This window comes from Pseudorca crassidens, chromosome 3, assembly GCF_039906515.1.
Source record: "Pseudorca crassidens isolate mPseCra1 chromosome 3, mPseCra1.hap1, whole genome shotgun sequence".
NCBI classification, from domain to species: Eukaryota; Metazoa; Chordata; class Mammalia; order Artiodactyla; family Delphinidae; genus Pseudorca; species Pseudorca crassidens.
The window spans coordinates 79900427-79972515 of NC_090298.1; the positions used below are offsets into that span (position 1 = coordinate 79900427).

The 72089-nt window shown below is 40.7% G+C and overlaps 1 protein-coding gene and 1 long non-coding RNA gene across 3 annotated transcripts; one reads left to right on the top strand and one right to left on the bottom strand.

The window, feature by feature from the left end:
- Nucleotides 1–3709: 3709 nt before the first annotated feature.
- Nucleotides 3710–32264, bottom strand: LOC137221524 (uncharacterized). The gene is made up of 5 exons (XR_010942051.1): nt 32052–32264; nt 27858–27919; nt 7215–7267; nt 6057–6159; nt 3710–5193 (listed from the first exon to the last, which is right to left on the bottom strand). It is a non-coding gene; the product is annotated as an uncharacterized lncRNA (long non-coding RNA).
- RGMB (repulsive guidance molecule BMP co-receptor b) lies at nt 30985–58415 on the top strand. 2 transcript variants are annotated; one of them, XM_067731313.1, is made up of 5 exons: nt 30985–31117; nt 32084–32159; nt 35369–35634; nt 41057–41565; nt 54976–58415. In XM_067731313.1, the coding sequence occupies exons 2-5, from the start codon at nt 32155–32157 to the stop codon at nt 55642–55644; spliced, it is 1449 nt and encodes a 482-aa protein (XP_067587414.1). In that variant the 5' UTR covers nt 30985–31117; nt 32084–32154; the 3' UTR covers nt 55645–58415. The 2 variants fall into 2 exon arrangements, with proteins under 2 accessions (XP_067587414.1, XP_067587415.1); XM_067731314.1 differs by lacking the exon at nt 30985–31117 and adding an exon at nt 31439–31772.
- Nucleotides 58416–72089: the final 13674 nt, after the last annotated feature.

Sequence of the window (72089 nt, forward strand, 5' to 3'; positions counted from 1 at the left end):
CTATGGACTGCCTCACTATAACTTATAAATACACAAAAATTTCATATAAGCCAAGGATGAGTTTAGTGTCATCACCTGAAGTTTGGGGGCTGTGGAAACAAGAGAAGATCATAGTTCAGGTAAACAAGCAACTTTACAGTGAACATTATGCATTCTTATTCTTAAGGTATCTTATAGCCACACCATCACTGGAGAGCTTCCAGTGCTCAGTCCTCCTCTACTATGTCTTGGACTCACCACCATGTTCTATACCCATACCCTTTCAAGAGCAAAAAACATATATTTTATGTTCTCCTAGAGAGAAATTTACCATCCTTTTATTTAACCCTGGAGCAATATGGTTACTCATACATTAAGGGTTTCATCATCTACTCCAAGTGGCCTATCAAGATCTTTTGCTGAACCAAAATTAAAATTTTCTCCCTAATAGGAATTCTATTGCGAAAGTTGAAATTTAGTACCTTTTCAGCATCACAGAGCTAGTACACAGTGGAGCCAGGTTGTAGCCCACATTCTTGGACTCCACAGTCTGTTATCATTTTCTTTTTAATTGAAGTATAATCGACCCACAACACTATGTTAGTTCCAGATGCAGAACATAGTGATTCGACATTTCTGTACATTACAAAATGATCTCCATGATAAGTGTAGTTACCATCTGTTACTCTACAAAGTTATTACAATATTATTGACGATATTCCTCATGCTGTACGTTTCATACCCATGATGCGTTTATTTTGTAACTGGAAGTTTGTACCTCTTAATCTCCTTCACCTATTTCATTCATCCTCCCACCCCACGCCCCTCTGGCAACCATCAGTTCTCTGCATCTATGAGTATGCTTCTGTTGTGTTATGTTTGTTCCTTTGTTTTTGCTTTTTACGTTCCATACATAAATGAAATTATATGGTATTTGTCTTTCTCTGTCTGACTTATTTCACTTAGCATAATACCCTCTAGGTCCATCCATGTTGTCGCAAATGGCATATTTTCATTCTTTTTTATAGTTGAGTAATAGTCCATTGTAGATATATATCACATCTTCTTTATCCATTCATCTGTTGATGGACACTTAGGTTGCTTCCATATCTTGACTATTGTAAATAATGCTGTGATGAACATAGGGGTACATATTTTTTTTTGAATTAGTGTTTGTGTTTTCTTCAGAAAAATACCCAGAAGTGGACCTGCTGGAATGTATAGCAATATACATTATAGATATAGATATAAACATAGACATGTAGACATACAAATATATAGACATCCGTATGGTCTAATGTGTTTCAAAGCCAGTGTTTCCTTAATGATTTTCATTCTGGATGATCTATCCATTGATGTAAGGGGTGTAAGTCTCCTACTATTATTGTGTTACTGTCAATTTCTCCCTTTATGTTTGTTAATACTTGCTTTTAAGTGCTCCTGTGTTGGGTGCCCATATATTTACAATTGTTATATCTTCTTGTTCTGGTGATCCCTTTATCATTATATAATGTCCTTCTATGTCTCTTGTTACAGTCTTTGTTTTAAAGTCTATTTTATCTGATATAAGTATTGCTATTCCAGCTTTCTTTTAGTTTCTGTTTGCGTTTTTTCCATCCCTTCACTTTCAGTCTGTGCATGTCTTTAGATCTGAAGAGAGCCTCATATACAGCACATAGATGGGCCTTGTTTTTTATCCATTCAACCACTCTGTCTTTTGACTGGAGCATTTAGTCCATTTACATTTAAAGTAATTACTGATTGGTATTTACTTATTGTCATTTTGCTGATTGTTTTCTGATTTTTTTTGTGGTTCTTTTTTTTCCTTTCTTTTTCTCTCTTCCCTTGTAATTTGATGACTATCTTTAATGTTATGTTTGGACTCCTTTCTCTTTTGTGTGTGTGTATCTATTACAGATTTTTGGTTTGTGGTTACCCATGATGTTGATTTTCCCTTGCTGTGTTTAAGATTCCCTCTTTATCTTTAATTTTTGCCATTTTAATTGCAATGTGTCTTAGTATGATCTTTGGGTTCATCTTGTTTAGGACTCTCTGTGCTTCCTGGACCTGGATGTCTGTTTCCTTTCCCCAGTTAGAGAAGTTTTCAGCTGTTAGCTCTTCAAATAAGTACTCTGCCCCTCTCTCTCTCTCTTCTTCCGGGACACCATATAATGCAAATGTTAGTATGCTTGATGTTGTTTCAGAGGTCTCAAAAACTATCCTCATTTTTTTTAATTCTTTTTTTTTTTTCTATTCAGCTTGGGTAGCCGTTCACTACTTGGAAATCTTTCCACTACTTGGGTTTAGCTTTCCACTACTCTGTCTTCTGGTTCCCTGATCTGTTCCTCTGTATTATCGAATCTATTATTGATACCTTCTAGTGTATTCTTTATTTCAGTTAGTGTATTCTTTAGCTCTGCTTGGTTCTTCTTTATATTTTCTAACACTTTGTTAAACTTCTCACTGTGTTCATTCATTCTTCTCCCAAGTTTGTCAGGCAACTTTATGAGCATTACCTTGGACTCTTCATTGGGTAGACTGCTCATCTTTACTTCACTTAGTCTTTCTTCTGGGGCTTTATCTTTTTCCTTTATTTGGAACATATTTCTCTGTTGCTTCATTTTGCTTAATTCTCTGTTTTGATTTTTATGTATTAGGTAGATTGATTCTTGGAGAAGTGGCCTTAGGTAGGAGACATCCTATGGGGCCCAGCAGCACACTCCCCTCTGATCACCAGAGCTATATGCTCTAGGGGTGTCCCCATGAGAGCTGTGCCTGTCCTTCTGTTGTGGAAGGGCCAACTACTGTGGGCATCCTGGTTTGCAGCTCTAGCCCCAGCCAGTGGCGGCCAGCCCTGCATTGTCTGGAGGTTGCCAGCCCTCTGGTGGGTTGGTCCAGGTCCTGGCACAGCTGGCAGTGGGGCCCAGAGGATCCCAGGGATAGTGCCCCCCTGCTGGTGGTGGGGGGCCAAGTCCTGGGGCAACCAGCTGCAGGGCCTGGGGGCAGGGGCAGGGGGTCTTGAGACTGCTGCTGAGTGGCTGGTAAGCAGGTAAGCCCCCAGTGCTAATGGACTAGCAGGAGAACTCCAAAATGGTGCTTTCTGGCACCAGTGTCCTCATAGTAAAATGAGCTCCCCAAAGTGACTGCCACCAGTGTCTATGTCCCAAGAGGAGTCCCAGTTGCCTCCTGCCTCTTTGGGAGGCTCCCCAAGATCAGCAGGTGGGTTTCATCCAAGCTCCTTTCAAATTACTGCTTCTGCCCTGGGTCTTGGAATGTGTGAGATTTTGCATGTGCCCTTTAAGAGCAGATTCTCTGTTTCCTATAGCCCACTGGCTCTCCTGTATACAAGCCCCACCAGCCTTGAAAGCCAGACATTCTCGGGGCTCATCTTCCTGATGCAGAACTGCCAGGCTGTGGAGCCCAATGTGGGGCTTGGACTCCTCACTCCTTGGGGAGGACCTCTGCAGTTGTGATCAACCTCCTATTTGTGGGTTGCCTACCTGGACCGTATTGTGCCTCTGCCCCTCCTACCCATCTCATTGTGGTTCCTTCTGTATACCTTTTGTTGTAGAAAACCTTTTCTGCTCGTCTTCAGGTCATTCTCATCAATTGTTACTCTGTAAATAATTATAATTTTGGTATGCCCATGGAAAGAGGTGAGCACAGGGTCTCCCTACTCCATCTTGGCCACATCCTATTATCTTAACACCCAAATTATAATGTCTCCTTTTCAAAAATATCATCCCTTCCTCCCCTTGATATCTCACCTCACATATAAATACTCACTAACTCCATCTTCTTGACCTTAATTCTAAAAATCAGGAGGCCTGCTTCACACAAATAAGATTGCATCTACTGGCTTAAGCAGAACATGGAAAGGAAACTAAATGTTTTTTCTGACAAACACAAAATGGGGAAGCAAAAGAATATATAGAAGCGTTGCTGCATATAGTAGACAAGACAAAAGGACTTGTCAACTTCAGGGGCAAACTTTGCAATGAGGTCATGCTTTATAAACACCATCTACTCCAAACACATAGCAATAATGGGTGAAATACTAAGAGAGATCAAAAAGACATACTCAGATTTATAGAAAAGATAATATCCAGACTATCCAAAGAGTAGATGGGGGTTTCCATCCAGGTCAAAATAGAGCAACAGCCACCGGGAATTTGATTCCTGTGGAAGAAGAGGAGCTAAAAGTATTTCATGCAAGATAGGAACAGTAGTGTCGCTACTTGAAATCAGGGCCTGATGTGAGTTCTCTCACATGTGAAAGGAAGAGGAGAAAAAATTTGGCAGACTTGCTGGTGGGGGCTGTAGCTTATTGGTAGCTGTGAGCCCAAGGAAAAGTACAATCTTGCTACTAGAAGCTCAGCTAAACTGCTTACTAGGTCTTCCATACTCCCGTATATTATTGAAGTATGTTTATAAATCCTAGTTTTCAACTGGGCACCCAGAGAACTAAGTGGGTGCCATAAAACAGGGAGTTTCCTGGCAGTCCAGTGGTTAGGGCTCAGCTTTCACTACCATGGCCTGGGTTCAGTCGCTGGTTGAGGAATTCAGATCCCACAAGCCTCGCAGCATGGCCAAAAAAAAAAAACTAAATAAAACAAACAAAACACATAAAACAGCCCAATAATACAGGGAATAGAGAAAACAAAAGCACTCAAAATAAGCCTGCAAATTCTAAAACAAATTTTTTTAAAATGAGAAGCTGAAAAAAAGCAATGAGAAAAATAAATTATATTTGAAGTGGAATTTATTTCATAAAACATAAAAATGAGTTTGAAATAATATTTGGAGGATTTCAAAGAGAAATAAGGGTACATCATCCATGCAGAAATAACAAGACATCATGACACCAAAGTAGGCACAAAGGATATAAGATCAAGTTCATATTAAGAACTGATCACAGTTCCCCTTATGACATGGGTGTGTAAGCTTTTACCGCATCTGACGCTCCTGCATATAACAACTGTAAACTCTCGACAAAATACTAAAAGCAACAAACTGAAGGCACTGGAGAGCAAACCAAAGCAAGGGTGGAGGTTCCCATTTGTTTTACAACCTTTAGCCTGAGGGCAAAAATAAGTTGATGTTGAACAAGGTGGCTAAAACTCCAGTAGAAAAACCACAATCCTTCTTGCCTGAGGAATCAGAAGACAGAGTTCAGAGCAACCACAGACACTGGAAAGTGGGAAGGGGGGAATTCTAGAAAAAAAGAAAACGGAGAAGGAAAGCCTCAAATTCTGTGTTTAGACTCTGCACAAATCTCTGGCTAATCCCTGAAACATGCATGCATTGGACAGACTCCACTAAAGATAAAAGAACCCAGTCTAAGATTTCCCAAAAGTCAGAGTTTGCAATTTGAGTGCAACCAAGTTAATGTCTGCTAAAATACAAAAATCAACACTCTTTGGAGGAATATAACAGAGTTTGCACAACATAACATTTCACAATATCTAGTATAAAATCCAAAATTACTCAACCAGGAAAATATCCATTTTCAAGAGAAAAGTATAATAAACAGAGACCAATCCTTGATGATCATAAATTGGAAATAACAGACATGGTTTTCAAAGCAGGTATTATAACTATGCTCAAGTACATAAAGGAAAATATGTGCACAATAAATAAATATAAGCACAATAAATAAATTTAAAAGATGGAAATTCTAGAACTGAAAAACATAACATCTGAAATTTAAAAAAATATATATTTGGATGGGTTTAATAGCAGAATGAAGGTGACAGTAGTAAGCCAATGAACTTGAAGTTTGGTCAATAGAAATAATACAATCTGAAGAACAGAAAAATTTTTTTTAAATTTTTTAAGAGATTAGAACTTCAGAGGCCTGTTGGACAATATGAAAAGGCCTAAAAATATATATATATATGTGTGTGTATATATATATATATATATATATGTATATGTATGTTTATGTATATATATGTGTGTACATATATATATATATGTAAGTGGAGTCATAGCAACAGAAGAGAGAATAAAACAGAAAAATATTTTGAATAAAAAGTGGTGAAAATTTTCTAAATTTAATAAAAATATCAACTTACAGATTCAGTTATCTCAAGGATCTCCAAGTAGGACTACTATGAAGAAAACTATCTATGGCACTTGAGAGTCAAACTGCTGAAAACCAAAGATGACAAATAAATCCTGAAAGCAGCCAGAGGAAAATGACACATTAAATATAGGGCAACAATAATTTGAACCATCATTAACTTCTTATTAAAACCAACATTCAGTAGTGAAAGTAACAAAAAGATATTTTCAGACAAAGACTATAAGAGTTTAACATCCACAGACCTGCACTAAAAGAACTTTATGTTAATAACCAAAAGAAATACAAACCATAGGGGAAAGCAGCAGGGGGGTGGCGGGGGTGATGAATTGGGCAATTGGGATTGACATGTATACACTGATGTGTATAAAATTGATGACTAATAAGCTGCTGTATAAAAAAATTAATAAAATAAAAATTAAAAACAAACCATAGAAGTTTATAAAATGTCAGCTATTTTAATAATATTAAAATAAAAATAACACATTTATGGGATTAAATGGTAAAAAGTAAAATTCTAAATAATAATAAAGTTGCAGGAGGATGCTCAATGCATACTTAAAGTATACTAATACCTTTGTCATGTTTAGGGAAAAGAATAGAAATACTAAATAATGGAAGGCCCATTTAGAAAAAAAATGTATCTTAACATTTTAAGAGTAACACTAGAACAATAAAAATACAAGTTATAGCTTTCAAATAACAGAATAAGGAAAAATTTTCAATCTAACAGAAAGCAAGGAGGGTAAAAAGAAAAAGAATTGTAACCACAAAATACAAAGATAGCAGAAATAAGTCCAAACATACAAACTGCCACAAAAAGAATTGCGAAGTTCTAATTATAGCAATTATCTGTGGATTTTTCTTTAATTCCAACCTATACTTTGCTTTCAAAAAAGCTTAATAAAAATGAAGTCAAATTGAAAATAAAAGGAAAGGAACAGAGATATTATCAAAATACTAGACCTGTAAAAAGCTTGTTTAACAGTATTAATATCAGGCAAAATAAGGTTAAAAGCCGTCACCCAAGACAAAGAAGAAATGTGTATAATAATAAAAGGAACAATCCACAAAGAAGAAATAATATTTACGAACTTGTATGCACCTAATAGCATGCACATAAACATAAAAAGCAAAAACTTTTAAGTACCTTTATTTGAAACATACATCAAGAAGGACTTCTTTCCACTGCCACCTGGGAAACTAATTAAGAGACTTCAGGTCAATCAGTTAAACTCTGCTCCCTCTTTGTGAAATGGTACTATTCATGTTTGTCTTAGTGTTTTTGCAGTGTTTTTGTTTTAACCAGATAAAGCTTAATAGACAAATACATACTGACATATGTATATATGTATATTTATACCTATAGATACTAACAAACACAAGGGGGAAAAAATGTCACGATGGACATTGGAAAGAATGTAAGAACTAATTACAAAGATCTGGATCCAGGGGGCTACAAATAATAATTAAGGCAAACAGAAAATACATTTCCTTTGAGAGCTTGCATTATTTAAGTTACATAATTAAGAACAAGTAATATTCTTGACTATTTCATAAATAGTTTATCAACATGAAAACACGTAATTCTTGGCTCTGTAGTGTCTCCTGAAGTGTCTTTTATTTTTATTTATTTATTTTATAGATTTATTTGTTTGTTTTTTTGTCTGCATTGGGTCTTCGTTGCTGTGCACGGGCTTTCTCTAGTTGCAGCTAGCAGGGGCTACTCTTCGTTGCGGTGTGCGGGCTTCTCATTGCGATGGCTTCTCCTGTTGCGGAGCACAGGCTCTAGGTGCGCAGGCTTCAGAAGTTGTGGCACGTGGGCTTCAGTAGTTGTGGTGCACGGGCTTAGTTGCCCCGCGGCATATGGGATCTTCCCAGACCAGGGCTCGAACCTGTGTCCCCTCCCTTGGCAGGGGATTCTTAACCACTGCACCACCAGGGAAGCCCCTGAAGTCTCTTTAAAAAAAAATAATAATGATAAGGTTTGGTTGGATTGTCAGGAGGTCATGCCACACGGCACATGCTTTGGTAAGAAGCTTTTTAAATTTTTGAAGACAAAATGAGCTGCATCATAAAAATATGTAAAATCTGACAGTTTATGTGACAGATTAAGGAAAAAGTATCAATAGATACTCTGGTGCTTTAAGAACAGAAGTAGTTAAATAGTAAAACGGTTCACAAAGAAGGTTGTTGAGTTCCTGCCCATTACTTTGATCTGTTAGTTACCAATGTGTGTGACACTACTTTAAGCTAAACATAAACTTCCTGAATTCTTAATATCCTTTTAGCCCTTGAAAAAGTAATGTCCATTGGAAGTAGTTGTCTGAAAAGATGAGAATTAGTACAAAACAAGCTAAAAAGGGCAAGTTCCTGTCTTCCAGAAACCTACTATGTAAAGCAGATAAACCTACTACTGATGAAGGCAAAAGATTAAATTATGTCAATAAAATACAAGAAAATATAAATTAGTTATTGAAAGAAGAGAGGTTAAATGTTTTCTTGCCTATGAGCTTCTCGAAAGTAGGATCCACGTCTTTTTCAGTTATATTTCTCCAGGGACTAACACAGGTCCAGGCATAAAACAGGTACTCAGTACTTGATTGTTGAATGGAATTGAATTAAGATGGCATTGGTGCATTTAACTGGGTCTGAAGTGAAAAAAGAACATTGGAAAAGCCAGCATGTACGGAGAACAATGACATTAGTGAATGGCTGTTTTTACCACCCAGGACTCATGTGTTTCTCTTGGTAACAGTGCCCTGATGCTAATTCTCGCTCTCAGCACATGGGTTCCAGGTGAGCTGCCACAGATAGCTTGGGGATGGTGTGTGACACAGACCTAAGCCAATCAGCATGGCACATTACCCTGGGCAAGACTTATTGACTCAATGATGGGCCCCTGGTCCAATTAGAGACAAAGAGACACTACTAGGAATCCAAGGACAAAGGTTTGTACTCTTTTGCATGGCATTTGAAGAACAGACCACAAAATTAACACCTGCTGCTGATCATGAGGGAGAGCTCTCCTGGGGTCAAAGTCAACTAGGACAATGTAGAGATGAGAGATAGAAAGAGAAACCACAGTCCCACTTGGCATTGGTTGAGCCCCTGTATCCAGCTGGACCGTATGTCTGCCAGTCAGTTGTTACTTTGAAACCCAGGTTTCAGCAAAGAAAAAGGACCACTTCCTCTTTTCTTCAGTCCTCACAACCATCTCCTTATTTTCTGAGTCTGCTCATTCTACCCCTTCCCAAATATACTTGTGTTTCAGAATTATATTATGCGTGTATAAGCCTGCTTCCCTTCTGAAATATGCGCTCACCCAGGAAAAGGATTGTATCTTATTCTTTTCATATCCACAGATCCTACACAATTTAACTTCTGGAACATAGTAGGCACTTAGACTAACTGTGGAGATAGTGTGTGTGGTACTGTGGAGAGAGTTGTAAAGCAAGCACAAGTAGGTTCAAACTAGACATTGTCTACAGTGTAGAACATCTTGGCACCTCAGTTTCCCCATATGTAAAATATGAAGAATAATCTAACTTCCACAATTTCTGGTAAAAGTTAGATAATGTTTGAAACATGTCTATATGATGCCTAGCTTACAGAAAGTCCTCAATAATTATTATTTTTTTCAACTCCATTCCCAGTAAACATTGTATTAATTGATAATTCAAGCAAGAGGTAATGAGAATGAGACAGAGGACTATAGTTACAGGATATAGTTACAGGAAAAAACACCAAATTCAGGAGATAATATAAAGTAAAAACAGTAAATTTGGCAAAGGACTAAACAGAGTGAAGAACACAGATAATTAAATGTAACCTAGAAGATGTGAGGATTCAGAGAGATCCCTGATGATTTCATCATGATATAGGGAAAAAAAAAAAGCACAGGCCATGTTATCAGCTGGTTAATAAATCCTCCTCCAAAGTTCGAACAAGGTAATTGGCAGTTGCAATGGTAAACTGTAATTTAACTGCTGTAAACCTGTTGATTAGTCAGACTCCAATTCTCTGTTAGAGACTCCATCAGCCATTCCAGTAACTAATTGCCCAAATTCAGTTGTAAGCATTGAGCTCATTGACAAAAAAATTTAATGATAACACAGAGCGTATGGCAACAACAAAAAAGAAACAGATGAATATCCAAAGTGAGATAAAGCTACCCTTAGAAATAAACTTAATATTTGGTTGGTACCAGGTCTTCCTATGGAATTTCCACTGAACCCTTCTGATGAGATTTGCTGACTGGAAACATGAGGAATAAGTCTAAATATCAAAATGAAGTGAATGGGCTTCCCTGGTGGCGCAGTGGTTGAGAGTCCGCCTGCCAATGCAGGGGACACGGGTTCGTGCCCCAGTCCGGGAAGATCCCACATGCTGCGGAGCGGCTAGGCCCGTGAGCCATGGCCGCTGAGCCTGTGCGTCCGGAGCCTGTGCTCTGCAACGGGAGAGGCCACAACAGTGAGAGGCCCGTGTACAGCAAAAAAAAAAAAAAAAAAATGAAGTGAAGGTTGAAACATCTATTCAATATATGGATACAGTACAGAGCAATGAGTGAAATATTTTAGCCCAATAATCTCTTTTTCCTTACTAGAAAAGAGTTCAACTTAATTATGACAGTGCATTTCCACCGATGGAGTAGACAGTGCAAATAAGGCCAATGAGATTATATGTATATTATCTATAGTATTAAACACATTTCTATTCAATCAATATAAATCCCTGTAACAAATTTAGACAAGGGAATTCCCTGGCAGTCCAATGGTTGGGACTCAGCGGTTTCACTGCGATGGCCCAGGTTTGATCCCGCAAGCTGTCCGGTGCGGCCAAAAGAAAAAAAAGAATTTAGACAAAGAGTGTAGCATCTAGGCTATGGGACCCTTGGTGAATAGACATAGCTGGATAATTGACTTTTTTTGAAAGTTGACTTCATAATTTTACACGCCCAAACTCTTTTAATTATGTTGGGTAGAATTCTTTCCAAAATAAATCACTGACTTTACCTGACTCTTTAAACAAAGAATATTAACGACTCAAATTTATCATTATAAATAACGATTATTAAAGCCTTAAATACTTGAATACCCGTGAAACTATTATTTTCATTACTAGGAATTTATCTTTATAGCCTAATCATAAGGGTGCATGAATATTTCACTTCAAAGATATTCATATAAGATTGGTTTCATAAATGATTACTTATATGATGTATACTCAAAAGCCATAGAAATAGTAAAGGCAAATGATGAATAAAATATGCAACATTTACAGTATTTTTACAAAGTGAAAAATGACAATGAATATGTCACACTGTTTAAAAAGGAAAATATAAATGTTTCTATGAATGATATTGTGCAGTGATGTAGTGGTAGCCTTCAGAGCTACTGATGAGCATAGAGCTGTTTGCTCTAACACACACACAAAAATCAGGCTCTATTATAGTCCTTTTCAAGTCTTGAGCCTGACTTTTGAAATGTTCCTGCCTTTCTCCATCTGCTCTATCTTCTCAACACTGACATTGCACCTGTCCCTAGCAGCCCTCCTTCATTTTCTTTTTCTTAGAGTCATGAGATTGAATAGGACATCAGTGATCATTGAAACCAATCACCTTGCAAATGTTCAATTCTCCTCATTGACAACTCTGTCGAATGCCAACCACCTGAATCCTGTACGCATCTACTATGACAACTTAATTCTTCCTCTGGCTGCCTATTGCTCCTTTCAGCTTTGTGAATTTTTTTTATCTATTAGTCCCCTTACAATGTTCATCTTTTGGTTTTAGTGATAGCCATTCAAATCTGAACTCCTTTCCAGTTACAGTTTTTTAAATATTTGAAAATAACTATCATGGTACCCAAAGTTTTCTCTTTTCCTTCATTTTTCAGCCATTCAGTGAATTATTATTTACCCCCTACTTTGTGCTGGGCACCACTCTAGACACTGGGATTATAGTAATGAATAAATCCAATAAGGTCCCTGTCCTCATCAAACTCACATTCTAGGAAGGAAGATAATAAACAAGAAAGTAAATAAGTAAACAAGATAATTACAGATCACAGGAGTTATCAGGCAGAACCTAACTAGGCTTTTGTTCCGGAAAGGTACTAGGAGAGACCAAGTACATGAGGAAGCACCGTATCTGAGTAGAGACCTGAAAGTTGAAGCTCCATCCATGGGAAAAGCCAAGGGAAAATCACTTTAGGCAGAAGGAACAGAAGGTGAATTTCCTCTCAGATGAGAAAACTCTCAAAGTGACCTAGGAACACAACAGTGGCTGGAGAGGTGAGAAATGAGAGGAGCAAGGAGCGTGAGGTGAGGTGGAAGAGGTACGCAGCACCAGATCATGTAGGGACTTGGTAAAAGGCTTAGATTTCTTTCCAAATCCAAAGGCAAGTGACAGGCACGAACGTGATAAAACCTGATTTATGCTTAAAAAGATCATTCCGGCTGCCTAAACAGTATAAATTCCTGTAACCATTTCTCAGAGGAATGATTTGCATTGCTTCTCTTGGTCCAACCCCTCTAAACATGCTCTAGTTTTTCTACATTCTTCTCCAGAAGGGAGCCCAGAGCTAAAGGCAGTGCTTTGGGTGTGATATGATCATTCAGAGTAAAGTGAAATAATCACTTCTCTTACCCGGGATATTCTTCTTCTACTATGTAGCTGAAGATTAAGATATCCTGCAAACTTTAAAATCATATAAAGAAGCTTGTCAAAAACAAAAGTAAATAAACTCTGTTTGAGAGCTTAAAGGAGTGGTTCTCAATCTTGCCTGCCCACTAGAATCACCCAGGGAGCTTTGAAAAAAAATCCCTGGTGTCTAGACAACATCCCAGGACAATTAAATCAGAATCTCTGGAGGTAGCCTTTTTTTTTAAATAAATTTATTTATTTATTTTTCGCTGCATTGGGTCTTCGGTGCTGCACGTGGGCTTTCTTTAGTTGTGGCAAGCAGGCTTCTCATTGCAGTGCCTTCTCTTCTTGCAGAGCACAGGCTCTAGGCGCTCGGGCTTCAGTAGTTGTGCATGGGCTTAGTTGCTCTGCGGCATGTAGGGATTTTTCCCGGACCAGGGCTCAAACCTGTGTCCCCTGCATTGGCAGGTGGATTCTTAACCACTGCACCACCAGGGAAGCCTTGGAGTTAGTTTTTAAACATCCCCAGGTGGTTTCATTATGCACCCAAGGCTGAAAACCATGAGAGAATGGCTAGCCCTGCGCTTCCCAAAATTTAACATGCAGAGAAATCATCTGAGGATCTAGTTAAAATGCACATTCTGATTCCCTGGATCTGGCGCAGGGCCCAAGAATCTGAATTTCTTAATAGTTTCCAACTGGTACCTTTGCTACTGTTTTAAGAGCTACACTGTGAATTAGCAAGGGCCCAACCCCAAAGTTCTCACAACATGAACCAGAATCATTTGAAGGGTTTGTTAAAACACAGGTTGCTGGACCCCACTCTCAGATGTTCTGATTCAGTAGACCCCAGGTGAGGCCAGAGAACTTGCATCTCTAACAAGTTCTCAGGTGATACTGAAGCTGCTCATACAAGCAGGATCTCGCTTTGCGATCCACTGAGCTACCTAATGAGGAAAAAACACATGAATTATAGGCTCTGAAGTTCAGAGCACAGTCTTTATGTTTGACTTTCATGACCTGGAAAACTTTTCTTATCTTTTGTTCTCCTCTGAATTCCATCTAGGCACACTGTTATGTATATTTTCCACAGGAAAATGCTAGCTAAAAGGAATTTAATTTTGAGAAGGAGAACTATGACAATGGCAGGCCGGTAAATATGCTTTCGTGAGAGGGAAATTAATCTGGAACACTGAAACTAGCCCTGATATGTTTTATCACAAAGAGAGGCTTATGCTAAATTCTGAATTATCTCTTTCTCATAGATTTTAGCTACAGCATGCAACCAGTTCCCCTACTTAGTAAAATCTCGAATGTTCTGAATTCTTTTTTCTATTGTGTATCTGCCTATCCACTTTCCTGTTTGCTTTCTTTCAGTGCATCTTTGTGTCTCTTTCTTGTGAACATGCTGTATAATACAAACTAATAAAAATATATGCTACTAAACTGTGGAGACTTGAGAACAATAAACAGAAAATAAAGTGAATTGCTCTTCCAGCACCAAGTGTTTCTCAATAAGCATTTTTCTGAATAACATCTTACCTTCAGACTCATCCTTCAGACCCATAGCAAAAAAGCTGACAGATATATTACATTGCATATATTTTTGATGTGACATCATTCATTTCCTTTCTCTATCATTCTGTGATTATTTAGTTTTATTAATAAGATGTGTTAACATAATAAACCAGAAAGTCTCTACTTTCCCTATAAACATATTTAGTCAATAAATAAAATTTTTGTTTATGTCCAAGAACTACAAAATAATACATGATTAACTGTCTACAATGTAGATATAAAAAACTACCAAGCTTAGCACTCTTCTGTGAATCAGTTAAGAATTTATACAGTTGTGATACAATCAAGTCTATTTTTAAAAACCCTAAAACAGGGCTTCCCTGGTGGCGCAGTGGTTGAGAGTCCGCCTGCCGATGCAGGGGATGTGGGTTCGTGCCCCGGTCCAGGAAGATCCCACATGCCGCGGAGCGGCTGGGCCCGTGAGCCATGGCCGCTGAGCCTGCGCGTCCGGAGCCTGTGCTCCGCAACGGGAGAGGCCACAACAGTGAGAGGCCCGTGTACCGCAAAAACAAAAACAAAAACCCTAAAACAATGATGACACAAGTCACCTCAATATAGCATGAATTCTTACAGCTCTAAGTTATAGTATGTATATGCAAACTACATACTTATCAAACCAGACATGGGAGGGTAGATGATTGGAAAGCTTCAAGTGTTCTGTCAATTACCTCTTATTCTCAGAACAAAGGACAGTAATAAAAGGTACATAACAAAGTTCTTTCTTCTATCCAATTTAAAATGTCAGATTACTTTACGGCTTTTAACCCTCCTGATTAGAAACATCCTCTGAAGGATAACAAAAAAAGAAAGAAAGAAAGAAAACAATCCCATCAAGGTACATTTTATTGAGTTTTTTTAAATTTAATTTAATTTATTTTTTTATACAGCAGGTTCTTATTAGTCATCAGTTTTATACACATCAGTGTATACATGTCAATCCCAATTGCCCAATTCAGCACACCACCATCCCCACCCACCATGGCTTTCCCCCCTTGGTGTCCATACATTTGTTCTCTACATCTGTGTCTCAACTTCTGCCCTGCAAACCAGTTCATCTGTACCATTTTTCTAGGTTCCACATACATGCGTTTATATACAATATTTGTTTTTCTCTTTCTGACTTACTTCACTCTGTATGACAGTCTCTAGATCCATCCACGTCTCAACAAATGACTCAATTTCGTTCCTTTTTCTGGCTGAGTAATACTCCATTGTATATATATATGTACCACTTCTTCTTTATCCATTCGTCTGTTGATGGGCATTTAGCTTGCTTCCGTGACCAGGCTATTGTAAATAGTGCTGCAATGAATATTGGGGTGCATGTGTCTTTTTGAATTATAGTTTTCTCTGGGTATATGCCCAGTAGTGGGATTGCTGGATCATATGGTAATTCTACTTTTAGTTTTTTAAGGAACCTCCATACTGTTCTCCATAGTGGCAGTATCAATTTACATCCCCACCAACAGTGCAAGAGGGTTCCCTTTTCTCCACACCCTCTCCAGCATTTGTTGTTTGTAGATTTTCTGATGTTGCCCATTCTACCTGGTGTGAGGTGATACGTCATTGTAGTTTTGATTTGCATTTCTCTAATAATTAGTGATGTTGAGCAGCTTTTCATGTGCTTCTTGGCCATCTGTATGTCTTCTTTGGAGAAATGTCTATTTAGGTCTTCTGCCCATTTTTGGATTGTGTTGTTTGTTTCTTTAATATTGAGCTGCATGAGCTGATTATATATTTTGGAGATTAATCCATTGTCCGTCGTTTTGTTTGCAAACATTTTCTCCCATTCTGACGGTTGTCTTTTCGTCTTGTTTATGGTTTCCTTTGCTGTGCAAAAGCTTTTAAGTTTCATTAGGTCCCATTTGTTTATTTTTGTTGTTATTTCCATTAATCTAGGAGGTGGATCAAAAAGGATCTTGCTGTGATTTACGTCAAAGAGTGTTCTTCCTATATTTTCCTCTAAGAGTTTTATAGTGTCCAGTCTTACATTTAGGTCTTGAATCCATTTTGAGTTTATTTTTGTGTACGGTGTTAAGGAGTGTTCTAATTTCATTCTTTTATATGTAGCTGTCCAGTTTTCCCAGCACCACTTATTGAAGAGACTGTCTTTTCTCCATTGTATATCCTTGCTTCCTTTGTCATCAATTAGTTGACCATCGGTGTGTGGGTTTATCTCTCGGCTTTCTATCTTGTTCCATTGATCTATGTTTCTGTTTTTGTGCCAGTACCATATTGTCTTCATTACCGTAGATTTGTAGTATAGTCTGAAGTCAGGGAGTCTGATTCCTCCAGCTCCATTTTTTTCCCTCAAGACTGCTTTGGCTATTCGGGGTCTTCTGTGTCTCCATACAAATTTTAAGATTTTTTGCTCTAGTTCTGTAAAAAATGCCACTGGTGATTTGATAGGGATTGCATTGAATCTGTAGATTGCTTTGGGCAGTATACTCATTTTCACAATATTGATTCTTCCAATCCAAGAACATGGTATATCTCTCCATCTGTTGGTATCATCTTTAATTTCTTTCATCAGTGTCTTATACTTTTCTGCATACAGGTCTTTTGTCTCCCTAGGTAGATTTATTCCTAGGTATTTTATTCTTTTTGTTGCAATGGTAAATAGAAGTGTTTCCTTAATTTCTCTTTCAGATTTTTCATCATTAGTGTATAGGAATGCAAGAGATTTCTGTGCATTAATTTTGTATCCTGCAACTTTACCGAATTCATTGATTAGCTCTAGTAGTTTTCTGGTGGCATCTTTAGGATTCTCTATGTATAGTATAATGTCATCTGCAAACAGTGACAGTTTTCCTTCTTCTTTTCCAATTTGTATTCCTTTTATTTCTTTTTCTTCTCTGATTGCCATGGCTAGGACTTGCAAAACTATGTTGAATAATAGTGGTGAGAGTGGACATCCTTGTCTTGTTCCTGATCTTAGAGGAAATGCTTTCAGTTTTTCACCATTGAGAATAATGTTTTCTGTGGGTTTGTCGTATATGGCCTTTATTATGTTGAGGTAGGTTCCCTCTATGCCCTCTTTCTGGAGAGTTTTTATCATACATGGGTGTTGAATTTTGTCAAAAGCTTTTTCTAGATTTTTGAGATGATCATATGGTTTTTAATCCTTCAATTTGTTAATATGGTGTATCACATTGATTGATTTGCGTATATTGAAGAATCCTTGCATCCCTGGGATAAATCCCACTTGATCATGGTGTATGATCCTTTTAATGTGTTGTTGGATTCTGTTTGCTAGTATTTTGTTGAGGATTTTTGCATCTATATTCATCAGTGATATTGGTCTGTAATTTTCTTTTTTTGTAGTATCTTTGTCTGGTTTTGGTATCAGGGTTATGGTGGCCTCATAGAATGAGTTTCAGAGTGTTCCTTCCTCTGCAATATTTTGGAAGAGTGTGAGAAGGATGGGTGTTAGCTCTTCTCTAAATGTTTGATAGAATTCACCTGTGAAGCCATCTGGTCCTGGACTTCCTTCATTGGAAGATTTTTAATCACAGTTTCAATTTCATTACTTGTGATTGGTCTGTTCATATTTTCTATTTCTTCCTGGTTCAGTCTTGGAAGGTTATACCTTTCTAAGAATTTGTCCATTTCTTCTAGGTTGTCCATTTTATTAGCATAGAGTTGCTTGTAGTAGTCTCTTAGGAGGCTTTGTATTTCTGTGGTGTCTGTTGTAACTTCTCCTTTTTCATTTCTAATTTTATTGATTTGGGTCCTCTCCCTCTTTTTCTTGATGAGTCTGGCTAATGGTGTATGCATTTTGTTTATCTTCTCAAAGAACCAGCTTTTAGTTTTATTGATAAATTTATTGATGTCATTTATTTCTGCTCTGACCTTTATGATTTCTTTCCTTCTGCTAACTTTGGGTTTTGTTTGTTCTTCTTTCTCTGGTTCCTTTAGGTGTAAGGTTAGATTGTCTATTTGAGATTTTTGTTGTTTCTTGAGGTAGGCTTGTATAGCTATAAACTTCCCTCTTAGAACTGCTTTTGCTGCATCCCACAGGTTTTGGACCATCGTGTTTTCATTGTCATTTGTCTCTAGGTATTTTTTAATTTCCTCTTTGATTTCTTCAGTGATCTCTTGGTTATTTAGTAATGTAGTGTTTAGCCTCCATGTGTTTGTGTTTTTTACATTTTTTACCCTGTAATTCATTTCTAATCTCATAGCGTTGTGGTCAGTAAAGATGCTTGATATGATTTCAATTTTCTTAAATTTACTGAGGCTTGATTTGTGACCCAAGATGTGATCTATCCTGGAGAATGTTCCATGCACACTTGAGAAGAAAGTGTAATTTGCTGTTTTTGGATGGAATGGCCTATAAATATCAATTAAATCTATCTGGTCTATTGTGTCATTTAAAGCTTCTGTTTCTTTATTTATTTTCATTTTGGATGATCTGTCCATTGGTGTACATGAGGTGTTAAAGTCCCCCACTATTATTGTGTTACTGTCGATTTCCTCTTTTTTTTTTTTTTTTTGCGGTACGCGGGCCTCTCACTGCTGTGGCCTCTCCCATTGTGGAGCACAGGCTCTGGACGCGCAGGCTCAGTGGCCATGGCTCACGGGCCCAGCTGCTCTGCGGCATGTGGGATCTTCCCGGACCGGGGCACGAACGCATGTCCCCTGCATCAGCAGGTGGACTCTCAACCACTGCACCACCAGGGAAGCCCGATTTCCCCTTTTATAGCTGTTAGCAGTTGCCTTATGTATTGAGGTGCTCCTGTGTTGGGTGCATATATATTTATATTTGTTATATCTTCTTCTTGGATTAATCCCTTGATCATTATGTAGTGTCCTTCCTTGTCTCTTGTAACATTCTTTATTTTAAAGTCTATTTTATCTGATATGAGTATTGCTACTCCAGCTTTCTTTTGATTTCATTTGCATGGAATAACTTTTTCCATCCTCTCACCTTCAGTCTGTATGTGTCCCTAGGTCTGAAGTGGGTCTCTTGTAGACAGCATATATATGGGTCTTGTTTTTGTATCCATTCAGCAAGCCTGTGTCTTTCGGTTGGAGCATTTAATCCATTCACGTTTAAGGTAATTATCGACATGTATGTTCCTATGACCATTTTCTTAATTGTTTTGGGTTTGTTTTTGTAGGTCCTTTTCTTCTCTAGTGTTTCCCACTTAGAGAAGTTCCTTTAGCATTTGTTGTGGAGCTGGTTTGGTGGTGCTGAGTTCTCTTAGCTTTTGCTTGTGTGTTAAGATTTTGATTTCTCCATCAAATCTGAATGAGATCCTTGCTGGGTAGAGTAATCTTGGTTGTAGCGTCTTCCCTTTCATCACTTTAAGTATATCATGCCACTGCCTTCTGGCTTGTAGAGTTTCTGCTGAGAAATCAGCTGTTAACCTTATGGGAGTTCCCTTGTATGTTATTTGTCATTTTTCCCTTGCTGCTTCCAATAATTTTTCTTTGTCTTTAATTTTTGCCAATTTGATTACTATGTGTCTCGGTATGTTTCTCCTTGGGTTTATCCTGTATGGCACTCGCTGCACTTCCTGGACTTGGGTGGCTATTTATTTTCCCATGTCAGGGAAGTTTTCGACTATAATCTCCTCAAATATTTTCTCGGGTCCTTTCCCTCTGTCTTCTCCTTCTGAGACCCCTCTAATGCGAATGTTGTTGTGTTTAATGTTGTCCCAGAGGTCTCTTAGGCTGTCTTCATATCTTTTCATTCATTTTTCTTCATTCTGTTTAGCAGCAGTGAATTCCACCATTCTGTCTTCCAGGTCACTTATCCGTTCTTCTGCCTCAGTTATTCTGCTATTGATTCCTTCTAGTGTAGTTTTCATTTCAGTTATTGTATTGTTCATCTCTGTTTGTTTGTTCTTTGATTCTTCTAGGTCTTTGTTAAACATTTCTTGCATCTTCTTGATCTTTACGTCCATTCTTTTTCTGAGGTCCTGGATCATCTTCACTGTCATTATTCTGAATTCTTTTTCTGGAAGGTTGCCTATCTCCACTTCATTTAGTTGTTTTTCTGGGGTTTTATCTTGTTCCTTCATCTGGTACATAGCCCTCTGCCTTTTCATCTTGTCTATCTTTCTGTTAATGTGGTTTTCGTTCCACAGGCTGCAGGATTATAGTTCTTGCTTTTGCTGTCTGCCCTCTCTTGAGTTATTTTTAGGAAAATAAAAGAGAAAGATTGACTTGTAATGTCTGAGGCTTTTTTTTTTTAATTGAGGTATAGTTGATTTACAATGTTGTGTTAGTTTCTGCTGTACAGCAAAGTGATTCAGCTTTACCTATGTATATATTCTTTTTTACATTCTTTGCCATTATGGTTTATCACAGGATGTTGAATATAGTTCCCTGTGCTATACAGTAGGACCTTGTTGTTTCTCCATTCGATATATAATAGTTTGCATCTGCTAATTCAAAACTCCCAATCCATCCCTCTCCCACCCCACCTCCCCCTTTGCAACCACAAGTCTGTTCTCTGTGTCTGTGAGTCTATTTCTGTTTTGAAGATAGGTTCATTTGTATCATGTTTTAAATTCCACATATAAGTGATACCATGGTATTTGTCTTTCTCTTTCTGACTTACTTCACTTAGTATGATAATCTCTAAATCAATCCATGTTGCTGCAAATAGCATTATTTCATTCTTTTTTATTGCTGAGTAGTATTCCATTGTATATATGTACCACATCTTCTTTATCCATTCCTCTGTTGGTGGACATTTAGGTTGCTTCCATGTCTTGGCTATTGTAAATAGTGCTGTTATGAACATAGGGGTGTATGTACATTTTTGACTTATAGTTTTGTCTGGATTGGGATTGCTGGATCATATGGCAGCTCTGTAAGAGACTTTAGAGTCATAGACGTGGGTTTGAATCCTACCTCTTCAACTGCCTTGTTTTTCCTGGGGCGGAGGGTGGGGTGAGGGGAGGGTGGGTAGCATGACTTAGTAAGTTACCTCACCTTCTAAATTTCTTATCTGTACAATGCAGAAAATAATGATATCAGATTGTAAGATTGTTATGAGAATTCAGTGAGATAATAGTGAAGTTTATATTGGTTTCTGAGCTAATTTCCTATGTTAATTAATAGAATTTAGTTACAATTATTGCCTTTCTAAAGCCAAAAGCAGGTAATACAAAAGATATCCCAAGTATGGATTACTTTAAAATCAAGTCATTCTTTCCCCAAAATAAAGGGGATAGTCTAAATCAGATTCCCAAACCTGCAAACAAAGTTTGTTTATAATATTTTATAACATTTCACAAGTGCCTTTTGTCCTTGGACCAAAGTATAGTTTGTTCTCACTCTTTTAATCTTTTGTTCCTTAAATTTAACTTCTAAGATTTCTAAACTCAACATGTTCTTTCCTACCTAAACTTCTCTATCGTCACTCTTTTCTCATTCCATATACATATAATTTACTATCTACTCTTTTCTAGTCTTTTCCCCAAAAGGCCTACATTTCCTACCATTTCTCTGACTGCTTTGATCAGATTGGCTGTCCTGAATTTCATATGAAACATGAGGCACTCTAGGTGTTGGCAGGACATGTGAGAAAAATCCAGACCATTAACCTCTAACACTATAATCAAATGAACCATTTTATGTATTTTATTGTATATAGATATCAAAAAGGTTTTCATGTATCTTTAGGCAAATTTACTAAAGATAGGTATGTTTTTTCTAATTTACTGGACCTACAGGGGAAAGAACATATGATACACATAAGTAGGTGTGAATATGAAATCAATCATGACCAGTACCCTACAGTCTTTCGTGATCCATGGATCCCGTCACTGAGATGTGGAATATCTGAAGTGTCAGATAAAGGAAAATTTGGTTCCAATTTCATTAAAATAATTTTAGTAATATGAAGGCTGTTAAAAACAAAAATACTGGGCTTCCCTGGTGGCACAGTGGTTGAGAGTCCGCCTGCCGATGCAGGGGACACAGGTTCGTGTCCCGGTCCGGGAAGATCCCACATGCCGCGGAGCGGCTGGGCCCGTGGGCCATGGCCGCTGAGCCTGCGCGTCCGGAGCCTGTGCTCCGCAACGGGAGAGGCCACAACAATGAGAGGCCCATGTGCCGCAAAAAACAAAAACAAAAATACTTATACAATAAAAAAATAATTCAGAGACTTCATCTGTTTACTGAAATGAAATAAAATTGATTATTCAAATTACATGTTTTTACATGCAGTGTGAGAATTCAGGGCTGGATACAGCAAACATCTTGATGTCAGGCAAGGAAATATTGAAGAGATTTTCACCAGGAAATCTAACAGAAATCTTAAACCTAATAAGTCCAAAACTAAACTCTTACTTTTCCTCACAGACAATATTTAACTTTACCTGAGCCCTCTGCTCCCACTCTCTTGTGTTCGAAGAAATGGCTAACCATGAAGCACCACCCTGCCCTCAAATATATCAAGATAACTCACCTCCACTCTTCCTCAAATGAATCAGATGAGAAAGATCCCTCTCCATCCTTCCTCATGACTCCCATAAGATGACCTGATGACTCCATTTTGTACCTGCCTCTCCCTCAAGGCCCCTTCCTTGTTTTTGAGATGGTCCTCATTAATGAACTTTCTCCTTACTGCAACAGACTGAATAAAATCATCTCCTTAACTGGTGCATTTTGTCTTTCCAACCTGTTCCAACTCAGCTCAGTTGATGGCATTCTATCTTGATGGTGCCTCAGGCCAAAAGCTTTAGAGGGATCCTTGACTACTCCCTAACATCTCCATCTGATCTATCAAGAAAGCCTTTTGATTCAAACATCCAAATATATCCAGAATCAAGCCACTTCTAAGCAATTCCTTTGCTACCACTATTGGTCTGACCTGCTATCGTCTCTTACACAGATTATTGAAATAACCATCCCAATGGACTCCCAGCTTCCACCTTTGCCTGGTCATAGTAAATTCTCAGCAAAACTACAGGAGTGAACTCCTAAAATTCAAATCAAGTCGTTCATCTGCTCAGAATTCTCTTAGGGTTCCCAAATTCAGTTAGACTCCTTACAATTGTCTTGAAGTTCTCTGTGATCTGGGGCCGCTTAATGTATCTAAACTCATAACTCTCCCTTGCTCACTCCATTCTGACAAAACTGGCCTCTCTTCTCGTTCTCAAAAATGCCAGGTATGCTCCTGCCTAAGAATCTTTGCACTGGCTGTTGCTTCTGCCTTGAACTCCCTTCAGATAGTTGCGTGGGTCACTCAATCAACTCCTCCAAGTCTTTGCTCAAATGTCACTTTCTCAGCCAAGCCCACCTTAACCACCCTTTTAAAAACTATACATAAAAACCAGCATTCCATATCTCGCTATCATGTTCTGTTTTTCCCAGAGCATGTTACTACTTTTAATATACTCTACAACGTCCTCATGTTTATGTTTATTTTCTGTCTCTCCTTCTAGGTGGGAGGATTTTTATGATTCATTCATTGATATATTTCTCAGTTCTTAACTCTTTTTTCTTTCACCGATATATCTCTAGTGCCTAGAAGAGTACGGGCACATAGTAGGTAGTTCAGTAAATGTTTATGGAAACAATGATTGGCTCAATAACCAACTGACTGAATGAATGAACAGTGGATAAAACAGTACTAGCTCTCTGTTAAAAGTAATAATGAGTACAGTAATGAAGTTGTGCATTGATAACTCGGATTATTTTCCAATGTGATTATATCAGACTTTTTCCACATAATTACCTCTCGTGTTCCTTCCAGGCTCTGGATTTTGTAGGAAACCACTAATATTATTGTGTACCTGGCACCATGGACACCACTCATGCATTTCCATAGTCGCACAGCCCTTACTAAGGAAATGGCACGAGCTACGTTGTGAAACAGGCACGATTATATCCATAAGATAATTCTGCTTGTGAATTCCCTAGAAACGTATAGGCATCCCATTGAAAGAGTGTGCGTCAAACCTGTACTCCTGTGATCAAGCCATAGGCTACTGGACATTTAATCAAGTGAAGAAAGTTCATTCAAGTCTTGACAAAAGCTATATAGAGCGGCAGAGTATGAGTTGAGAAAATCTTTGGCTCTCTGCACTACTGAGGAGAGATTCTTGATTGGGCTAGAAGAGGACTACATTTTTAATTTTAAATTTCTAAAAGTAATTCTTAATGTTTTTTCCCAATTAGTTCACCTTTTAATTCTCCTATTAATTACACTCATTTTATTCGTCAGGGGCGCAAAAACTTTATGATGAATCTCTGTGCATTCTAACGCCAGGACTGTCCATAAATAACATAGAGCGATGAAGTCTAATGGAAAAAAACTGTACTTTAGAATCAGAAAAACTTGGTTCAAATCCTGTACCACCCACTTATTATGTATCTTTGGGCAGGTTTTTCAATCTTTTGATCTGAATTTCCTCATCTACAAAATGAGAACAATCTGTGCTTCAGAGAGAGGTTATGAGAGTGCACTTAGAGCCCAACCAGTCCCACCTACGTCGGAGTCAGACACAAGGTGTCACTCCTAATAGTAATTAAATAAATGCTTCTTCTGTTTCTTACCTTCCTGAGGTTTGGGAACAACCAAGAAATCTCCCTCATTCAAGTGCCAAAGAAGTCTGCCTTAGATTGCTAAAAATTCTCCCAGGTAAAATACTTTTTGCCATAGTTTTTTCCATTCCTTGAACACTGAAAGATTGTTCATACCTTGAGACCCTGACCTCTGCCTAGAACCCTTTCCCCCATATTATTACAGGCCTTTCCATGATATCTCAGAAAGCCCTTTCCATTAATGGTGACTCCTTCTCACCCTTGTTGCTAACATGCACCCTGTTCCTTAAACTCTATAGCATTATTAAAGTTATTTTGTTTATTGATTTGTTTACCTGTTTATTTTCCCACCATCCGAATGTACATTCTTCAGAGCCTTGTCTGAATTATTTTCAGCAGTATCCCCGGGATCTAGAGGATTGCCAGGCTCACTGGGGTGCTCAAAAATCATTTGCTTAATCGAAGGATTAAAAGAAAGGAATTATATTTGTGCATGATCCTTTCTGTAACAAGGAGTACGTATCCTGGATGCTGATTGTTTACTGGGGGGTCTGGAGGGGGGGGTATATCCCCCATCTCCCTTGTGGCACCCCTACCAGGGGGCAGGGGAAAGGGAAACTTCATCTATTTCACATAGATCCCTGCACCAGTCATGCATTCCTCACATTCTTAGTTGATCGACAGTCCCAGCTGGGACAGCTGAAGAGCACATTAACAACTCAACAGCAAGAGCCTGACCTCTGAGAATCCTTTCCTACTCTTGTGAAATAAGCCCCACTCCTGAATTCAGCCAGATTTATTTCACTAAAACATCTGATGAACATGCACTGTTTTCATCCCTGGGTTCATTCTCAGGCTCCAATCTAACCTTACTTCTGGCACAAACACTGCCTGAGTCTCTTTGTGTGGCTTAGACAACTTGAAAGGATGGCATGATGAAATATGAGAAAAAAAGAAGAAAAAGGAAAATACTTATTATTTTTGTATTTGTGATTATTTGAACACATTTGGTCCCATTATTTTTTCAATTTATTAAGTTGAATTAAAATATATCTCCTTGAAATTTTCTCTGATATTGGTAGGTATAAACATAACATTCATATATTAGAACACACTTAGTTTTTTTATTATTTAAACTCTTAATTGGTAATATTGGCTATTAGAATTGAGGTTATCCAATTTCCCAAATGTCATAGATTTCATGACATTTTAAGGATTTTGGCATATTCCATTCTGTCATATTTTTATAATGTTCTTGCCACTCTGTATACAGGTGAGTGTGGGAATAGAGACTTCATCTCTAAAAGAAGTTATGAATTACCATGGTAGGTCTAAATTGGTTCACAGAAGAGTAACTTTACAATTTTTTACCTCTCTTAAAAGGTTCTTTTCCAGCTTCTTGAAGTTTATCTTTTATAGAGCAAATGTAATGTAAAAGAAAGTGAATATTTGGGGGATATATATTTTGCCTCTTAAGATTTATAGTACAATAAACAAATGGGACCTAATTAAACCTAAAAACTTTTGCACAGCAAAGGAAACAATCAACAAAATGAAAAGACAACCTACTGAATGGGAGAAAATATTTGCAAATGATATGACTGATAAGGGGTTAATATCCAACATATATAAACAGCTCATACAACTCAACATCAAAAAACAAAACAAAACAAACAACCTGATTAAAAATGGGCAGAACCGAATAGACATTTTTCCAAAGAGGAAACGCAGATGGCCAATAGGCACATGAAAAGATGCTCAACGTCACTAATCATCAGAGAAATGCAAATCAAAACCACAATGAGATATCACTTCACACCTGACAGAATGGCTATCATCAAAAAGAACACAAATAACAAATGTTGGCAAGGGTGTGGAGAAAAGGGAATTCTCGTACACTGTTGGTGGGAATGTAAATTAGTGCAGCCACTGTGGAAAACAGTATGGAGGTTTCTCAAAAAACTAAAAATAGAACTACCATATGACTCAGCAATTCCACTGCTGAGTACAGATCCAAAAAACAAACAAAAACACGAATTCAAAAAGATACATGCACCCCTATGCTTATAGTGGCATTATTTACAATAGCCAAGATATGGAAGCAACATAAGTGTCCATCAATAAACGAATGGATAAAGAAGAGGTGGTATATACATACAGTGGAATACTACTCAGCCATAAACAAGAAAACAGTTTTGCTATTTGCAGCAACATAGATGGACTTGGAGGGCATTATGCTAAGTGAAATAAGTCAAAGAAAGACAAATGTTATATAGAACAAAAAAGAAGCAGACTCACAGATATAGAGAACAAACTAGTGGTTACCAGTGGGGAAGGGAGGAGTGGCAATATGGGGTGGGGGAGTGGGATGTACAAATTATTGGGTATAAGACAGGCTCAAGGATATATTGTACAAGATGAGAAATATAGCCAAGATTTTGTAATAACTGTAAGTGGAAAATAACCTTTAAAATTGTATAAAAATTTTTTTTAATGTTAAAGACATATTACAAGATCTAGAAAATTTGTGTGTGTGTGGGTGTCTTTAATGACTACAACTGAAAAAAATCTACAAATACAGTAGGGAAAAGGTCAGTCCCTGCTGTTCCATGTTCTACTATCTTACACTGTACTGGATGGCTAAACGATTCATGACAAGAGCTTTTCTAATAGCAAGCCCACAAAAAATTGTAGCTTTTTCCCTAGAACGTCAAGGAGATTATTGTCTACTTTCTTTTTATCACATATGTTTTCAGGAATATTTATTAATTTAATACACATTCATTTATCTACTTTATTGTATATGTATGTAGGAATACTTTAGAATTGCAGGGTTTCTCTAAAAAATCAGGCTTTCTTTGCTGATAGAATGTAATAGTTTTCATCTTCTGAAGGATTTAAAAAAAATTTTTCTTTGTTCATTAGCTATGTGTCCAGGGGTTTCATTTTAAAATTTACAATTTACCAGAATTCTTTACTTCAACCATCACATGAGCTGATGGTTCAAGACAGCTGTCTTACATCTTTGTATAGAGGGAAAAAAGCAAAGCAAATTCTCACCCTTTTACAGATAGAAGTAGGTCTTAGATCCTTTATGTTTTCACTCAATTTAAACACTGATCCTGTAAAATAAAAAAGATCTTGATGAACTTCAATAACATTTAACTAAATTAATCACATGTAGAAAGTGTAACAGCATTTTCTTCCAGCATTATTTTATATATGTTCTATTCCTTACCAATCTTATTATTGGTGCTACTAACATTTAAAATAGTGTAATTTATTAGCAATAATAATAATTCTCAAACATTATGAGTAAATAAAGGATATTAAATTGAGCATTAACCTGAAACTAGAAAAGAAGTACAACACATGCAATAAAAAGGAAAACAAATACTGAAAAATGGATTCATTTGGTGCTTGATCATTGAGATGACTCTTCCAATTTGCAAAAGGAAAAACTTAGAAATATCAAAAGTAAGCAAACTATGACCTTGACAACTGGAGAGTTGAATGTATACATTAACCGAACATTTTAAAAGCTGAAGTTCTATCACGTTTAAGTGGAAATTCAGAGGATGGTGCAAATACACATTGAATCATTAGAAAGTTTCTTTACAGTCAGTAGAGAAATGCTAAGTCAAACAATGAAGGTGACTTTTTTGTCCCTTTTCTATTCCCGTCTTTGGTTTATTTTGGTTGGTATGAGAAAAAAAAGAAAGATTAAAATGAAATAAGAGAAAAAAATTATGGAGCATTGAGCAAGATAAAGAATTTTGGGAGGAAAAAATAAGCCATGTTCTTTTACTAGTGGAACATACAGTGTCTAATAAGAAATATAACTGTTTTTAGCATATATGAATGGGACAGTTATGAGGGTGGGTGTGATTGATACAAGTGAAAGCAACAGAATTTAAAAAAGCTAAAAATGTTTCTCCACCACTATTGTTTAAACAATAACTTATATTCCCCAATGAAAGTGTACTTAAGAATTCTCTTTAATATATAACTTTTTAAGTGTGCATTGCTATGAAAGCTAAGCAATTCTAAAATTCTTTTGATAAAACTGAAGAAGCAAGAGATTTGTAGTTTGAAAATTAGCACTTCATTATGAAATTTCACCTTTTTTTGTCTTGGTTTCAGAAAAGATTCCACACAAAACAGTCAAGGTTGTCCAGAGGGAGAACTAAGGCTAAAGATTCCAAAGTGAATAGTGAATTGAAAATTCTGGAAAGTATGAGGCTAAGGAAAAATTTAGTGTATTGATTTGATGAATGCATTTACATGAAGACTGACAACATTTGATGAATGCATTTACATGATGATTGACAATACAAATTCCACTGACCAATATTTATGGGAAGGGGGTGGGGAAGGGGATTCTGGCAGCTTCTGCCTACTATTTATGTGCTGTCCAAAGCCAGCTTTAGCAGGGGAGTGTTGAAGGACTGGGGCTGCATTAGAAAACGTCCTCTGGGCTGGCTCTCTGGTCTTGCTTTGAACTCTTGTTCATCATTATTTTATGTGGCAGCTTGTCTTTGTGTTGGTGGAAGGAAAAAGAAAAACACAGGAGACTTGCCTTTACGTTCTAAATTAAAGCTCTGCTCTGCTGCTCTGCTGATTGCTGGAGTGGCTTTTCAAAGGCAAGCAAGTGAGGACATTAAAATTCCTTGTTTCTGTGGACCAGGAGCTGAGGGTTATTATTTTTTTAATTCTCAATAGCAAAAAGAGCATTTTTCAGTGTATCTTACGTTTACCGTGACACATCCCCAGTATTTTTTTTTTCTCAATTTGATTGGCATTTGGAGAAGATAAAGCAAGGTGGGTAAACGCTTCAAAGGGGAAAAGGGAACCTACAGAGAGGGTGCGAAGAGACGTCTCTCGTCATAGGATTTCAGAACCAGAAGGAACCCGGCCATTGCCCCTAACACACCCATTTTGATAGTGACCCAAGGTCCAAAGACATCAGTTGCCTAAGACTACTATTCAGAAAGTTCTTCCTGGACCCTCCTCACTAGATTCCCACTCCTCCCTGTTTACCCTGCCCTATGCTGCCTCTAGCGTTAGACCAAGAGCAGAAGGTGAAGGAAAGCTAGAGAGGGTCGGAGAAACTCCTAAGGAGGCAAAAAGTGAAATACCTAGGTCAAGACACTTGAATATTTATTTGCCTGGACAAAGAGAAGCAGCCCGCTCGCCCCAGGCCTTGCACAGAACAGTAGCTACTGCTGAATACCTGTGATGCTCATTTTCAACTTTGGAAGATCAGCTAGTCCCTTCCCTCTCGCCCTGCATACATTCTACTCTTACCCAAGTGATTCTTTCCTTGAACATTGCGTGGGCTTGTTCTTAATAACACACTTCCTCACCTGTGTCTTAGATGTCTCTCTCAACCCTCTCTCCCCAAATCGTTATTTTGTAATTCCCAAATCGTTATCCTGGGTTTTCTTAAGCTGCAAACTCAAGCCACATTTAGATGGACAGGAAAGGTCTTTGGATTCCTTATTTCAGCGAAAATCCAGAGGACCACTACTGCCCCCCTCCCCCAGTTTAGACATACTAGGAAGACACTCAAAGATCATTTATGCAAAGGAAGGAATGCATTTTGTGGCCGCTGGTGGACAGCTAGAGAAAGCGGTAGAAGGGGGGACAAGGGACCGCACCTGTGCCTGTGCCGAAGCGCAGAGCAGGAAAAACCTGCACACGTTCACTGCCGCCCTGCCCCGGCGAAGGCTGGCACACTCACCAAGCGGCAATGCGCTGGTGCCGCGGGTGGGCAAAAGCAATGCAGCCGGTCTGGAGGGCGGCGCGGAGGGTGGCGCTGGCAGCGTGAAAGGCTCTTTGTGCAGGCCTTAGGGGTGGAGGTGTACGTGCGAGAGGCGCCAGCAGAGCGGGAGCCGGGGGCTGGGGTTCTGGGACACCGCTACCTGCCACTCCGCAGCCGCGCTGGAAAGATCCGGGATGTGCCGGCAGGGGGAGATGTGGAGGGGTGGGGTGGAGGCCCCTGGGTTTGGTCTTTGATTCCGGAGGGAAGAGAGAGCAGCTTGGAGAAAGCAAGACGGAATCGAGGGGTTTGCCTCACGCCCCCTCCCCGAGGTAGCGGAGACGTCGCGGCAGCCGCTTGCCGGGCGCTCACGCAGCAGTCGGGGAACAGGGACAGCAGCCCCCGAGCCGGAACCTCCCTCCTGCCTCGGGTTACCGCCGCCCCGACCTGGGGAAGAGAAGCGGCCGCCGCGCTGCCCCCCTCAGCGCCCCGGCCGCGTGGCTTGCCGCTTATTTTCCCAGCTGGCAAGCGTCGCGCTGCAGACAAGGGAATGCCTGTGGTGAGTTGTTTATTTTGTTGAAGTTTGCGGTGGGCCAGAGGGACGTGAGGGGTGAGCGGCAGGCAGCGGCCGGGACTATTTTGTTTAGGTCTCCGTCCACCTGTGTGGTATAAATCTGCCAGCCTCGGGGCGGCGAGAACCAGGGTGAGAAAACCCCAGCCCTCCAAAAGGCCCCTTCTTGCCCCTTGTAGACCTAGAACCACCTTTGCTTCTCCACTTTTGGAATCGGCTGGATCCTAGCTAACACTACCCCCACGCCCCTGATCAGTGCTTCCCGCCCCCGCTGCGAACAGAGCTGGCGTTCCAAAGGGGAGTCAGCGCCCACTCCCCGGGGACAGCTTGCTATTGAAGTTCCTCCCGGGTACCCTCCCCCGTTCCTTGAGGATAGGGGAGCTGAGGACTTGATACGAGGGGCTCTTGTGAAATTAGTGGGAACTTGTTTGGGCTGCTTCCGGCATGAAGTCGGTTCAGGGGTGTCGGGTCAGCCCATTAGTACAAACTGGGATTTGGGTTGGCCAGAGTTTCCCAGCCTGCAGGCTGGGGGGAAGTAAGCGGTTGGCTCCCGGCGGAGCTCAGAGGAACCCCCGGGGCTGATGGCAGTCGCGGCAGCGGCTGCGTTTGCCTGGAAGAAAAGCTTAAATACATTAGCGAGCTGGTAAAGCTTTTAAGGCCTTCTCGGGAATGAGTGGCTGGGTAATGAGAGGTTAATTTTGTTTGGAAGGGAAGGCTGCGCTGGTTTCCTGAGATAAATGGACAGGAAGCGCATTACCTCCGCGCGCTGGCAAGCGACTCCAAAATGCTTTTTGCACCTGCCGCTTTGAGCGGTGCGAGCCGCGTCTGAGCCCGAAGGGATCGCGGGGGCCGGTTGTATACGCTCGGGTGATGAGCCCCACGCACGCCCCAGGCCCTCTCCTTCCGGGGGCGCAGCGCTTACCCCTGGCTCTGGGACTCTCCTCTCACATCCAGGTCCTGCGTGTTCCGGAGCTCAGGGATCCCCTGATCCCGCCAAGCCCCCTCCAGGAACGGAAGGGTTAAGAATGATGTAAGTACAATATACAAGCTGCTTGCCGCTGGGCTGTCGGACTCCGGGCTCCTTCACCCCTGCCTTGCGTAGGGTGGACTGGGGAACAGCAGGGGAGCCTTTACTCTAAAATGGGTTGCACAAATCGCAACCCCGGGTCTGATTCCTGGCTCCTCTGCCCCCGGTGATCTGTTAGAGACCTCGTGTTAGATTTCTGGAAATGGAGATTCTGTATATTAACAGGGGGACAGTTAAGACATCATGTAAAGGTTCAGGATAAGAAACCACATCTTGTTTAGAATCCATTAATGTTGCTGGCATGTGTTTTAATTCTACCCATTTTGCACGGATGCTTTGCTGTGTCCCCTAATTATACTGTTCCAGTCTCATCTTTTTTTTCCTGAAAACAAAGACGCAGGAGGAAAGAGTACAAGTGGCAAGAAACAGGGTGGATTTGTGAGTTGTGCAAGCTGTCACTTCACGATTTTTTTTCTGATTAAAATGTAAAAACTTTTATAAGTCATCGATTTTATGTTTGTGTTCTAGCTCCCTCCCCAGATTTTTCTTTGTAGAGTCTTAAAATCCTCCTTAACTTGCAGCATACTAGCTGCGGGAGTGGATGCGCTGTAAGTGACCATTCACTACGCTCTTGCTTCCCAAGCTGATTCGGGATCTTACTAACAGTCCGAATTTACCCCGCCAATGTGTCAACTAGACTAATGTCTTGAAAATAGGAACCACCTTGTGGTTTAATTGTGAAAATTAACATTTTCCTCTAGCAGGCTGAACACTTATGCAGCAATAAAAAGTGAATTGTTAGGCGTATAAATATTAAGCTTGTCAAATTTTACAACAGAGGAGCAGTAAAGTGCCTTAGAAAAAATGAAGTTTTTCCTCTAAAGAACAACAGCTCCATTTCAGGACACCAGGATTTGCAGTGACTCGAGGGTGCCCTCTGTTGATAAAATCTAGAGCATCCGTGTACTTAAGGAGCAGGATGTAGGAGGGAGAAGAGGAAAGGCGGGGAAATCATAGAAAATCAGGAGTGAAAAGACTCAAACTAAACTGAATTTGATCCTTAACTCTTGGTTATATGTTTTAAAGTATGGTCAATAAAGTAGGATGCTTCTTTCATAGGGGTCGAATTAAATCTTGGGTTAAGGAAGAAGAAACATCTTACTGTTAGTCTTTGCTAGCAAAATACTTTGAAAGATAGTGTTCACATTTGATTACTATTTAAAAGACACTTACCAGTATTTCATTAACTTGATTTCATTTGTAATATGTAGTAATTGTAAGAGAGTAAAATTTTGATTTACAACACAGTATCATCTAAAAATCGTATCAGATAACTCCCCCCAAAATGTCATTTCTCCAGGCAACTCTGAAGCTACTATTAAGCATATTATAGATACACACAAGGTTTGGATTATATCTTGGGCAGTGAAAGGTGTGTTTACCACTTGAGTCATCATAGTACGTAATAAGTAAGTAATGAAAAGTTGCAGTAAAAATAGATAGGCATCCTTCATTAGGGACCTAGTGGTTTGTATAATTCAGAATGCGTCTAATGAGTAAGCTGGAGCGTTGGAAGGTTTGTCCTCAATTATCCTGGTCCATTGATTAGCACTTTTTAACATGTTGGAATATTAACGTGTCCGTGGTTGATACGAAATTCCTAATTAGAGATTCTAAGTAATGTAGCAGGTAGGGTTGCAGACTGTGACTTGGATATCAGTGAATTTAAAACGGCAGCCCTTTGCCGTTTGGAGAAGGGCAAAGACAAGGGCAGTACGAAGTGGCTCCCGGCCTTTGAGGCCATTCTTGAGATTAGATACCACTTCACACCTACTCATAACAAATTAGAACCTATCATCAATCTCACAACATGCTTTCCTGTATCTCCACTGGCAACCTCTTTTCTGGCAGACAATTGGTTTTCCCTCATTTTGGGATCCATTCAATCGCAAAAGTAGAAACCGACCTGCCATTGGGTTAATTTGCTAATAGACGATGAAAATTTGTGGAAAAGCCACTGAGCAACAAGAAATCATGGCATAATTATTCTATACTGCATTAAAAACTTACTATCCTCATTAATCTAATTACACTGTAGCCGAACACGTTGAAGTTCGCCCGCTCTCAGACCCCTCCCCGCAGCTTTCAGGAAGGGAAATGTCAAAGGAACAAGAACACCGGAGCCTCGCACAGCTGCCAGCGAACTCCGTCGGGAGCTGGCGGGTACCTTCCCAGCCTATCCGATTTGTTCCGGACCGTGGGTCACATTCGGATTTCCAACGCGACTGGGTGCTAGCTTTACCAAAAGTCCGCAACAGGCTAAGAACGCGTTTCCGCAGATGTGATTGGCTGCGAAGGGACCTGCCGCAAGGCTCTGGGTAAAAGCGTCCGCTTCCTCCAAGGAGCCGTAGCCGTAGCTGGAGCTGGAGGGACAGAGTGAGGGTGATGAAAAAGAAATTTTTAATAAAAGTCATGGAGGGAGGTTGAACCTGATCACATTAATTCAAGGAGAGGTCAAAGGCCGGTGCCTTTGTAACGACGCCAGGACAAAGTTGCTGTCGCCTGTTTCAATTGGGTGCGAGGAAACAGTAAATCGCAGAACGGGGTGGAGGGAGAGCAGAGAAGGGAGCCGGAGGGAGGCTGGGCCCGGGCGCGAAGGACAGGATTCGCAGCGGGCGGACGCGGAATCCGGACTACACCGGGCAGGCAGAAAGAAGGAGGAGGCACGGAGGGGGGGGCGCTTTGGGCCCTACGAGTGGCGGGCTGGGCCCAGAGCGTCCGCCTCTCAGCCAATGGAGGTAGAGGGAGGGGCGAGGTCGGGGTGGGGACGACTCGGATTGGCGGGTGTAGGGCGGGCGGGGCGGCAGTGAGGGGCTGAGATTGATTGAGAGCTGGGCAGACGCGGAAAGATATCCTGGCCGACGGTGGCAGCTGGTTGGGGCTGCGTGCTCCTCATTTTCGTCCACACCCGAGCTCCACGCCTGGTGAGCCCACGCTGGCCGCGGCCAGGGCGCCCGCGCGCTGCAGGTCGGGCCCCTCACTCGCTCACGGTCTTTGTGTCTTCTCTCCCGCCCCTTCTCCCTCCGCCCGCCGCCGTCTCCGGCCGCCACGATGCCACTGCGCCCTGTTGCCGCCGCCGCCAACTCGCTCCGCCCGCGGCGCACTGCTCGCTGCGGCGGTGGCGGCGGCCCGTGCTCGACGCGGGCCTGAAGGAGGAAGAAGAGGAAGCGAGGCGCGTCCTCCGGCCCATGCCGCAGCCACGGCCCGGGACCCGCCACGGCGCCCGCGCCGCCGCCCCCGCCGGAGCCCACGAGACCTGCATGGACGGGCATGGGCTTGAGAGCAGCATCTTCCTGCGCCGCCGCCGCCGCCCTCGCCGCTGCCGCCGGGGCTGAGCGGTGCCCCCGCCCCCGGCTCTGCCCGCCGCCCCTGGCGTTGCTGCTTCTGTTGCTGCTCAGCCTCGGGCTGCTTCACGTAGGTATGAGGCGCGCGCGCGAGGGGAGCCAGCTCTAGGGCCGAGTGCTTTGTTCCCCGACACCCCCGGTCCCGTAGGCGCTTGCCGGGGCGGAAGGCGGCGTGGCGCGACGGGAAAGGCCTCACTAGCCCCTGCCATGCACCTTAGCTGGGCTCGCGGGGCGGCGGCAGGAACACACCCACTGACCGAGCGGAGCGCCCGGGGCGCAGAGGAGAGGCCTCTTCCCCTCCCTCCCGCCTTCCCAGCCTTCTGCTCGGACCGTTGATAAATCTCCCCTCCAACAGCCACTTATCAAAGATGTAGCGGGCGGGGGCTGCGCACCCGAGACAAATGTTCCGGATGCTTTATTGCTCTCTGCATTGGTGTTTACTGAAAGTCAGGCTGGGATCAGGTTTCCGCAGCCGCCGCCGCCGCCTCGGTGGGGTGACTAGGAGCCTTGTGCTGCTTCTGTGGAGTTGGGGGTGGCGGCGAGGCGAAGAAATCGCACCAGATGGAAAGATTTTCACCAGAGCTGGAAAACCTGGGGGTTAATCTCGAAGTAACTTAAACTTTTTAAAACTGGGATTTCTTTCATATTTTCGAAAGCTGCTTTTAATTCAGCTTTCAACCTCTTTGGAAAAACTCGTGCTTTGTGGCTAGCCGCTTGTTTTCGGGTTCCAGGAGAGGCTGACAGATGTCTTGCCTTCTGGAGGTTTGGCGCTTCCCCTATGGAAGCAGCGGTGAGGAATCTGTTCTTAACGAAGTAAGCCTTCTTCGTTCTTCTTAGCGAAGATGAGCCTTTTAGCATGTTTTAACCTACTTTTCTTTTTAAAATCGTTTCATTAACACGATGTTATATGTGAGTTGCATTTCAATAAAGCTGGGGAAAAAATCTAGGACACTCTTTACTAATAAGTACCACTTCTAGAGCAGATCTAGACAAAGAATTTTTTTTATACCAAATTGAAAGATAATTTATCTTGTATTTTGAGCACACTTAGAGCATTAGGTAAGTTTTCCTTCGCGATCTTTTTGTCCTGTATTTGTAGGACAGCAGTCACAACGCTCTGATCTGGAGAATACTGAATTTTAATGCCGCCCAACTGTACGGAGTAATTCTTATTTATTTACTAAGTCATAGCAGCAGTGTTAAAAATCCAGGAGGTCTTTTAAGTAATAGGGAAAAAATGTGGCATTTGAGGAGGCGACTTAATTTACTTTGCATAACTTTGCATTGTGATGTAACAGCTGCATTTTAACACTGTCACTTGTGGAAACAGACCGAGGTCTTAATAGTGTAAATAGCAAGTTTTACGATGATTAAGGTTTTAAATTAGTGACTTTAGAACCTTAGAAAATAAAGTCAGTTTGCTTATGGTTACATGGAAAATTTTTTATGACGTGTCAAAAAATCTGCTCAGGAGGGTTTTGTGTGAAAAAAATAAGTGTCCATAACGTCAAAGTGTAGGTTGCTTGAAATGGAAATTGAAGTGGTAGGCAGGACTGTGTCCCTCTTGACTACTTGGATATTGTTTCCTTTAGTTGCCATTGGGTCCTATAACAGGATTGGAATGTGGTCCTTGAAGATTTCTTCGCTGGCCCATGAAAGGCCTAAGAAGTTGGTTTAAAAGTTTAGAAAATTAAGGTGCCTTAGTTCAAGAACTTGGAATGTGAAACTCCTCTCAGTATCCTAATGTGCTCACGCTGAAGTCACCATTAGATTCTACCCAGAGTTGCTGTGGTGAGTGATATCTGTGGACAGCTTGTTGGAATGGAGCAGTTAATCTGGTTATAGAAAAGAGGGCTCCTTTTTGAAAGATTTCTTTGAAGAGCAGTGCTATTGAAATGCAGGGGGTGTTTCTCAGAGCAGGGAGCCTAGCCGAGTGCTCTTTACAGATGGGCTACCATATGTTTGATGCCTGGATCCATATAATTTGCCTCTGCACCCCATATGGCTCTGCATTTCACTTAATTCACTTCAGCATATCTGATTTCTTTTATTATAAACTGGTGATTGGGCTGCAGATTCACACGCGCAGTCCGGACATTGAGGAAACTGTCTTGAACGGTGAGGTCTTTATGTCTGGATCATTAATGAAAGCTATAGACCCACAAATCCCTTAGTAAGTTTCATTTACCGGAATGAAAATACTGTCACATCATAGATGATCTGATTTGAAAAATAGATCTGTAGCTGCAGATTTTGAATTCTGCCCTTGGGAAATGAAAAGAATACTTTTATTCACTTTTTTTTTTTTTTTTTTCCCTTAAGCAAACCTCTGCGCCTCCTGAATGGAGATCCAATATGGGAGTTCCTTGCTTACTCATACACTTCATGGCCTTCTTGGCTGCATCCTTGAAATTGTTTCTGCTCTGCATTGTCTTGGTATTTTGACAGGAGGCTTACTTTACCGCCTATAACAGGCAAAGTGCGCATTGTCATTATAAATTCATGAAGCCTGGATGTTTCTGGGTGTATGCTGCAAATTAGTCATTATACAGGAGCCTGTGATGGGGCTGAAACTGCTGACCCAAATGCACTTTCTCTCTATTTAGCCCTCCTCCCTCCCATCTTCTCTATTCAAAAAGTCTGTTAGAAACCTCATCCAAAACAAAGGAACCCAAGGAGTTCTGTTTTATGTGAGATTTCTCAAAGGAATCGGCACCCACCTGCTATGAAAAAGTGAGAGGGGAGGAAGGAAAGGAACAAAAAAGGAGCTGGGAATCTAAATTCTGCTTTTCTCTTTCTTTCTGAACAGTTGCATCTGCATTTCCATGTTGGTCTTACTTCTGATATTTTATGACTATTTGAAATAATTATTAGTAAGTGTATGCTTGGCTAGATTTTATAGGCCATAACAAAGAATAGGCACTGCAAGTTTAGCAGAAAGTTCTTGTGCTGTCATTTATATGTTGTCCAAGAACTGTTCATTACTGAGTGATCTTGGCCCATATTTTATTTTCTTGCTTACTGCTTACTGTGAAGCTGATTTTAAAAGAAATACTGTAGTTACGTCTTTTTTTAAGCTATCAAGTACTGTCTTGAGAATCAGGCATTTAGTAGAGATGTGACATGTGGAGGAATGAAAACAGGATTTGAGGAAAGGCACCATGCTCTGGGCTTCATACTAGCTGTTTACAATCCAGCCAGGACAAGGCCTTTAGTGTCCCTTTGTCTTGATTTTCCCATCTGTAAAATGGGTTTAATACCATTTGGGGGGTTGTTGGTTGGTTGTATTTTTTTGTTCGCATTTTTGCTTTTTTGAGTAAAAATAGTTGAAAAATGATTTGATCTACTTTATAGAGAGGAATTCTATAAATATCAACTTTAGAATGAGCAAACATAAAAGGGACCAAACACATCAAGATGTATTTGATTTTTTTAAGTGCGATTTAGTGATAGCTGTAAATTCATAGCTCCAAAATATTAAAATATTTTAATCTCTTTTACTTGTGTTAAATCAAATATCCAATCTTGACTATATTATTCCCTTTTTGGTTTTTGAAATTTAAGAATGGTTGGGAAAGTGCCTTAAGAGGTTGTCATTTCCTACCCTTTGTTTCCCCAGCTGATGCCATGAGCAGAGATTACAGGCTATTTTATTCAGATTTAAAAGCAGTTTACTACTGAAAAGATTAAAATATCTTTCTAAGATGATTATTAGGGTTAGTTTTAAGTCTTTATCAGGTAAATTACTAAATCTTGATATTATCCTGAAGTTTTGTTATGCCTAAATCTTGAATAATTATACATTTAATAATACTCTACTGACTGATTTCCCCCCCCCATAGATATTTTATGCCTAGAAAAGATCACAGAGTTTACTGTAGAACAACCTACTCATTTCTCATATGAGGAACCTAAGACTTGACACTGAGGCTCCTCCATGGTTGAGAGACCTATAAAGGATGGGCAAAAGTAATACAGATACGCGTTACAGTTCATTTGTATAAAATTTGAGGTGGATGATAAAGAAAATTGTTTCTCATTTCAGTAATCCTGGTGTTCCCATTTTAAGGAATATAGTGTTAAACTGATTGGTGCACACCACTGACCTAGTCTTGGCAGTTCATTGTGTTTTTTGTGCTTTGAGAGATTCTACACATTTTTATATGAGAAGCTAGGGGCAAGCCATAATTTGAAAACTGACTTTTTAAATAGTAGGGCAGTAATCACATGATTTTTCATTCATTTTAGCTTGACTTAAATCATTAAGTTAATGTGAATTAATCATTAAGTTTATGTGAATTGTTGATTTAGGGGAAAAGTAGTTTATATATACTCTAATAATTCTGTCTCTGGTTCTGTTTCTGGAAGAAAACATAGTTGGTGGGATCACCTGTCAGTGTTACGTACTTTTTGATTTAGTGTACTTTTACTGGTGAACTGTTTAGGAGCTGGAATCCTAGTGTGGTTGATGTTATGGGATAAGTGAATACCTAGCTTGGTCAAATCAATCACTTCATATTTTTTTTTTTTTTTTAAAGTTTTATTTTTATGAGTATGGTAAATGCAAAGTGAAACTGGTTTTGTTTGTTCATTTGTTGTTGTTTTTTGGTTTTGGGTTTTTTTTTGGCAGTACGCGGGCCTCTCACTGTTGTGGCCTCTCCCGTTGCGGAGCACAGGCTCCGGACTCGCAGGCTTAGCGGCCATGGCTCACAGGCCTAGCCGCTCCGCGGCATGTGGGATCTTCCCAGACCGGGGCACGAACCTGTGTCCCCTGCATCGGCAGGCGGACTCTCAACCACTGCGCCACCAGGGAAGCCCCTCACTTCATTTTTTTAAGGGAACATTTACACGTTGTATTGATAGAAACCAGGAGATTAAGTGTTAATTTATATGCAATTTGTTGATAAACATTCCTCAAGAAATGCAGAATAACTTAGTACCTGGATTTTTTCCTGATATTCTTTGCCTATAGCCATAGTAGAATCGGGTAAAGGTGTTTTAACTAATCATGCTGTAATTTAGGAGTTTCCCTTCCCTGAGGTGTGCAGGCTTTACTCGTGGTTTTGTGCATAGACAGTGATTTCCAAAGCACATTACTTATGCAGTTTTCAAAATCAAAACAAAGTTCATATCTTTGACTTGGTCTTAAAGCAAAGACATCTTTCTCAAAATCTATAAACAATAGCAAAGTTGATAAAATATTTCGTTTATCATTCCCTTGTAATTTTACCCTAAGAACACTGGGCTAGACTCCTGTTTACTCACAATGGCCCATGCTTTAGTTTCAAGTTAACTAGCTGCATGCAGTGTTTCTCCCAGTGGCTTACTTTGTGAGAGGCCAAGAAGCACAATACAGCCCTATTTCTGAAGGCCTTCTTAAAATAGGAGTATATGAAATAGAACAAACAGTTCCCAGAGGAGAATGTCATTTTCTCATGTAGCTCAGGAAGTTGTGAAGCATTTAAAAAATGTTTGTTCTTATCTTCTTTCTCATAGGTGACTGCCAACAGCCAGCCCAATGTCGAATCCAGAAATGTACCACAGACTTTGTGTTCCTGACTTCAAACCTGAACTCTGCCATTGATGGCTTTGACTCTGAGTTTTGCAAGGCTCTGCGTGCCTATGCCGGCTGCACCCAGCGAACTTCAAAAGCCTGCCGTGGTAACCTAGTATACCATTCTGCTGTGTTGGGTATCAGTGACCTCATGAGCCAGAGGAACTGTTCTAAGGATGGACCCACATCCTCCACAAACCCTGAAGTGACCCATGACTCTTGTAACTATCATAGCCACGCGGGAGCGAGAGAACACAGGGGAGGGGACCAGAACCCTCCTAATTACCTTTTTTGTGGCTTGTTCGGAGATCCTCACCTTAGAACTTTCAAGGATCACTTCCAGACATGCAAAGTGGAAGGGGCCTGGCCACTCATAGATAATAATTATCTTTCAGTTCAAGTGACGAATGTGCCTGTGGTCCCTGGATCCAGTGCTACTGCTACAGATAAGGCAAGTGTACTTTTTTCTTCTTTCCAATAACTTTCAGAGTTTGATTCTTCAGGCAACTTTTGAAGTGTGATACAAAAGACCTAGTTTAAAAGGAGCTTCTCTTGGTCATCTTGGCACGCAGGGTGGATGAAGGATTAAATGAAAATTACTTGGTAAAAAATTTCTCAGTGAATTCTAGGGCTTATGTAAAATGTGGGTCTAAATTTAAATAGGCAGTGATATGAAAAATAAAAAGTAAACATTGAAGTTGGGTTCTCTAGGGAAAAGGCAGGCTTGCTTAATGAAAAAAAAAGTTCTTTATTTTTTCAGTGGTGTCATTTTTAAGTGCAGATGTGTGTGGCTCTTGAAGAAATCCATGTTCAGATTTATCAGATGACTGAAATGGGTGTTCTGAATAAAGAACGCTGTGAAGCCAGAGGCAGTAACCCATCAGGAAATTTTATTGGGAACTTGGAAGCTATAGTAAAATGTAATGGCTATAAGCCAGCTTCTCAGTGGCAAGCCCACAGTGGTGTTTTAGTTCCTAACCTAGTGGTGACCAAGGAAGTTAAGAATTGGATATTGCAGAGCAATTTATAACCCCATGATTTATAACCCCATGTCATCTCAGGATAAAAATGTAAGTCAGCCTGAGGGGAAAACTGACATAGTTAAGTTAAACTTACCCTGTCTAGCTGCCAGTGTATGTGGTTGTTGTTTGTTTGTTTGTTTTAAAGAAACTAATACTGAATAGAGATCCTCTAAGCCAATTTTAAGGCACCAGTGTCTTAGTGCAAGTAGGTGGAGAGGAGCTATGACTGGCTTTCCAGTTGCCAGTCCGAGCTGATTCAGGTGTTAATAAATAAAGCAGTCAAAAAGGGTTGTCCATGAAAATAGCATCCCAAGTAAGCAGCTCCTTCACCGTCTCCTCCAACCACAAAATCACATATACAGGTTTTCTCATCTTGCTTGATTTCCTTTGTTTATCTTTTCATCAGTTGGTTTAGGCTAAAATATAATTGACAGGGAACAAGCTTTTATAATACTTAACGACTGTTCTTTTGATTCCAGGACACCTCCCTTGCCTACAAACATATGTGGCATAGTCATTAAGTGAATTTAAATTATTTTACTTCACATTTTGTGGAGGGAATTTTACAGCACCTCCAGAGATGTATGGAGACACCCCGGGGGTGTCACAAATCTAAGATTAGAAGTCATTGCTCTGAACAAAGACTATTACATCGATCTAGACAAATTAGGGGGACTTAAAACTATTTACGCTTCAACTCCCAATAAAGCCCAAGCTTACCTTTCCAAATCTTATATCTCAAACTTTTCTTCCTCTGTGTTTTACAAGTATGCAAGTAATTTTTCCTATCTGTATATTAAAATATGTATTTGCTGTATGTTATGATATGAAGTTAGTATAATTATGAAGTCATAAGACAAGCCATGGGCAAAAAATCCATCATTATTGCAGTCATAGGATATAAAACCTGGGAATAGTATTTGGAAAGACATAACACTGAAAATTCAAGAAGACAGTTCCATTAGGAATGTAGAAAATCATCAAAATCATTGTGTAAATAATTGAGGGCTTGGAGTGGTATCCTTCAAACGATACTTTTGAGATTAATAAGTGCTGTGTGCATGGGAAAATACAGTTGACCCTTGAACAACATGGGTTTGAACTGCACCAGTCCACTTACGTGGATTTTTTTCCAGTAGTAAATACTACAGTACTACATGATCCATGGTTGGTTGAATCCTTGGGTGCAGAACTCTCGATACAGAGGGCCAGCTATAAAGTTATATGTGAATTTTCAACTGCACAGGGGTCTTTGCCCCTAATCCTCCTGTTGTTCAGGGGTCAGCTATATTGTTTCTTTTCACAAGCCCAAAGTTTTGTTTTCCAAGCCTTCCATCCAGTCACATGTCACTTCTGTTTGGTGTTCAACCTTTCAAAATTTTATACTTTTTACTGATCATGTTGAAAATATTTGGGGACAACTGGTTACCTTATGAGTATTAACATTATATAAATGGAACAGTTGACACTGAAGGACTTCAGATCATTCTATTTCAGTTGTGGTTGAATCTCTCATAGTTTTTAGCAAATAAATAAATACAATTTGTTTTCTCCCTCACTTTGGTAAGGATCAAAGATTTTACCCATTCCAGAAAGGAGAGGGGAAAAATTATCCTCTAACATAAATTCAAGCAGACAGTGAGAATGTTTGGTCTTTAATTGCACTATTGGAAAGTATTTCCCCACATCTGGTGACCATGCTGTTCAGCAACAAATTACTCTATGACCCCTAGTAGTTGTTTCTTTCCTTCTTCTTTTTGTAACTCTCTCCAAAGCCCCCAAAAGCATCTGGAAGGTTACTGTTGAGGGCCTGTCTCCATGTTGGTATGGCTTCTGCTGGTGAAACCAAACAAAGGCCTAAAATTTTGCACTGCAATTTCCTTTTACCAACCCAGGGCCAAAATGAACCCTTTTAAAAATTCTAAGCAATGAAAAAATGATGGCAATAAAAATAAAAACAATGAGACAAAAAAGTACATAAGAAATAAGTTCCAAAAAAGATCTAATTTTTTTTCCTTGATGTCTACTGTAATACTGTTTTCAAGAAACCTTTAAGAAGAATTTTTTATATGAGTCCCAGCTTTACTGAGACCTTAAATACATACATAGACCAGCTATTGGATAACCCAGCACTGCACATTGCGGATACTGTGTCATCCTGTGGTCAAGCATTTTTAATGACCTATGTGCTCAGTGTCACTAGAATTAAAGACTGACCAATGATGTCATATCATAGAGGCTGGCTGGTTGTGATGCCGAAATTATAGTATTTAAGCAAACATTCATTTCACCACCTTCAGCACTAAACTGAAGCACTAGACTCAGGTGTTTTGCTCAGGGAAGTCCCTAAGGCAACTCAGTCCTGGTAACCTGGCTTCTTAAGCAAGTCATCTTCAAGGCTGTCTTTGTGAGCTCTACCTGCCCCTAAACACCCACGTTTCAAACCTCATCACGAAAAGACAAAGCTTGGGGGGAAAAAAAATCTAAACTACAGAGTCACCTGTATACTCAAGGGGTCATTTATTAGCTAAGACTTTTCCTTATCCACATGGCAAGCAGTGAGTGTAGGGCAGCAAGACCTGCAGTGCTTGACAGTTTGGCCTCATCTTCCCTTGTCTACTTTCTCTCCCCGTTCCCCGGGAAACGTCGGTCATGCTGCGTGCAGGTATGCCTTCTCACGGCCACTGGGTTTATGTCGTGCCCTCCACCAGCCTGTTGGGGATCCCTTCCCAGGAGTCTGTATGGTTGGCCACCTTGCCAGCTAGATGTGTTCCTAAAGGGGAGACCAGGGCTATTTTTTCATCTCTCCCCGCCCTGGGCCTGCCAGGGTTCCTGGCACACCTGCACACCTCTGCTGAGATCCATGTCAGCTCTGGGCCACCTTCTACACCTTTGGCTGTAAGGGGCAGCTTCTGGCCTGCAGGCACTCTGCGGGAGAGAGATGAGAGAGGGGGCAGGCTTAGAACTGGCAGCGCTGGCTACATGGGAAGAAAAGCAGTTTCTGTTTTGGGCTGGGGGTGGGGGAGGGGACACAATGCCAGTATCTCTCCTGGGCCTCACACAGGTAAATAACCAGGTCATCTGTGGGGATGCTGGGCTTCTGTAACTTCTCTTCCACATTCTCTTTGCCAGCCTCTCAGTCTCAACTCCTTTTTACTTCATTCTGTGCATCTATGTATCCCTGTTTATGTGGATTTAATAAGGAATTGTATATGCCATGATTACAGGTGATTTTGGTATAAATTATTTTATGAAAGGATTCTGCACTTTACAAATGTATTCCTAGTAACATGTATTAAAAGCACCAGTCTCTCAGGTGCATTTAAAATGATTCCTTTAACCAAAAAATTTCAAGGATGAATGTATTACACACCTAAACGATGGCAATATTTTTAAAAATTATTCTGTACAAATAATTGGTATACCTTTGCTTTGTTTTCCCTTTTGTTTTAACGTAATCATGTCCTTTCTCATCACTCTAGCTTTTGTATGCTGTTCTTCAAACTCAGTGAAACAAAACTGCAAGTAGGAGGGGAGATTGAGATGACTGCAGGTCCTTTATAGATCTTCAGATTTTTCTGTACTTCATCCTTTAGTGAGAGAAGGTGGTTTACCTTCAGGCAGTTTGACTTTGGGGAAGAGGTGTGTTCTTTGTGCTTGACCAAGCCGGGTGGCTGTTGAACAGGTACTCTGAGGTGCCTTGTGAATTCTTGCTGCTGCCATGGGCCACCAGCTCCCAGTGACCCCATGGGCAGTAGCTTTCAGTGCCTATCCAAAGCATGGTAAGAGACCCTGTCTTTGAAAGTCCATAATTATCCCTAAGTCTCGAACTCTAGCTGCTTTCTGGGAAATTTCCTGAAAACTTCCACTGGTTGATGATACTAGAGATACAGGAAGACTTAGTCCCTTTGACCCATTCTTGCTTACTATCTTCATCAAACTGCATAACCCAAGGTGTTCCCTGATGATAAAATACTCTTCACTTGTAGGGTCCTAGAGCATGATTGGATCCTGTGCTCCTTTCTGATGCCCCTTAGCATGAACTGTTGTTCGACAATCAAATGTGGGCATGTAAACCAATGTTCTGGGTCATTCTCTGTTGGTTACAAAATCAGAGCAGACGCGCCTGCATTGCAAAGGCTTTCCACTGTCTTTTTTAGGCATATCTTTGGATCAAGGTTTGGAAATCTGTCCTCTCTTGACCCTAGGCCTAGTGCATTTTTTTGTAGCCAAGTTTTTGTAACCAATTATGTTTTTAGTATCTTCATGGAGACAATGTGAGCTACACAGTGGTGATCATTCTTATTTTTGTGGACTAAGGAAGATGCCTTATCCTTCCTTCTGCCAGATTGTGATTTGAATACATGGACACTGTGCTTTCGTGCAACATTGTTACAGAAGGGACACGTGGCAGTTTCTTTGAGAATATAGAGCCCTTTCCTTCCAGAGAGCACAAACTGTCTTGCAGATACATTGTAACTAATCCTTAAAATCTGAGGTTGCTCTTTGTTTTGTTACGATTATCTGTTATGCAGCTAATTCTTGCCATCTTTTTATGATTTGCATCTTGTCATGGTCCTCCTTGTTTTGCAGAAATGCTAAAAAAAAAAAAAAAAGTTATAACACCAGTTGAGGCATATTGCAGAACAGATGGGAAAGAAGTTTGCAGTTGTAGCTCCCAGCTTGTATACTATATTCATTTCTCTGATAAAATGTATAATGTGGTGCTGCATTTGAAACACCCAGCATTAAAGGGCCTATTATGCATGGGAGATGCAGAGGTGAATGTTGTCTCTGCCTCAGTCTAAGCACATAACTAAACTTTGCAGCAGTCAGTGGAGAATTGTGGGTTTGTGTGTGGGGGAAAAAAAGCCATTTGCAGGGTTTCTTCTTAGAACATTGGTGGCCCACATTATAAGCTGGTTCCAAGAGCTGCGAGTTTTCTCGGGTGTCAGGAAGGACCAGGAGGTTGGGCCAGAGAGATGGGCTGCTGTACCCAGGGCCTGACTGTCCCCGCTGGTCACCATCACAGGCCAGTGTTCTTACTCCTAGGATTTGTCACAGTCTCCCTTTTCACTTCCCACTGTTCAGGTGGCCCCTCACCTGCACCCAGGTCTCCTCACTCCTGTATACCCTAGCAGGCTCTAGAACCCTGGCTGCCACTGTTGAAAGGTTATTGATCTTTGATTTAATACCAGAAAGCTTTCTAGGGAATTTGACCATCAGTATCACCAGTTCTTAGTTAAAATCATTTTTTCAGGGTTCCATCTCATCTTTAAGACACATGAAAACATGTCTTAGATAACCTTATCCTCCCTGAATTCACTTATTGTAGAGATAATATTGAAACATTAAAGAATAGTTTTTAGAAAAGCAGAAATCAGCTATAATTGCAGGTGGTAGTATTTCTATTTGTCCTTTTCTGTTTCCTGCATAGCTCTCGTTTGTACTGGATTGTAAGGTCTCAGGCCCAGAAACTATTCAGCTTTGCTTCATAGAACTATATGAAACTTCAGCAGATTGCCTGGAGGTAAAAGTATATGTGGGCAAAGGAAGAAGGAAAAGAAGGAGAAATTATTAGCTCCATGATATATCTGTAAGTGTGAAAGATCATTTTGTAAGGTGAAAATGGGCCTGCCTTATTTATTCTTTATGCTGTACTTTCCAAACAAGATACACCTTTATATTGTTCATACAGATTCATGTACTCTGGGTAATGAGTCTTTTATCATCTTTCTGTTCTCTGGAATAGAATGAAGAAATACGGAAGATGTTAGTGGAAACTGTCTAAAAATGTATAAAATTTGTGTCTGTGTATCTTGTCAGTTTTATATTTTGAATCTCTCTGTGCCGCTCCCTCTGTGCCAGATGTGGTTTGGAAGGACAAAAAGGACCTTCGTAATCCCCCATTTATAAGAGAAATTAACCCAACGCCTGCCTGAGCCAGCCAGGATTCCATGCGAGTGCTGTGGGCCTCTACTCCTTTAAAACAAATCCACACTCCTTCATAGTTTAAACCAGAGGCAGGAGGCCAAGTCTGATGCACAGCTGAGAGTTAGAACTTGTTTTTCTGTCACATTTCCAAATGTTTCTCTCTGCCCTGTTAAATTTTCTTTGAGTTAACATTTTGAGAGGAAGGGGCAAGAAGGAAACATTGGATGGTTGGTACTTTTTTTGTTGGCTTCAATTAATGCTAACCAAACAGTTTCTGCCTGTGCGGAATGTGGGATAGTTACCTACAGTGTTGAACAATGAAAAATGCTACCTTACCCATTTTGTCTTTATTTGTTTTGACTGTAGTAGAACTTGCTCTTCCACTGTTTTGAATTTTGTGTTCTCATGGGTGGGGTAACTTCAGGACTTCTTAAACTGCTCAGCTTGTCAGTAAGTAATAACTAACAAGAATAGCAGCACCCATCTAAGATGCAGAATTTAGCTGGAGAGCCTTGTAGTGAAAACATGATGCTGTCGGGTCTAGAAAGAACTTCAGGTGAAGTTGGGTCTGTGGAGAGAGGAGCTCTGTATGTCCCAGTTAGCTGGTTATTAAGAGCTGGAGCCCAAAGTACCTTTGCTGCTGCTGGTGGGGTTCTTTCAGTGTTGGAACTTAGTATACACACTGTGGATAGAATTGATGTGACAACATTTAAATACTAACTTCCCATCTGCTCTGCATGTGCTCCTGAAAAAAGGGGGTCAGGGTTTAATCTTTCCGTCTAAAGGTGTGGGTGAGTACACACATAAGCACACGTGTGCATTTATGTGGTGTTCATGCTTTCCCCGCTCCCTGCCTCAGGAAAATGAAGACAGAAGGATATTGTTTTGTAACTTTCCAGTTAACTGGCTTCTTGGAATATATGGTCACTGCCTGTAACCACCTCGTTCCTAGGCTTTGCTTTTTTTTTTAATAGCCCTGGGAACCTGCAATTGAACCTACAAGTGACAGAGTGTGAGTGTATTGTGGAGACCTTCAAGCCCTTTTGCTTTTTAAATCACCAAAACTGAAAAATGATCAATGAGACTGTGATTTCCTAATCCCCATTGGTTTGGGAAACAGCTGTGCTGAACCCTGGCCCTGTGCCCATCCCCCCCATTCCCCCCACCCCCCCAATTAGGAGGGAGATCCCTAAAAGCAAGACTTGCTAGGGCAGATTCCTGCCCCTAGAGTTATTGCCTCTGGCCCTGGCTGTCACCTTTCAGAATATTTTTAGCCTCTGGTCTAAAGCACAGTGGCAGCCTCGGCCTGTAATACTGTCTACACATATCTAACTTCGCATCTAGCAGTGTAGTGAGTTCCTACATTTGCTGGCCTCCTCAATGCAAAGTCCGAACACAACAAACAAGAAGTTCCGTTTGGAGTTCTCTGAGTGCCAAGACTGTGAGGACCAGAGGCCTTTCCTCCCCAAACTCAGCTCTGGTCTGTACAAGGAAACTGGCCGATTTCCCTGTCTCTGAGCCTATTTCTACTTCCAGCCTTCCTTGTTTTAAGTGTACAGAAATTGCCCTTTGGAAGTCGACATTTTTTTTGCCTGTCCCTTTTATGTGTCATCCCTGGGCCTGCTTCCCTTTCTCTCTCACATGCTCTTTCCAGCCACTGAGCTTAATGCTTCTCCCCTGGACCACCCTAGCAGCCTCAACTGTGGGTGTCCTTTCCCTCTGGTTTGGTTTCTTCTTTCTCCATCTGCTGCCAAGAACCCCTCCAGCAGCCAAGGCAGCCCTTGTTCCTGCATGTATTACCTAGGGCAACACTGAAGAATAAATAAGTCTGATCCATTCCGTTTCTCTGGAATCCTGTACATGTTTCTAGAACAGAGCTCTGTGGAAAGAGACTCATGAGCATAGAGAAACCTATTTTGATATCCTTAGAAGGTAGGAGATTTTTATAGTCTCATTCAGGACTTAAAAGAAGTCTAGAGTAAGATTTTTAACCTGCCCCCCTCCTCTTAAACACATGTACTACTTTCTTCCTGTTAATATCTTGTCCTACTCCAATGAAATTACTTAAGAAACTATACTCTTATAGATCTTAAGTTCAGATTTCCTATAGGTAGATAGCTGATATGTAGGCTGAGTCAGAATGGTAAAATTACATTCGGTTCATCGAGTTCACACCTTCCTGACAGATTTTTTTTTCTTAGTTTTTCAGGAAAATTATCAATGACATCAGTTATTAACCAGTGCAACATTTTTTCCTTAAGTATGGTACATACACTCTCCTAGGTTTTGTATGAAACTGTTCAAACAGAAAGTTATTCTAGATGAATATGCTTTTGTTTCCTGCTCCACAAAAGGGAGAGAGATCCAGAGTTCTCCCCAGTCCAGCCGAGATACTTCCTTATGGTGCTTCAGAGCTTCCTAGGCTCAGACTCCTCAACATCTATAAAAACTGACCCTGTGAAGTTAAGATTATGTGTTTTAGAGCTGGAGATAGAGCACGTGTGTTTATTTCTTTGAAGCATGTGCCCTTTTTGGAATGGTTTCTTGTTTTGCTCAGGCTTGAGGACTGAGTGTAGAGGCTGTACTCCACTGATCTGGTAAGAGCAAAGGGGCCATGGGCACAGCGTTCTCTTATTCTCCCACAGTCGCCTGTTTTTTCAACCTATAATTGCACCCAGAGGATCTGAGGAAGTAGACTTATCAGCTAATTATATGAAATAAAATTAATTTTAGCTTCCTTGACACAAGCAGAATCTTAATTAGGTACATATCAAAATTGTTTCTGTATGTTCCAGGCTGATTTCTGTGACTTTCAGTTTGGTTTGCGGGCCCATCTTAATCCAAGAGATGGAGTCCCTTGATCTTAAAGTCGAGTTCTGCTATTAGAGAAATCTAGTAAGGTCCTGCACTTGCAGTGCCAGATGGCCTGATTAAACACCAATAAATGTTTCTTCCAAAATACAATAAGCACAAATAGTTAAGTGCACAGCCTGTGGGGAATTCTACTGTTTGAAAACTTCTGTGCAGCACTTTGCAAGGCTGTCGAGCCTGGGGAAGCTCTGTCTGTGCATTGCCAAGGCAATGCCTGGTTCTCTGGGCTACGTCGTTTTCAGTTAATTTTTTTTTTTTTTACTTTCCTGGTGGAAAGGAGAGGCAGCTGCCTCTAAATATTGGTATTTCACAGCAAACCTTAAATCCTTATGGCCTTACTCGTGTGGAAAGGTTGATTTGTAGCTGCTCTCTTGCTCTTCCTAAGAGACCCGTAGGGTGGTAAAGATCTCAGGGAATGAAACATTAAAAATGAATGAGGGGACTGGAGTAGTCTGTCTGAGGTGAGGGTTGGGAGGGGCTGGGCGGGGGAGGTTTAACAAAAGGCACTGGTGTTTTAAATGCACAGAAATGCCATCCATCAATAATAAATGGTGTGGCGTAGAACAGATGTGCCAAATTGAGTTATTACAGCATATGGATCAGTTCATAGAGGGGGGAAAGTAAGCAGCATAGCTGGTGTTTTTAAATTATCTGTTTGAGAGCTTTAGAATACATTTTTGAATGTCCTGTTTTTACCCTCTGACAGCTGCTAGTTGGAAATAGAAAACGTGTGGAATTACCAAACATGCCAATTAAATTTTGAGTGTTTTTAAAGTAAGAATTATTGAGAGTGAATAAATTTTTTTTTTTTTTTTTCTGAAGAGGGAGACAGAATCTGGAAATGAATTTCTGGCCCTTCATGGCTGAGTGCCTGCTTTTTAAGACCTCGAGTTGTAATTAATTGTATGAGGAATGACATTACAAAACTTAAGTCATGTGAAACTGTTACCTAGTGTTTTCTACTACATTGATTATATCTCTAGGTATCTCTTCAGTACTTACTTAAACTACAGAGGACCACTCAGGAAACTTCTCTCAGGCTTTGAGGTTGCTTCATTACCCTCAGCATCTTGATTCAAGGGCTAATTCTATACATATGCTCCGAGCGAATTATTTCACCTAAAGGAGGAACAACAAGAGAAATACCAGCTTCGTTGTCTCATAGAGAAAATCACTCCTAGGAAATTGGACAGACAGAAATCCATTAGGTAAACTGGAATATTTTGTAAGTGTAGATAGTATGCAGCGGTCAAGCTTTAAGTTTTACTTGATCTTCTAGAAGTAATGGGAGTTACTGTCAGTGTCACAGGCATAGCAGAGGACAATAACGTGAGAGTGTTTGAAATGACTCCCGAGTTGGAATTGGTGGACTTGGTGAGAGCTGGAACTATTCCACTCATCTTAATATTGACCCTTGCTTGCCTTTTTAGAAACTTGTTTGGAATTGGATCTCTCTGGTGTGTTGTCGCAACAAAACTAATTCCTCTGTGTTTTTCCTAAGGTGAACTAAAAAGTACTTAATTCTTGCAGATAACGCCAAGTTGGTTTAAATTTGAGGTTTGTTAGACTGGAAGGATAAATGGCCTAGCTGTTCTGGAAGAGTTCATTTACTCTTTGAGTGTGGATGTTCTAGTTGAAAATGAGGAGAGTGGCTGTATGAAAAGTCTATTACTCTTATTGTAGCCGTCTGTATTAACTTTCAACTCTTCAGGTGCAGAATTTACTTGAATAAATCTTTTTCACCTCCAAGGGATCCCAGCTTACCTTAAAAAAGCACTTGTCAAACTGTCTTTAGAGCCACCAAATAGATCTATTTTATAGTCCCATTAGATATCTAGCTCAAAATCCCACTCGCTCTGGAAGGTCGTATGGTTGGATGCACAACAAATTTCCTGAAATCATCTCTGGTACACCTCCTTCAGGTTGTTAGGAAGGTGTTGAAATGTGAGAAGGCTGGTCATGAAATTAAATTGTGGCTCAGGGTAATTAGGAAGGGAGAAAACCAAGCATTTTCTTAGTGCATTGTCTGGGTTTTAGTTGCAGCTGCAAACAACGGATATGAATTTAACCAGTTGCTACAGTGCAGCTGGTTCAGATGTGGCTTTATAACTGGCTGAAGTGAAATGAACAGGCTGGAAAATTCCAGTTAGGTAACACTGGTGGTAACACGTGGAATTAAATAGTGTGAGCAAATGCTGGCCGAGCTGGGGAAAAAGCCCTTCGGACATAAACTTGAGGGTGGTGGTGAGGACTTGTAGAGAGCGGGGTGGGGAGGGGCCAGCATGGCCTTTTAAACAAGGGTCTATTGTTTTGATTAGCCCCCTTGCAGGAGGTGGAAGGTTCCCTCCATCCAGAGTAATCTGTAGAGTGTTTGGCTTGTCTACCTCCCTCCTTGACTGAAGTCACCTGATACTTCTTTTTTTCTTCAAGAAGAAAGAATAATTGGGATTGACACATACACTCTATTGATGCTATGTATAAAATAGAAAACTGATGGGAGCATACTGTACAGCACAGGGAACTCTACTTAATGCACTGTGGTGACCTAAATGGGCGGGAAGTCCAAAAGGAGAGGGATAGGTGTGTATGTATGGCTGATTCGTTTTGCTGTGCAGTAGAAGCTAACACAACATTGTAAAGTTTTGCTGTGCAGTAGAAGCTAACACAACATTGTAAAGTAACTATACTCCAGTAAAGATTAATTTAAAATAAAATAGTTCTCTGAAAAAAAAAAAAAAGAAGAAGAAGAAGCTGTTACCTCAGTTATTGACAATAACTCAGATCTCAAAGCATAGTCTTTTTTCCCCCTTGGGGACCGTTTTCCCACCTGTGTGACCCAGAAGGCCCTGTCTCTTCCTCGTCATCTTCCTTCCATCCCCTGCGGCAGAGATGTTGAGGATGTTGGAGACGAGGTGCTCAAGGTTCATTTTTTTTTAATAATTGTTCTAATTAAGGAAATAAAATCAGTTCACTCAAGGGAAGCTTTTGTATTATCAGTAGTTTTTTCTCCATGAATTGTCTGCTTAACTTGGCGGGTTGAGAGTTGACTGGGGAACAGATTTCTGAGAAGTCGAAGGGCCATCGTGCTGTTTGGGGAAAACATTTGCTGTAACTAGGTTTAGGGTATTTAGTCTGCCAGTGCTTGGGAGCTGCATTTGCTAAGTGAGTTTGCTGTCACAGCGATTAGTCAGTCATGTGAAACATTTGATTAAGGGACTTAAGAGAAATCTTTCCTGAGGCACATGATTGGTAGCTGTTGCTGGGATGGCCCCCTCCTCAGCTTTCCATTTCCTCCCTCAGTGTTTATAAGTAAGTTTGTAGTGATGAGTCATGGGATATGGTTTTAGCGTCCAAGGGAGAAACTTTTTAGAAATTGAAGTTCTGGTACGGGGCTTCCCTGGTGGCGCAGTGGTTGAGAGTCCGCCTGCCGATGCAGGGGATGCGGGTTCGTGCCCTGGTCCAGGAAGATCCCACCTGCCGCGGAGCGGCTAGGCCCATGAGCCATGGCCGCTGAGCCTGTGCATCCGGAGCCTGTGCTCCGCAACGGGAGAGGCCACAACAGTGAGAGGCCCGCGTACCGCAAAAAAAAAAAAAAAAAAAAAAAAAAAAAAATTTCTGGTAGGTTTATTGTTAATTAAGCCACTTAGAGCTTCTGCATAACTGAGAAAGGAATCTTTTTTTCTCAGAGCTCTACCACAGCTCATCTGTTTTTGGAAGGAGACAAGATATAAATTACCAATAAAAATTGCCTGTATCCCAACAACAGCATTGTTCTGTCTTAGGAAAATGAACATTTTTTCCGGAGGCACATTCCCCGGATCTGTGTTAAATTATCATTCCAAATACATAGGACTTTTAAAAGTTTCCCTAACAGTGATACCATTCACTTGCAAGGCAGAAGCAAAGAGGCCTAGTCTGGAGATTCTGCCTCTAGCCATTCAACTCCAGAATGGAGAGCAGCTCTTGCCACACAAGGATGCACCGTCCCGTGTCCCTCCCATCGTGTTAAACTTTGTACGCGTTCCTTCCCACAGATCACCATCATCTTCAAAGCCCACCGCGAGTGTACAGATCAGAAAGTATACCAAGCTGTGACAGATGACCTGCCAGCTGCCTTTGTGGATGGCAGCACCAGTGGAGGGGACGGCGACATCAAGAGCCTGCGTATCGTGGAGAGGGAGAGCGGCCGCTACGTGGAGATGCACGCTCGCTACATAGGGACCACGGTGTTCGTGCGGCAGCTGGGTCGCTACCTGACCCTCGCCGTCCGCATGCCTGAAGACCTGGCCATGTCCTACGAGGAGAGCCAGGACCTGCAGCTGTGTGTGAACGGCTGCCCCCTGAGTGAGCGCATCGATGACGGGCAGGGCCAGGTGTCTGCCATCCTAGGGCACAGCCTGCCTCACACGTCCTCGGCCCAGGCCTGGCCTGGCTACACACTGGAGACTGCTAACGCTCAATGCCACGAGAAGATGCCGGTGAAGGACATCTATTTCCAGTCCTGTGTCTTTGACCTGCTCACCACAGGGGATGCCAACTTCACTGCCGCAGCCCACAGTGCCTTGGAAGACGTGGCGGCACTGCACCCCAGGAAAGAACGCTGGCACATTTTCCCAAGCAGTGGCCTCGGGACTCCCCGTGGAGACAGCCATTTGTCTGTCAGTCTAGGCCTCGCGTGCTCCATCCTTATCGTGTTTTTGTAGGGGTTGTCTTTGTTTTGTTTCTGTTTTTGTCTATAACAAAATTTTAAAATATATATTGTCATAATATATTGAGTAAAAGAGTATATATGTATATACCATGTATATGACAGGATGTTTGTCCTGGGACACCCACCTGATTGTACATATTGTGTTTGACTGTTTTCACGTCTGTTGGATGTAGTGTTCTTTGATTGTATCGATTTTGTTTTGCAGTTTTGTGAAATGTTTTATAATGTCCCTGCCTGGGGACCTGTTAGAAAGCACTTTATTTTTTATATATTAAATATTTATGTGTGTACCTGGTTAGTATGTATATAGTACACGTGCACAGACACCGTACGCAGCGTTCCCTTTGAAGATGACCGGTGACGTTGTTTGTAGCTCTTCCTGGCTGCGCCCTCCTGTCCTTTCCCACTGCTGCTCATCCCATGCACGCAGCTTTCACCTGCCGCCTCCTGGGGCAGCTGCCTCGTTCCTTTGAACTAGGTCCTTACCCTCTTCTTCTGCCCTTGCTCGATGTGGAAGGACAGTTAACCCCCCTCCAGGTGCTTTTGGCTGTTTAAACACTGATTCTAGGCCCTCTTCCTCTTCTACAGCTGTCACTTTTTCGGAGGGTGGGGAGAATGTTAGTACCGTTCTTATTAACTAGGATTGTTATATCTGAGCACTTATAGTATGGTAGGTTGAATGAAAACTGCTGTTTTTATAGGTCAGAAGGGGCTAGTGATGACAATTTCATAGATGAATACCAGGCATCTTGCTAGACCCCGGCAGCTCTCAGAATTTTGTCATCCCGTGTCCTTGTGTAAACTGTAGCTTTTCCCTCTTTTAACTCTATTCTACATTGAACGAACAAAACGCAAAAACATAAATTGAGTGATCATGCCTTGCTCTTATCTCTGTAATTTGTACAAGCCCACATTCTTAGCCTTCTCTTCCTTGGCTGTTTGGGCTCAGAAACACACTGCTGCCTGTGTTCATGCCCAGTAAGCCCTCCTCAGTCTCACTTTAGGACCCCAGGGACTGGGGTTTGTTAGATTCTTGCTTTAACATCAAGGCCCAGATCCCATCACAAAGTTTTCCTCTTCCTTGCCCTCCGCACCGAGGCCTTCCTCAGCCTTTGACACATCTGTGTACATAATGGAGTGGACTGGGGCGCTCATGACAGAAGCGCTTCCTTGGCCTGACTCTGTATGTAGCTAACTCTGGGTGCTGGTTAGTCCAGACATTCGCACTGGGCAGTATTGCACCCCAGGTGGCCTCTCGATTTAATCAGATACTCTCCCTCTTAACATCAGTAGGTGACTATTATTTAGTCATTTTACTTTATAGTAATTTCACCAAGCTACAGAGAAACTCCTTGCCTCTTCAATTCCATTGTTGGCACCTCTTGCAAAAGGAAAACACCGCCAACAAAAGGCAAGAACGGTAACTGAGAACATGAACTCCAGGCTAGGTAGGTTTATGTTGTTACATCTAAAATGTAAATGTATGGTTCCAAGAATTAGTGCTAATATTCATACTTTACCCTAATCATTTACGTAAATGCAAACAAAAGTTAGTGAACTTTAAATTTCACAGCAGTTTGGGTCAAGATTCTGCTTAGTTTTAGTTGGCCAGGTAATTTCTTCCTTTTGCCATGTCCTGTTGATGAGTGGCACTGCCAGAGGCCCAGACTGGCAGGAAAGAGGATGTCATTTTGTGAAGTTCTGTTTCTTTGTGAACTGATCTATCAGTCACAGGATGGAGATGTGGGTTCATCCAGAGGTGGCAAACCTCCTCTCGACCATCTTCTGGTATATGAGAGAATAATCTTGGCCAGTCTGGGAAAATCCTGAAGGCATCCTGCTTACAGAGGGTTGAAACCCAAACCTGTTATCCTTATATAAGAGCTGGACCGGGGGCCTACCTACCATCAGCTCTGAGCCGTGACTTCTTTTGTTCACTTACAGAATCCTGTGCCAGGTTAGAAGCTATAGTTAGCTAGTAATTTTGACGTAATTTGAGTAGAATGAAGGAAAAATATTTAGGGTACTTCTAACCACTATTTTTGTGCAAATAGTCTAAAAGTGAAGTAAAAACAGTAGAAGTTTTCTACAGTATCTGGGTTTAGAGTGTATATGATTAACATACCTTTGTCCTTTTCAGGGAAAGCAAAACAACCACCTCTGCTAATAGTTGGGAAAAGAAAATTGGGTTGTTTTGCCCATATCATTTACCTGGAAAGGATGCTTAAAAGCATCCTACATCACTATTATTAGTACCAGTGTATTTAGCTGTTCTCCCTTTATAGTCAGTATCTCTGTATGACACTGAGGCCCTCCCCACAGATAACTGTTTCAGAAATACAGATGTTTCTCTAGAGAAGGGCCTGGTTTATCTTCTCCAGTTTCTTTCGTAGAATGTCTAAAGAAAATGCTACTTGCACATGTTGGTTTTTGAAATCCTCCTTAACCAGAAGAGTGTCGGGTCATACTAACACATAGGTAGGATGTAGCTGTTCAAACGTCTTCTGGGGGAGCTTAAACTTGTGGGAAAACACTGGTTTTCACAGATGCTCCACGTGGCTGTCTTTAAAAGACTCGAAACATTTTTTTGTCCTTCTCTTTGTTATGCTTGGAAACTCCCACAGTGTGTAGAGTCTTTGCAAAGAAACCTTTAGATGTGGTTCATAGGTGTATGAATAAGTATCTGTGTAAAACAGTGAGTGTGCAGTGTGTAAATACTTTAAATTATGGTAGAAAAATAAAGTTACATACCATCCTGTGGAATGTTTGTTCTGTGATTATAGTGACACCTGCTGGAAGAGCCGAGAAATAGCAGAAGAAAGGGAGTGAGGGTGTGTTTGTGCAAAATCCTTTATGGTTACTGACAGTAAGTTGTACAACTTGTCCACAGACTCATTTTCTAAACTATATCACTACTGTGGTTTTTCCTTTTTAAATTTTAAGCAGTTGCAGATAAGTCAGTATTATCCCAAAGGTCTGTCTTTAGTATTAGTTTTGGGCCCCTGCAGACATGGGACCTGCATTTGGTTCTTTGAAGGCAGCCTGGATGGCAACAACTTAGTCCTGGTGGGGAGGATCTTGGGGGGCAGGATTTTCTGGCTTTGGAAACTTCTGTAAATCCCCACTTCTTGGGTGTTCCAGAAAGAGACATCACAAGACTGTAAGTTAGTCTTTGTTCACGAAACATGCCAAAGGGTAGAAAAGCTTGAAAAAGAATTAAACCCAAACTGAAGGCACAGAAAAGCACTGTTAGTGCTACTAGGTAGAATATTAAATGGAGCCAATTCTGATTGGGGAAAACATATATAATCATTTCTTAAAGAGAAAGTTAATCCTTATACTTAGTGTTTATGTGTGGCAGTTCAGAACAAATAAAAAAGGAAAATTATGTCAACTGAACACACATGAAGTAGGATGACAGTGTTAACAGCCACTGAGTACATAGTGCTTATGTCTGTACTGAATGAACACTACGAAATAATCTGTCACAATGAGGTCTATGCTTAAAAATAAAAAATTCTTCACTGTATTCATGTCCAGACCTCCAGCTTTTCAGGGATTGAAACTTGAGCAGCTGTCCAAAAATCTTAAAAAGAGGTCGTTATTGTCTTGAACTGCAGATGGTGACTAACAAATATTAAGAATCCTGTTAGTCATCTCAATTTTCTCTTTTGTTTATTTTTTATTAAAAAAAATTTTTTTTTGGTACCCACAGCAGTTAGCAGCATCCTGTTGCCTGGAATCACCTGGAATAACACAGTCTTGGATTGCTGCCGCCCTTTCTGGGCAAAGATACTTTGCCACAGTTTTTCCCCTGTTCCCATAAACAGTTATCTATTTGTATATGAACCAAGGAGCATCTCCCTCTCTCGTAGAGAATGTAATCAAGACGTTCAAGAAACAGGGCTTCCCTGGTGGCACAGTGGTTGAGAGTCCGCCTGCCGATGCAGGGGACACGGCTTCGTGCCCCAGTCCGGGAGGATCCCACATGCCGCGGAGCGGCTAGGCCCGTGAGCCATGGCCAGTGAGCCTGCGCGTCCGGAGCCTGTGCTCCGCAACTGGAGAGGCCACAACAGTGAAAGGCCCGCGTAACGCAAAAAAAAGACATTCAAGAAACAGCAAGCAGTTCCCAGTTCTTTGTTATTTCACTACCTAGCTCACCATATTGTTTCTGCTTCCATCTATTTTCTGTGTGTCTTTTAAATGGACAAGTCATATTCACATTATTATTTAGATGGTATTTTCATTTGAATTTACTTCTCTTCTTTCCCCAAGTATCTCTCGTAGGCAGGATGCTTAACGCAGTCCTTTGTGCCCTAAACGTGATGTCTGTGAGGTATGTGCTTGGAGTGGGGATGTCTGTGTGCGTCCTCTCCCTTGTGAGCAGTGTGTGGATTTACAAAGAGACTGGACATCCAAGCCCCAGGAGAATATACTAACAGATCCTACAGAGGTAGAATGTATGCCATTGGCCTCGTTAAAATGATGTTCAAACCACTTGCACAAACCAGTCCTGTCAACTAAAATGTATTAAAGTAGGTCCATCAAACTCTAGCCAGAAGGAAGCAACCAGGCAATGTTTTCTAACTGAGAGTTCTTCATGGGTGACAGTTCTAGGACCCATTTTTTATTTTAATAATGAAAACTCCAACTCCAGAAGAAGGAAAAAAAGTAAACATTCTGCTATCAGATTGGATATAGATCAAACCACACACAAATTAACCAAGTATGAATTGTACCTACCTTAAATGACGTTTTAAAAACCAGGATTATCTCAGTCAATAATGTAGCACTACCAAGGGAAATGATGCTATTTGATGGCATAAAGGACTTGCTTCCAGGGGCTTCTAACAAGAAGCAGTAAGGTAGGAGTCACTGAAGGGGAGGATGAGGGGGACGATAAATTCATTTTCTCCCAAGACCTTCTTTGGATCTGCCAAATAACAATGTCGTTTATGCGTTGCTGGCCATCGCTGCAGTGAAGTCTGTGGGGAGCTATCGATTGGCTCACTCTAAGTACACGGGAAAGATTCTGCGCCAGAGTCACCGCATGGATGTTCATCTTCCTTCTTGGGAAGGAAAAGGAAAGAGCAGTGAAATAACTTGGGATAGCACAGAATATAAGATTCTCAGTGTCCTGTCAAGATGGAAATTTTGGTGATGGTTAGAGGCTGGGAAAGAGGTGAAAGTTTATCTAGGTATCTGGGAGGAAACATGGCAACAGGACAGGAAGAGCTCACAAACCCGAATGACAAATATGGAGTGCATCCTGATTACATTTGCAGCCACAGGGCCATTATCACAGGTTCTTTGGTGCATAAACATGTGTTTTATATACTCTTCCTTAGAGGAGGTGGCATAGCATAGCGGTCAGGATTATGGATGGTGGAGTCACACAGTTCTGAGCTCAAGTCCACATATTCTACTAGGCGTGCAGCCTTAGATTTGCCAAGCCATATAGAACTTCACACTTCAGACATTCATTATGAGAGTTAAATATGTTACCATATCTAAAGTGCTCAGCACAGCACCTACCTAGTACAGACCTAGCCCTCAACATATGTTACGTAAAAATGTACCTAAGGTGGAGATTTGTTTGTTTACTTTTAGGAACTGGCAAACTCTTGAGCTATTTCTAGAGCTAAGTTTGCATGTAGGCCCCTGTGAACATTCCAGAATTTAGGGCTGGGTCAGAGTTCTGCCGATCCCTGAGATTAGACACATCCACAAGGGTGATGAACACTGTACCATGGCTCCTAGGGGAATGGGTAAGACCAAAAGCAAGAGCTGTGCATCCCAGATGCCTCCTGTCTACCTCCTCACTGCAGACCCGTCCCCCCGCAAAATCTCAGTGTAGACTCTTCCAGGACTCTATTAAGAGAGTAATTCAGACGTGTGAGCAACCTCTTGAGCTGGACACAAGCTCAGGGATTCAGGGTGGCCTGGGGACCGGAAGAACTCTAAGAAAAGCTGCTACCAGTGAAATAATTGCTAGAGATTTCTGGTCATGTGTTATATATCTCAGCAAGTAAGAGTCCCAATGGAGAGAGTATCCAACTTTGGGAAAGGACACTGCCATGTTTTCATAGATTGGGTTGCATGTAGAAGGTTTGCTAGCAAGGCCTTCAGTACTCACACGTAAACTGAACTCTTACCCACAGATCTCTTCTAGTTGTTCAGACTAGGCCAATTTAACACATTCCTATCTTCTCAGAATTGTTTGTAGGAGAAAATGGAGGAAGGAAAGAGAAGAGACCTACCATGGCAGCTAGCAGTCTTTGATTGAGCAAGCCCTTCTGCTCTCTGATGTTAGGATTTTTTTCAAATGTTAAGAAGTGAGAGGAGATGAATCACTCAATAAAAAGGCCACACAGAAAAAAAGTTAATGAAAAGGTGTTGAAAAAGACTACAAAAATAATAGAAATAAGAAAGAAAATGGGGTTTCCCTGGTGGCGCAGTGGTTGAGAGTCCGCCTGCCGATGCAGGGGACACGGGTTCGTGCCCCGGTCCGGGAGGATCCCACGTGCCGCGGAGCGGCTGGACCCGTGAGCCGTGGCTGCTGAGCCTGCGCGTCCGGAGCCTGTGCTCCGCAACGGGAGAGGCCACAGCAGTGAGAGGCCCGCGTACCGCAAAAAAAAAAGAAAGAGAAAATGGAAAATGTGACAAAGAAGTAAAGGGTGAAGGAGGGAATGACTGAGAAAAGTTGTAGACAGCAAATAAAAACATGGAATAGAGATACAGAAATGCAGGCAGTGCTTGAAGTAGTTATGAAGAAGAGCAGTGACATGGAGGAATCAGATATCCTGTGCAGTTAGGGTTCTCCAGAGAAACAGAGCCAATAGAATACATATATGAAGAGATTTGTTATAGGAACTGGCTTACATGGTTATGGAGGCCAAGAAGTCCCACCATCTGCTGTCTGCAAGCTGGAGACCTAGGAAAGCCTGAGTGTCATTCAGTCTGAGTCCGAAGGCCTAACAACCGGGGGCCACTGGTGTTAAGTCCCAGAGTCTGAAGGCCTGAGACCCAAGAGCTCCAGCATCCAAGGGCAGGAGAAGCTGGATGTCCCAGCTCAAGAAAAGAGAGAGAATTTGCCTACCTCTACCTTTTTGTTCCATTTGGGCCCCCCATTGGCTGATGACTGCCCACATTGCTGAGGATGGATCCCTTTACTCAGCCTCCTGAATCAAATGCTAATCTCTTCCAGATACACACAGACACACCTAGAAGTAATGTTTTACCAGCTATCTGTGCATCCCTTAGCCCAATCAGATTGGCATATATAATTAACCTTCACATCCTTCTGTTACATATTTGCTTTTACATTTTATTGTATATCCCTCGGGCATTGGAGGGAGTAAGAAGGAATCAAGAGCCTGATTTCATCAACAAAATCTAATTCAAACTACCAAGCACAAAAGGGGAAAGGAGGGCCTTGTTGTAAGTTATAGAGCATCTTGTGGATCTAGGGCAGGAATGGCGCCAGGCTCACAAGGAGGGAAACAGAGTCTGGAAAGTTGTGAGGGTCTCATCTCTGCTTCTGACTCTAAACGCCTTTTCTTTTCTATCACGCTGCAGGCTGATTCCTCTACTTCACAGGAACTCTTGGTAAAACTACAGAGTTGTGGTTCCATCTACCTACAGAGAGTTCGTATTCACTGAGGATCTCTTTGGCCCAGCTTAAGCCAGCCAGGTAAGCGATCATAACACAGGATGGCAGCAGGCATCTCCACTACACGACAGGCCTCTATGAAGTTTCGGCACTTGAGAGCTCTTAGGGCATTGATGGTGTGGCCCACTTTATTCAGTCCTCGAGAGGCCCACCATGACTGCCCCATCCACAATGATACCCCCTCCCTCATTCTCTACTCCCAAACCCTGCATGATTTACTTCTTCACTATCTTACAATATACTGTGTTTCATGTTTATGTGTTTATTGTGTCTCCCCTGCTAGGATGTAAACTCCATAAGAGCAGAGATTTTTTTTTTTTTTTTTTACTATTTACTGTTTTGTCCCTAGAGAAGACTGGCACTCACTATGTATTAATAGAGTATTTGTGGAAGGAAGGAAGGAAGGAAGGAAGGAGGGAGGGAGGGAAGGAAGGAAGGGAGGGAGGGAGGAAAGGGGGAAGATATGCTGAAATTCAACTTAGTGATCCCTCAAGAGTAGAGCTAGGACTGAAATTAGAAGAAACAAAGAACAGAGGAGTTGAGAATAAGCTGACAGATGTGATTATTACAATCAGGAAGACTTCAAGCTATGGTGACCACTTTTTCTGACACTTACCTATTAGGAATATCGAGGTGGAGGCTGTGTGAAAGGGGAGGAGCTGATTCTAGAACTGGACTAATCCTGCATCCAACAGAGATCTAATAGCTGTTGGTCGTTTATTATGTCTCAGACACCATGCAGGCACCTTGTAAACTCCATGAGATCTGAGAAGACTGAGGGGAGAGGTTGAGTTGTTAGACTGTGATCACCAAGCAGTGGGGGGTGGAGCTTTCATTAGCATCCACACTCACTGGAACCAGAAAGCCCACACTTGCCAGTGAGATGATGCTTGAGCCCAGTAATGTTTTACTGTTGCTGTATGGTTTACATTAAATTATAGTACTTGCTTGAAAGGAAATGCTAAAAAAGTCTGGTTAAATAGCCTATTAAACAAACCTTCTTTTATGAATAGTAAATACTACAAATTACCATTTTAATTGTTTGCTAACAAGACATCTAAAATATTTGAGAATATTGTCATAAGAAAGTAAATAGTACATCTGTAATCTTACTTAAACACTTTGCTTAATTATTAATTAAGCAATAATTAATTAATTATTACAAAAAGGAAGTTTATCATCCTTGTTTGAATCAGTGGGGTCAAAAATTAAAGAATGTTTAGTCTGTTTTATGTGTAAATACCTATATAAATACATATGCATGTGTATAACATTGATAAAACCTTACATAAGTTTCAACATTACTAATCACCTGACAAAAAGGTGCCAAAACTTGTCAACTCATCAGAACCACATTCTTTGGCAATCATGGGGTAGGATTATGAATTCAATGTATAAAATAACTTACTGACATTGAAGAGGAATCTTAATGAGTAGGAAAATTGGACTGAGTGTAGTATAAAAGGGAAGAGTTATTCATTTAACAAACATATACTGAGTATCTACTAAGTTCAAAACATTGTTGAATGCTAGAGATTCAAGTCCGAATAGTCATATTTCCTTACCTAGAGGAACTTACAGTTTAGCAAAAAGGAATATTATGTTCAACCCTCAGTGCTCAACTTTGTTTGTATAATTCCATTTATATGAAATGTCTAGAACAGACAAATTTATAGAGACAGAAAGTAGGTTAGTGGTAGCCTAGGGCTGAGGGAATAGAAGAAAGGTGGGTGACAGCTAAAAAATATGGGCTTTATTTTGGGAGTAGTGAAAATATTACAAAATTGATTGTGGTGATGGTTTCACAATGCTGTGAAGAGAAAAAAAACCTTTCAATTGTATACTTTAAATGGACGAGTTGTATTACATGTGAATAAGATTGTTAACAAAAAACCTACATAACCCAACATTTATTATCTCATATTGTCTGTGGACCAGGAGTCTAGGCATGGCTTAATTGGGTACTTTGCTTAGGATCTCACAAAGCTGCAATGAAGGTGTTGGACAGGGCTGTGATCATATCACTCAGGGCTCAACTTTAAATGAAATGTTTTTAAATGGGCTAATATGTATTTCATATATCAAGTGTAACTTATTTCTATAATATCAATCCACAATTTCAATAAAGTAAAGTACTTTCTCTCATGGTTCTACAGATTGGCTGGGCTCAGCTGGGTGGTTCTTCCCTGGGATCTCCCATGCAGTGGTGTTTAGCAGTCTTCAAGGACGCAGTGATCCGAAAGTTCAGTTGGCCTGGACATCCAAGATGGCCCGCTCAACTGGCTGACAGTCAGAGGTGACTGTTCGCTGGGAGGTAAGCTGGGCTAGACACTAGAATCCCTGCACGTGGCTTTCCGTGTGACTTTGACTTGGGCTTTTCATACATAGCATGACGGCTCTAAGAGGGAGCACATGGAGAGTAAGCATGATGCAAAAGCAGTTAAGATAAATCAAACACTTTTAAGGGCTACACCAGGAACTAGCACAGCGTCACTTCCACTGTATTTCATAAGTCAAAGCAGTCACGGGGCTTATCCAAACTTAGGAACATAGGGAAATAAACTCTATCTCTTGATGAGGGAGTATCAAGACCACATTGTAGAATAATGTGGGATTAGAGTTATCATTAGATATCTTTGGAAAACATCTGCCACAAATAGAAAAGTCATTGTTTTGAGCAATGTTTCATTTCAATTTTTTTTTTTTTAATTTTTATTTGGCTGCACCACATGGCACGTGCGATCTTAGTTCCCTGACCAAGGATCGAACCTGTGTCCTCTGCATTGGGAGCACAGAGTCTTAACCACTGGACCACCAGGGAAGTCCCAAATTATGTTAACCTAGCATTAAAACTTTCAAATGCAGTCAGTCATTATCTGTCTGACAAGCAAGGTTGTTCCCATCTACACTTACCTAAGGGAAAGAAGGAAATGCCACATATGGGGAAAGAACTTCCCTCCAATGGTGAGACAAGTACTAGTGCAGGTCTAACATGCACACCCACACCCCAAGTAGCACAGAAACAAGTCTTTAATATCCAGGGCAAGATAATACATCCAGACAGTCTTCGGTGATAAGAAATCTAAATGCTTATCTATGAGTGTCATGTCCTTTCAGCTCTTCATCAATTCAAACAGAAATTAATCTATTGAAATCAACTATATGATACTGTTAAGTGTTTTAGACTGTATAAAAGCTTATAATTCAGAAACCATGTCTTCCTGTAATTTACAACTTATGCCAAGGGCAGAAAAATATTGTCTCTTCTTCATGATTGGTCTCAGCAGTGGTTGATGGGTCCCTTATTTTTGAGTGTTATTGGTTTTTGGCCTTTTTCCCCCAAATGGCTACCAGAATAAGTTGCACAAAATTCAGAATTAATTTTGCGTAGGCTGCCTTTTAACCTGCATTAATTTAGAAACATGTTCAAGCATTTCTTGTTTACCATCAGTAGAGATAAGATTGTGGTAAGAGTCTCAACATTTTTCCATAGTGCTGCATATAAAAGAGAAATATGAACAATTTTCACAGTAACTGACATAAATTATTTTTTTTAAACTATTAACTCTTCATGTTTGAATATGGTCATTAGATAGGCTTGGAAAACCCCAAAATGTTCTCCCAATGCTTAAAAATTTCTATGTCCCTGCATCTTTTAGTCTTCTTAAAAAGAAAATGTACCTAAGCGGGGACCTAGAAAATCCCAGATGGTTGATACACAGGTTCTGTCATGGCAGGAAGAGAGATAAAGGTATTAGAAAGTTGCGTTTTTTCCTGACAAGATATTCCTCCTGTCTCACTTTTTGGTACGATGGAGAGCAAAGATTCAGTCCTTTACTAGGTCCCATCCCCAGCATGAGCCTTGCCGCCATTTATCAGTAGGGACAGTCCTGATAGCCCCCAAGCTCTCTGATGAGGTTACAAAGAAAGTAGCAAGAGGCTGGTTCACTGGAGGGCACTTTTAATCGATTGTGAACGTGTGTTGTGTATGTAGGTCAATGAATTTCTGGAAGTGTGCTCAGGTGGCTCAATGAAGATTACTTCCTTGGGCTACCTTTGACCTCAATTTAAGCAATTTATTTATAGTTGGGACAATGTTGTTTTAACATGACCTTAAAGTAAATTGAACAAGCCAATCCCCCGTGCAATGATCGGCCACTATGAAGCCCGTTTTTTACAGGAAAGAGATGCATTTAGATCTTTGGGAAGAACTGGATAGGGACCAAGGTGGTGGAAGTGTGGGAAGAAACTTCAGAAACAAAGATAAATGGTTTGTTTTTTAGAGGAATAAATGGGTCAGTGTTCCAAACACTCCATTTCATTTATCAAGTTGGCAACAGTATCAACAAACTCAATTGCTAGCAAATGATTATCTGATTAAAATGGCAAGAAGAATATGTCCAAATAGGTAGAGAGTGTGGACTAAATTTTATAAGATTTAAAATACCCTTAGTGCATTCGTTTCGACTGTATCAGTAGTATATGGGGTACCATTTCGTCAGAAAAAAATCTCAAGGATTTGCTTATTCTTTACAGATTATGCATCCCTTGTTCTCTTGAGAATCTTACTCCACTTCTCAAGTTTACTGAACTACACTGATCCACTTAAAAAACTAAACTGACCTCAGTTATCTTTGTTCATGCTGCTAAAATTGAACTCCTTAAGGTCCTGTTGTGTTATGTGGTCCATGCATTTTGTTGTACCATTCCCAAATGTTTCTAGGTACCGAAAAATGTTTAGGGTAGACAATAAAGTCACTAAATGAAAATTGGATGCAACTTGCCCAAATTTCAAAAAAGAAAGGAATGTTCTTTTCACTCCACCTATGGAGTATGAAAATGACAGAAAGAGTCATTGACTAACCCCCAAACTCTTGCCCCAAGGGCAGGCCAACAATGTTGCAGATAGGTGCAGACGGGTATCTAGGACATTCAAGCTCCAAGCCCTGGGCCTTCAATGCCTCTGTCTCCTACATTTGGATGATTCAGTGCTACAGCCTGGTTTTTCTGGTCCCCATTCACCTGCAGCTCTTGCTTAACCAATCTATTGTGTATAAGAAGGTGACTTTCCCACCAACACTTCTGCAATCTCTTTCTCATGAAATGCTTTGCAAGACAGCTCTCCCTTTGACACCTTATACTTATACTGTATCCTGTGTAGATTAATAATGTTTTTGTCCCAAGATCAGTTATCTAGAAAACTCAGCTATCCAGAACACAGCCAAGAGTAAATAGGAAGATAAAAAGTCATCTGAGCCACTAAAGGAAACTTAGAGAATATGTACACAAAATCTTGCTCATTTTACTCAGAGAAGAATCTCAAGCCACCACTCAGGGCTTATTTACTTCTATTTTACGTGCAATTCATACATGATCATCAACCAACTTCTTATTCAACATCACAAGAAAACCAACAAATATGCAGAAGGAAGAAAGAAGGCTGGTAGAAGCAGGCACACTAGCAATAACCAAAATAAACCTGACAACTGCTTTGGATGAGAAAGAGAACTTCAAAATGTACATCAGAATAAAAGATACATCATTCTAAATCAGTGCGTGGGAGTATCGCAACATCGCCTGAGGCCATCACTGATGTTCAGTACAGTGGAACTGAGTCATCAAGAAAAGGTTAAATTATATTTTGAATTCCAGTAAGAAGGCAGAATGTGTATTGCCCATTACATAAAGTTTTTCAATAAAAATGGCTGAAATAAAGGATTTCAGGTCATTCATTTATTAAATAGACATCGAGTGCTTACTATGTGCTGAGCTCGACTTCCATTCCCTGCCTTTTGTTTTTAATTTTAGATAACTGAGGCCTGGAAGATAAGCTATCTGCTCATTCCTAACAATTTTCTCAAAATTGCTGAGACTAAGCCGGGCCATAAAGATAGCACATCACTGCCCCGGTGCTCTCCCTTCTGCAGGTTTGCTGCAGCCTCAGACTGCTGTCAGTGGATTGCTTGATGTGTCTGAATGGAGTGATGAGACACAGCTCAGTTAAAACCTATTGCTTTATTAACTGTGAGAAACTTAGTGCAAATAATAGATATTAGGACCTGGGGATGCAGTCTCTCTGTTCTTAATATAAGGAATAAGGCTATCTCTTGTTAAGTTATGGGCTCTATTAGGCAGATAACTGACTGCCTTGCCTTGGTACCAGAAAGCGCAAGCTAAGACTGTGACCCACTTCTCACTATTGAAGGGATTTCATGGGTGTTATGTTGTGCACTGCGTTTTGTTTCCATACCTTTTGTTTTCCATTTGCCTCATTCTTTTCACTTATTTTGAATGTATATCTTTTTGCTCTATAGTTTGTTTATTGAAAACTTGTATGGAAGTTGTCATGCGCTAGATGCCGTTCTAAGCCCTTTACAAATATTAACTCATTTATTTCTCATAATTATGCTATGTGATATCCATTTATAGATCATTAAAAACTGACACTGAGAGATTCGTTATCATATGTATCTTTTAATCTACACAAAGTCTTTTTGGAAAATAAGAGAATATATTGCAATTCATAAACAATTAGCTAATAAAATTAACTGGAAAATTTACTTAAATGTATCCTTATTTCCCAGCAGTGTCAAATATACCAGAGGTGTATGATATAGATAGAGGTGTATGCTTACATTCAAGTGATGTTAACGTGTTTATTGTATTCTTGAAATCCTTAAGACACACCGTGATCTAATCAGGCAGCTAACAGCTAATCAGACACCTGGGTGGGGAAACGCTGCAGTGATTTGATGCTCCCTGGCACACTTCCTCCTGGCCTTCTGAGGGATGTGTTTCCCACCTCTTTATAGGACATGCAAGCCCTAGTGAATGGCCTCAGTCGTTCATCTTATCTTACGGTTAATAGTGCTGTTAGCTGCCTGAGAATAAGTAACCCAAGTCTCCAGAAATCCTGAGAGTGGAGGAACAGATTTTCCACGATTGTTTCAAGGATTCTTTTGGAGATTTTTAGTGCAGCAGGCTGTAAATTGTTTCTTGAATTATTGAAAATCACGGACATCTGGGTTGATTAGCTGAGTAAACTTGAATGAGTTCTTTACTCCCAAGTGCTGTGCTCCTCTCCTCCTGGGTTGATATTACACCCTTGTGTCTGGGTCTGGACAATTCAGAGGCTGAAAGAGGCATTATCATCTCAGACAAGACTAATCTCATTACCAGGTACAAAATGGCAAAAAAAAAAATCTTTTTGCCTGTTATCCACTTTAAAATCAGCCCCAAAATGAGAACAGAAAAGAAACAGAAACTCAGTTTTTGACGATACTAAAATAAATCCATATTTCCTAAACCCGGTGTAAGTCAGAAGTGAATAGGGGAACGGTCACTCATCTACCAGAGTGAAGAAACACCCAATGCAGATAAAGGTAAAGGTAGATACCAGTGGGAAGCAAGTCAGTTTGCCCGGCAGCTCTTCTGAAAGGCTCAGGAATGGGAGAAACCAGGTACCAAGAAAGGCCTGGGTGATTCCAAGTTGTTCCTCTGAGCCAGTTTTTGAGTGGAGACCTGGGGTCTTATTGGTTCATATGTAATTATCTGAGTTCATTATCTTCAGATTGTTAAAGTTCTACTTCACTGAAACACAGTACAGCTGTTAGCATATATTTTATAAATTTGAAATGTAATATTAATCATAATTTTTGCTAAAATCTCATTATGTTTTAATGATTTCTAAACGTTTAGAGGCTGTACATGTGCTATTTGGACTATTTGATCAAGAAACTCTTGCTTGATATTCAACTAAACTGAAATATTATCTCAATGCTCATGGTGCTTTCAAGTCAATTAAGTATCATCACTTAAATCTGTTAAACTTTCATTCTTCATTGCTATCATTCTAATTCAAAGGAAGTATATCCATAGCTTAAAAATAGTTCTTTAAAGATTAAAAGAAGTGATGAAAGTGGTAGTATAAATACTGCAACTAAGAATAAAAGTGGAGGGCTTCCCTGGTGGCGCAGTTGTTGAGAGTCCGCCTGCTGATGCAGGGGACACGGGTTCGTGCCCCGGTCCGGGAAGATCCCACATGCCGTGGAGCTGCTGGGCCCGTGAGCCATGGCCGCTGAGCCTGCGCGTCCGGAGCCTGTGCTCCGCAACAGGAGAGGCCACAGCAGTGAGAGGCCCGCGTACTGCAAAAAAACAAAACAACAACAGCAACAAAAAAGAATAAAAGTGGAAATATAGATAGGGAGCAGAACTCCAGGGTGAATGTAGAATGTGAATCTTCATAAGCTAGAGCAAGGAAAATTAAACTTGTAATGATTTTGCACAAGCAGCCAAAAAGAAAAGTGTGATTACGTACGATGGTGAATATAAGATAAATGAACTTTATTGGAAAATTGATCCACTGCCACCAGTCCCAGTGCATTATCTGTTAAAACACTTGTCTGTAGTGGCATATAGCTGGAGGGGATTTCTTGCATAGTGACTAGTCTTGTAAAATCAATCACAGTTTTACAAAACTATACAAAATAATGCTATTCATTACATAACTGCTGAAATTTTTTCTGAAGGCAGGCAAATGACCAATATCACAGACTGATATTTATTCATACTTATATACCTCCTACCCTTTATTGCTGTGAAGACTAAAACCAAAAAAGGTCAATATTGTATGCTTTATTAGAGAGAAAGCAGAATAATTCGGAAGAAAAACATGTCCAAACAGCATGATTACCAGCTATCTATAACTATATAACACCATAACAATTAAAACAGTGTGAAACTACCTCAGAATGAGAAAAACAAGC

What these genes read in the sequence shown, in the direction of transcription:
- RGMB (XM_067731313.1), top strand. An exon ending in CCTCGGGCTGCTTCACGTAG is followed by an intron (nt 35,635 to 41,056) that starts GTATGAGGCGCG and finishes TCTTTCTCATAG; the next exon opens with GTGACTGCCAACAGCCAGCC. An exon ending in GTGCTACTGCTACAGATAAG is followed by an intron (nt 41,566 to 54,975) that starts GCAAGTGTACTT and finishes TCCTTCCCACAG; the next exon opens with ATCACCATCATCTTCAAAGC.